The 72,089-nt window shown below is 36.4% G+C and overlaps 1 protein-coding gene across 2 annotated transcripts; it reads right to left on the bottom strand.

The window, feature by feature from the left end:
* Positions 1–29,477: 29,477 nt before the first annotated feature.
* EMB1135 (RING/FYVE/PHD zinc finger superfamily protein) lies at positions 29,478–49,852 on the bottom strand. 2 transcript variants are annotated; one of them, XM_079012215.1, is made up of 32 exons: positions 49,220–49,852; positions 48,603–48,668; positions 48,350–48,523; positions 48,144–48,274; positions 47,983–48,059; positions 47,005–47,186; positions 45,690–45,767; positions 37,542–37,674; positions 36,207–36,267; positions 36,049–36,130; positions 35,844–35,972; positions 35,561–35,704; positions 35,346–35,445; positions 35,128–35,262; positions 34,960–35,030; positions 34,696–34,874; positions 34,461–34,554; positions 34,276–34,373; positions 34,041–34,176; positions 33,847–33,953; positions 33,630–33,725; positions 33,462–33,549; positions 33,180–33,300; positions 32,951–33,065; positions 32,453–32,576; positions 32,305–32,382; positions 32,108–32,226; positions 31,957–32,007; positions 31,782–31,884; positions 31,500–31,628; positions 31,235–31,346; positions 29,478–29,878 (listed from the first exon to the last, which is right to left on the bottom strand). In XM_079012215.1, exons 1-32 carry the CDS (start codon positions 49,619–49,621, stop codon positions 29,847–29,849), a joined length of 3,747 nt encoding a protein of 1,248 aa, XP_078868341.1. In that variant the 5' UTR covers positions 49,622–49,852; the 3' UTR covers positions 29,478–29,846. The 2 variants fall into 2 exon arrangements, with proteins under 2 accessions (XP_078868341.1, XP_078868342.1); XM_079012216.1 differs by lacking the exon at positions 31,957–32,007.
* Between the last annotated feature and the right edge of the window lie 22,237 nt (positions 49,853–72,089).

The following is a 72,089-nucleotide window of genomic DNA, read 5'->3' as shown; positions in this document are numbered from 1 at the left end:
GTCGAAAAGTAAAGAGTAATCTTAAAGATTGGAGACACGTCCTTGTAACACTTCCATGGCACGAGATAATGGAGGACTAACCCTGTAACCAGAATCTCCGTTCATAGGAGAGCGTGGCTTGAGTGTATAGATCTATACGGGACTGACAATCCCACACCTGGTTGCTAGCTACAGCCGAACCGAAAGGTTCAAGGGTGACGAAAGTCATAGAAAGGATATTGGCCATGGTCCGAGTCATATCCAGTCTAAGTATGGTTAAGGACTTGCAATCAGGATTATTAACACTTCATGAGTTTTTATTAGTTTTATGTACATAATAAAACTAATGTACGATCAAGGATGTCAGGCACACATACACAGTCAGGAAAATATGGGGTTTTCCTGGGGAGAACACTGAACATAACCAGAACCAGTAAAGATCCACACACACACAGTCAGGAAAACATGGGGTTTTCCTGGGGAGAACACTGAACATAACCATAACCAGTAAAGATACATACACACACAGTCAGGGAAACATGGGGTTTTCCTGGGAAGGACACCGAACATAATCAGAATTGATAATAGTTCACACACACACAGTTAGGAGAACATCGGGTTCTTCCTGAGTCACAGTAGTACGTAACTAGAAAAGTGTAACAAGTTAAACAACTGAACTACAATTCACAAGAACAATCATATTTTCATTGTACGTCGTTTACTTTACTTTCGGATTTGGAAACTAACTTTACATAAGAAAATATGGGATTTTCTTGGATAACCACTTTTTCAGGAAACCAAAGGAACTCGTACATTTTCAGAAAAACTAATCGCTTATGAACTCACCAGCTTTATGCTGATTTTCAAACCGCTTGTATTCTCAGTTTCACATTAGACAGGTACCCGACGATCTCTTTTGGTGAAGACGGAGTTCTCAGAAGACTCGTTTCGTGTTGTTTATATATACTATGTATCACATGTATAACTTTTGCTTTTGAAACAAATGTAAAACTTTCATATATTTAATGTAATGGTTGATTTACTTTACTTACTATGTACAATGGATTTGATACTCAACGTGGAGTCAACCCCGGAAATGTTTCCGCCTTCGGTTTTCGGGGTGTGACAAAAGAAAGAGGAGAACAAGAACAAAGTGAAAGATGAAGCTTACTATTCGGAAAAGATTGAAGAGTTGCGTGCAAAGAAAAAAGGAATGTCACTAGTTGCGAAGGGTGAGTCTGATGAGGAAGAGAGTGGAACATATCAGATCTGGTCTTCAGGATCTGATGACGAAGAAATGACGCATCCAACTCATGGAGCTATGTTCGCAAGCTTTGAAGACAATTGCGAAGAGGATGTTTCAGGTCGGTGCTTCGTATCCAAATCCACAGACAAATCTCCAATGACCACCAAGGTACGTGCTATTCTTGAATCTTTTAATATTCCTTTATCTGCTTATGATGTTGAAATTACTTCATTTGATGATACTATGGCTTATTTTGATTCTGTTATTCTGTCTGCTAGTACTGAAGCTCAAATTTTAAATATGCAACTAGGTGAGACACGAAGAGAATTAGAAATAAAAAGAAGCAGAGTAGACAAACTTGAACTACAAATCAAAAATGTAAATTGTGATAGGGACAATCTTGCAAATGAAGTTAGGTTGTTATTGGCACAAAGAAACATATATTGTAATTCTGCTAAGCGTTTGTATGCAAAATTAACAGTTTTACATCATTCATCTGACATTAGCAAAGAATAACATAGGAAACTTTTACCTTTTCTTGAATATGATCGTGAAAAAGTTGATGTTGTGTCTTATGATTGCGAAAACACAATTGCTCAATTTGACAAAATACCTGATGATAGATTCGCATATGGTATTGTCAAAATTGATGACTTTTTGAATGATGATGAATTGGTTAGTATTGTCAATGAAAGTTTGACAAAGAATGAACAAGTGAAAATTTTAAAGAAAAATGAAACTTCAACTCTTGATTCTCAACATAATTATGCTGATGTCATTGACAATTCAGATAATTTGAGTGAAATCAGTGAGATTGAAGAGAAAGAAAAGGTTGATTGTTCTCAATTGTCTATCATTAATATCACATCTAAGATCAAAGGTAAAGAAATTATAGTTGATTCGATAGTCAAAGATGAAATTGAAAAACCCTCTACTTCGCAACATTGTAATTTTGATAATGTGGAAGTTGAAAGTTGGAAGTCTGATGACACTGGTGAAAACAAAGAAGATGTGAAGGATTCACATGAAATACCTCCACGGGTTGTGGTTGATCAAGTGTTTGGAGATACAAAAGAATTCGACAAAATTCTAAGTGACAAAGGTGCACATTATTTGGAAACTAACACTGTGGTTTATCCAAATTTTATATGCACTGATAACACCATTTTTCCAAATCAAGTTTTTGTCACTACTGGGAATGCTGAGAAAATTAACCTTGAATTCAACAAAATGGTTGAAAAAGATAATCAAAGGTCAACTACTGAAGGTTTCTTCGCAAATCAAAACACAGTAGAAAACAATTTAACTCAAAATTCTTATGTTTTTCAAAGACAAAAATCATCACAAAAATGGGTGGTTAAAGGTGAAAAACCAAACAAAGTTTTTGAAACAGTTGAAAAACCAAAGGTTGAAGTGAAATTAAATTCTCATGAATTCAAATTGATGGTTGGAAATTATTCAACAGAAAATAATGTCTCAAAAAGAAAAGCAAGAAAAGCAATCTTTTGGCAAGTTGTGTCCAATGATAAATCAAAAGTTGAAAAAGAACAAATTTCAAAGTCAAAGTCATCAAAATTTCAAAGCATAAATAAACAAAAGGATACAAGTTTTCATAAACCAATAAATTCTGTTGACAAAATTCCAATAAAAAATAATTATAAATTTGTTTGCAAATATGACAACAATCGAAAATTTGAGACTTTGCAAAAATTTGTGAAAAATCAAAAGTTTCATAATGTTGGCAAATTCACGAATAATTCATCAACTTTGAATGTCACAACTCAAACAAAAATGAAGTTTTCACCTAAACAACCAAATTTTCCAAATCCTTCAGTCTCAAAACCGACCAAAGTTTCGTATACAAAAGGAAAATTTGATGTATGTATGATCAATCGTTGGCTTGGAGGGAAAGGAAAACAATATCAAAATGGGAAGTTTTCAGAGCAACAAATAAAGAATGCATATGACAAGTTCGCAAATAACTCTTCCACTGGTAGTTCATCATCTTATGATTCGCAAGTTCCGGTACAAAAATGGAAACCAGTTATCAAAGTTGCGAATGTCGTGAAAGATGAGATGAAACTCAATGAAAATCCAAAACTGTTGAACAACTATATTTCAATATCTCGATCTGATGATGTTGATATAATTGATAGTGTCACAGACAAAGTGAAAACATGGTTTTTAAAATCAACGAATTTGTTCAAAAATACTAATGGTGGACCCAATAAGTCTTGGGTTCATAAATTTTTTCAATAAATGTAGGTGATGTGTGACGAGCAATATGATGCGAAATGGTATATTGATAGTGGTTGCTCTCGTCACATGACTGGAAGAAAGGAAAACTTGCGAGATTATCGAAGTTTGGAAAATGCAGGAGTAGTCAAATTCGGAAATAATCACAAGTGTCAAGTGAAAGGCTATGGGAAAGTCACAAATGGACAATTCACTGTTAACAAGGTTGCTTATGTTGAAGGTCTTCAACATAACTTGATTAGTGTTTCACAACTTGTTGTGGGTACTGGAAATCAAGTTATGCTTAATGAAGAAGGAAGTATCATTTCAAATGCGAAGACAAATGAAGTACTTCTCAAATCCAAAAGATATTGTGACATGTTTACACTAGACATCAAACCAATCGTGGGCAAACCTACAGTGTGTTTACTATCAAAAGCTTCTAATGATGTTAGCTGGCTTTGGCATCGAAGACTTTCGCATTTGAACTTTCACAACATTAACAAACTTGTCACTGAAGATTTAGTTCGAGGTTTACCTATACTAAAATTTGACAATGATACGTTGTGTGCAGCTTGCGAACAAGGAAAACAACATAGAAAAGGTCATCCAATTGTGATACATTCAAAAATCGTAGAACCATTGGAACTTCTTCACACTGACTTATGTGGACCGTCGACTATTACTACAATCAATAAAAAGCGGTACATTTTAGTTATTGTTAATGATTTTTCTCAATTCCCATGGGTATTTTTTCTCAGGTTAAAATCTGAAGTTGCTCAGACGATGATTGATTTTATCAAAAAGATTGAGATTAGTCTTAAAAAGAGTGTTCGCAAAATTAAAAGTGATAATGGTTCTGAGTTTAAAAATCAAACAATTGATTCATTTCTCACAGGCAAAGGAATTTCGCATAATTTCTCATCACCATATACTCCACAACAAAATGGTGTTGTTGAAAGAAGAAATCGATCTCTATGCGAAGCAGCCAGAACCATGTTAACATATGCGAATCTACCTCAATATCTTTGGGCTGAAGCAGTTTCTACTGCATGCTTTACTCAGAATCGATCATTCATTCATCGAAAATTCAATGTTACCCCATATGAAATAATAAAAAATAGAAAACCTAATGTCAAATTCTTTCATGTTTTTGGTTGCAGGTGCTTTATAATGAATCTCAAAGATACTTTGTCCAAGTTCCAAGCTAAAGCTGATGAAGGCATATTCTTAGGATATTCGCACAATTCAGTTGCAAACAGAGTGCTCAACAAACGAACTAGAAAAGTTGAAGAAACTTTCAATTTAACATTCGATGATTACTATCTTAAACAAACAGATAGTAAATTTGAAAATAAATCAATTCTTGTTGATTCAAATACTCAAATTGATAATTCTGAAATAAATGATTTTGATTATGACTTAATTTTCGGAATACCTGACAGGGAAATTGATGCGGAAACTAATGCTCCTGATAATCAAACATCATAATCCTCAAAACATACTGATAATTCAACAATCACTACAAGGTCAATATCTTGCGAAAGTGTGCCTGAAGTTCGTATGGAGAGGGAGCATACGATTGACAATAAACACAGACAGCAAACTTTCGAGGGGGAGAATGAGAATATGAATCATCAAGTTGAGGGGGAGCATTTGCAAATTCAACAGGATCATCATTTTGAGGGGGAGCATCAAGATGAAAATCCTGATGAGGAGCAGCATGATGCAACAGAACAAATTAATCTTGATGAAAATGATGAATTTCATGAATTAAATGATAATTTTTCTGTTGCAGGATCTGAAAATGAAGATATGTATGAAGATGCACCATTGGAATTTGATCCTAATTTTCCACCACTTGAGAAATGGACAAGGAATCATCCAAAAGAACAGTTAATTGGGAATCCACAAGATGGTGTGTTGACAAGAGCTCAAATTCGTGCGAAAAAATGAGGTACTGAATGCGAACCAAGAACTGTGTATGCTTAATGTCTTTATTTCGAAAATAGAGCCAAAGACAGTAAAGGATGCTATGGAACACTCAGATTGGGTTGTTGCTAAGCAATCTGAACTGGCTGAATTTGAACGAAACAAGGTTTGGAGATTAATTCCTAAACCTTCTGATGTTTCAATTGTCGGATTAAAATGGATTTTTAAATATAAAACCGACAAAGATGGCAATATTATTCGCAATAAAGCTAGACTAGTTGTTAAAGGCTATTCGCAACAAGAAGGAATAGACTATGAAGAAACATTTGCTCCTGTTGCAAGACTCGAAGCAGTTCGCATATTTTTAGCTTATGCAGCTCACAAAGACTTTGATGTTTTTCAAATGGATGTTAAGTGTGCATTCTTAAATGGAGAACTTGAAGAAACAGTTTATGTTGAACAACCACCAGGATTTATAAATGAGGAACATCCAGATCATGTCTACATTCTAGACAAAGCAATGTATGGGTTAAAACAAGCACCAAGAGCCTGGTACGCAACACTTACAAATTTCTTGAAACAATCTAAATTTAAACAAGGATCAGTTGACCCCACTTTGTTTCGCAAGAAAGTTGGGAATCATCTTATGCTTGTTCAAATTTATGTTGATGATATTATTTTTGGCTCAACTGACCCAGCATTGTCAATTAAATTTGAAAATCTAATGAAGAGTCAATTTGAAATGAGTATGATGGGAAAAATTAATAATTTTCTTGGATTGAATATAAGACAGAACAGGGATGGAATTTTAATCAATCAAGAAAAATACACGAAGAACTTGCTTGAAAAGTTTGGAATGACCAACAGCACGAAACTGAGAGTACCAATGGCAGTGGGAACAAGACTAACTCCTTCGTTAGATGCTCCTGCTGTTGATTTAACATTTTATCGAAGCATGATAGGGTCTTTATTGTACTTAACTGCAAGTAGACCTGATATTATGTTTTCGGTATGTAATTGTGCTAGATATCAAGCTAATCCCAAAGAACCTCATTTGACTGCAGTGAAAAATATTTTTCGCTATCTTAAGGGGACAATTTCGTTAGGACTTTGGTATCCTTCGAAATCGGGATTTTTCATTCAAGCTTTTTCAGATTCTGATATACGAGGATGTACATTGGATAGGAAAAGTACAAGTGGTGGATTTCAACTTTTGGATGGAAAGTTGGTAAGTTGGCAATCGAAGAAGCAAACTTATGTTGCTATATCAACTGCTGAGGCTGAATACATTTCAGTTGCTGCTTGCACTTCGCAAATCATTTGGATTCAGAGTCAACTTCGTGATTATGCTATCAATATGAAAAAGATTCCTTTGTATTGTGATTCTCAAAGTGCGATTCGCATTTGTCATAATCCAGTACAACACTCAAAGACAAAACACATTGCTCTTCGATATCATTTTATCAAAGATCATGTGGAAGATGGGAATATTGAAATTCATTTTGTTAAAACCACTGAACAACTTGTTGATATTTTTACTAAACCTCTTGATGAAAAATCATTTGTAAGAATTTTAGCAGGTTTGGGAATGATTGATGCGAATTCAGTTCCAAAATCAATAATTCAAGAATGAAAGGTCCATTCATGTCACACCCCAAAACCACGAACGGCTGAAACGTTCAGGGGTGGAGGACGTCATGTACAGTATCACAACAGTGTAATATAATAAACAAGCAACAACATCATCCATTGCATTATAAATAAAGTTTTATACATGTCTGTTCTTTCATTGTAATAAGACACCAAAAATATACAATCAAAATAAAAGACGAGACTTGACTGCTCCGTCTTCTCAAAACCTGTCCTCCGTACCTGTCTACTGGCGACCTGAGAACACAAGTTATTTTGAAAGAGAGTATCAGCTTTAAAGCTGGTGAGTTCATAAGTATATAAGTGTCATTGCTTTGTTTGTGAAAATCTGCTATGAATGCCATGTAAACCTTTAAGTGAAAATGTTGAGGTAAGTATGAAATCCCTAGAAAAACCCTTATTTTCTATAAGTATGAAATGTAGTCTTCTACCAAGACTCGAATGTTTTGTATGTATGAAGTGTAGTCTTCTACCAAGACACGAATGTTTTGTATGAATGAAGGGTAGTCTTCTACCAAGACTCGAATGTTTTGTATGAATGAAGTGTAGTCTTCTACCAAGACTCGAATGTTTTGTATGAATGAAGTGTAGTCTTCTACCAAGACTCGAATGTTTTGTATGAATGAAGTGTAGTCTTCTACCAAGACTCGAATGTTTTGTATGAATGAAGTGTAGTCTTCTACCAAGACTCGAATGTTTTGTATGAATGAAGTATAGTTTTTCCTTTCTATTGACTAGTACTAAAGCACTTAGTCTAACTCCTCGTTTATGTGAAAGTAATCACAAAATAAAGTAAACAGGGAAAATATAATCATGTAAGTGTTATTGTCTTGGATTACCAGGACAAACACGACATCGCTGAAGCGAAAGATAGACCCTAAGGAACATCCGAAGAGTGTCCCCTCATCCTCTGTAGCAGCAGCAGGATGGAAGGAGGGTTAGTCCCTGTATCGATCTCTTGATGCAGATCGTCAACCTAATGATCCTCCGAAGATTCACATCTCATCCACTGTTGCAACAGTGGACAGAGGGATAGTTAGTCCCGTCACTGACTACAAATCAAGTGACTACCTTAGACATCCGTAGACGTCATCGACCACTGGTGCTAATCAGTGAGGTTCGGAATGGTAAGTCCCGCCGAAACATCCCATTGAACGGGGATAGGAAAGACAATTTACACAGTAAATACTAATAAATCATCCTCTTAGATCTAAGTTCAAGTATCCAAGGTAAGTAAATACAGGATAATGCACCTATGAAGAAGTGTCCCTGTATGGTATTCATGTAAGTATGTTCATGTAACAGGTAAGTATATGTAAACATATTCATGTATCATATAATCCTAAGTACGTGTACTCATGGATCATGTAAGGCATTAGTATAGACTCATGAATGAACTGACTCTTGTTTGATATCTTCTGACTATCCCTATGATAGCTAACTGGAAAGTATGTGGTTGTTCAAGTAGGTTTATGCACCCTCGCAACGCCAGGGTGCGGGAAACTGAATGAAGGATGAAAACTATAATCTCTAACATATAAATGAACATATACGTATAAGTATAGTTTGATTCAAAAAGGTAAAATATACTGGTTTTGCAAGATATCTAGGAGTTTTGAACAATAATTTAAAGTGACTTGAAGTCATTATACATTTCAAAACTAATACTTCTGTTATCCAAGTATTTTAAGATAGAAAACCATTTCATGTGACTCCCTTTGAAATATGTGAAATCTACTGAGTGAAAACACAGTTATAAAATACATAAAATTGATTTAATAACTTATTGTTTTCTACTTGTATTCCCCCCCCCCCCATTAAAGCATTTAAAATCCTTTAAAACATTGATTAAGGGGTATGAACTCACCTGTAGTTGGTGATTGGAATGAACTGAACGGTATCGGATGGCTAGGTGTCAAGCGAGGACTTGTGCACACACTACGATCCTAATGAACATATAATCACACATATATGCACTCAATTAGACTCAAAAGACTAATTGATAATGTTTAAGACATCCTAGACATAGATAACACTTTATATAAGTGTTTTAAGCCGTAAGGACTTCATCTAAGCTATTGTGGGACAGGGTATTTGAGTTTAGGGTTTCCAAAGGACCCTACAAGAGAGTTTACTCTCCTTAAACCATCACACATGGAGTTTACGGCTGTAAACTCTTGAGTTTACGGCCGTAAACTCCCAACCATGTGTGTTTGGTGTGTTTTGAAGTCCCATATGCTTTCTAGAATTATTCTAACCTAGTGGCTATGTTCTTGGAAGGGTTTAAGGTCTAGAATGTCACACCCCCAAACCTGAACGGCGGAAACGTTCGGGGGCGGATGACTTCATGTGGTAACGTAACAAATGAATACATAGTAAAGAAAGCAATACAACCATCATATATATAATTGAAAGTTTACATTTGTCAAAAGTTACATGTTCAAAACCAATTACAATATGATGTCAAAATATGAGATTAAACTGGCGCCGCAACATCTCTTCTTCAAAAGCATATTAGTACCTGAAATTATTGAATCCTTGGGACATACAAGTAATTTTGAAAGAGTAGATCAGCATTTAAGCTGGTGAATTTCATAAGTATTTAAGTGACAATGTTTGAATGAAATGAAATGTTTTATCTTTATTTGTTTGTGTTTAGAAAATCCTATATTTTCTACTAGTATAAAAGTAGCCTTCACTCAAGACCAATGTTTGTTTCCAAAATGTATGTAAATGTAAAATAACCAATGAGTTTGAAAACCTTGTAAATCAATGCATTTTTAATACCCCTTGTGAGTTTTATAACCATACTATTGACTCTGAATGCCTATACACAACGTTCTTCAGGCGTTGGAATGTTATGACGTTTGTCACCCCAAACGGTGGACTGTAGCTACAGTCAGGGCGCGGGTTGTCAAGCCCGTATAGATCTATACACAAACACCACGCTCCCCCTCTAAGGGATTCTGGTATATAATACAGGACTTGAAATGTGTACTCGAACGTACATGAAGTTAGTGTCTCACAAAACTGTGGTATAAAAACAGATCTACTTGTTAAAATGTTACGTTTGTTCTTGTATACGAAAGTAAACTTCTTGAAATATGTGTTTCTAGTACATAAGAGTTAGAAATATGTTCGTAAAACTATACCTATTATAGTTTCCTAAAAGTGTGTCTTGTTTGTTTAGAAATATTGAGAAAAGAAATCACTTGTTTATGAAAGTATAGATTTTTGGTGTAGAGTCTAGGATAGACAAGAAAAATCTAAGAACAGTTTAGTTTATACATGCATTACAACAACATTATATTTTAAAAAGGTAAAATTCTATTGTGACATATGTTATATATATATATATATATATATATATATATATATATATAAGTTCCTTTAAATGTTTATAAATCGTATGTGATTTGAATATATAACAGTATATAAAAGAGTTTCTTTATGTAACACACGATAATACTCGTGTGTTTTACTTGTAATCCCCCCCTTGTAAATCAATGCATTTTTAATACCCCTTGTGAGTTTCATACCCCTTAATCAACCTTTTTAATTATTCTAAATACTTTTATATGCTTTCAAGTCACACCCCCAAACCGGAACGGCGGAAACGTTCGGGGGCGGATGACTTCATGTGGTAACGTAACAAATGAATACATAGTAAAGAAAGCAATACAACCATCATATATATAATTGAAAGTTTACATTTGTCAAAAGTTACATGTTCAAAACCAATTACAATATGATGTCAAAATATGAGATTAAACTGGCGCCGCAGCATCTCTTCTTCAAAAGCATATTAGTACCTGAAATTACTGAATCCCTGGGACATACAAGTAATTTTGAAAGAGTAGATCAGCATTTAAGCTGGTGAGATTCATAAGTATTAAATGAAAATGTTTGTATGAAATGAAATGTTTTGTCCTTGTTTGTTTGTTTCTAGAAAATCCTATATTTTCTACTAGTATAAAAGTAGCCTCCACTCAAGACCAATGTTTGTTTCTAAAAATGTATGTAAGTGTAAAATAACCAATATGTTTGAAAACCTCGTAAATCAATGTGTTTTTAATACCCCTTGTGAGTTTTATAACCATACTATTGACTCGGAATGCCTATACACAACGTTCTTCAGGCGTTGGAATGTTATGACGTTTGTCACCCCAAACGGTGGACTGTAGGTAACAGTCAGGGCGCGGGTTGTCAAGCCCGTATAGATCTATACACAAACACCATGCTCCCCCTCCAAGGGATTCTGGTATATAATACAGGACTTGAAATGTGTACTCGAACGTACATGAAGTTAGTGTCTCACAAAACCGTGGTATAAAAACAGATCTACTTGTTAAAATGTTACGTTTGTTCTTGTATACGAAAGTAAACTTCTTGAAATTCATGTTTCTAGTATATAAGAGTTAGAAATTTGTTCGTAAAACTATACCTATTATAGTTTTCTAAAAGTGTGTCTTGTTTGTTTAGAATTACCTAGAAAAGGAATCACTTGTTATGAAAAGTGTAATTTTTGATGTAGAAGACAAGTTTGTAAACAAAACATATATATGTATATTTTCGATGTAGAAGACAAGTTTGTAAACAAAACATATATATGTATATTTTTGATGTAGAAGACAAGTTTGTAAACAAAACATATATATGTATATTTAGTATATATATGTATAAATTTTATAAGATGATTTGGTATGTTTCGTAATTGTTGTTCATATTCTTACGTTTTTATTTAAAACTTTGCATGAAATAATCCTTAAGTTTGATACTAAAGACCTTTTTGTACTTATCGCTTTTGTAAAAATGGTAATTAAACATATTTAAATGATTGTGTTTTAACTTCCTTAATGTATAAACATTGCTCAAAAATGTTAGAAGGTGTTAATAAATGTATAAACCACTTTTGACAGTTTTACCCTTTACTGTCCCTGTTTTTAGAAAACTCATAGAAAAATCCTCGTAAGTCAAAAACTGAATCCGTCACCTCTGAGAGTTTATAAAATGAGTCTACTTTGTTCCTAATTTTTATTATGATTTTTAGTGGTCTCAAACTAGTGTGAAAATGAACATCTTCACAGACTGGTCCGAAATCACTTCTGAAATGACAGGCAGTTTTATAAAAATCGCCATAAATTGTAGAAAAATCGTATGAACGCGTGCGAGTAGTCATTAGAAAGGTATAAACTTGAACTATTTTTATATTGTACAGTTTTGAAAGATATTAAGTTTAAGATGGTCAAAACAGTCCGTGAACAGGACTCAACTTTTCTGTAGAAAGCTGTCATTTAAATTTAAGTTATGTTTAGTGTTCTAACTTGTATTCCCCCCCCCCCCCCCCCCCCTTAAAACTTGAATAAAACATGAAAATGTAGGGGTATGAACTCACCTTATGTGAATACTTGAAGAATGGAAGGTTGAAGATGAACTTTTGGTTGTTGGTTTGATGCTCCAAAACAGCCACTCTTTTGGCTATGTTGTTGTCACGAAATTTCACAGCAAAAGAGCAAGAAAATGGGTAGTTTACTCACTGTTTTGAATCAATAATTTTGAGTATCATAACAAGTAACTTCCAGGGGTATTTGGTGGTAAAAATATCAAGCAAAAGGAAGGTGTAGATGGGTGAAATGGTGGCTGAAACACAAAAGGGATAGCAGCCCTTTAGTTCATGGTTTTGATGGCTTTGGAAGGAAGTTCTTGTGCTTGAAAATGAGATGAAGGTTGAGAGTAATTCCCTGGAGTATTTGCTGGTTAAATGAGGGTAAAATGAAGATGAAATTTCGTGATTATGAAGGAGAAAAGAGTGGAAGAGGATAAGGGGACAAAACCTAGACTAGCTTGTGATGGGATGTGATTTTAAGTGATGTGATCTTGTCTAGCCACTTGCTTGGGTGGTTGTTTAGAGATAGAGTTAGTTAACTAACTAACTACTAGTTATTTAGTTAGTTAGGAGTTCTAGTTAAGGAGAGGGAAGGTCTTAATCTCGAAAATTAGAAGATGGATTAATAAGCATTCTTAGTAAAATGTCTTAAGTGATTAAGCACTTATTAGTTAAGTTGGCACTTATCTTCACCAATTCTCTTATCTTAATTGATTTAGACATCATAAAACTTACATGAAATCACTTTAATTCATGACCCATAACTAGTCATTCACTAGATAATAATACATATATACAAATACATACATGTATACTTAGTATAAAATAACAATGTAGTTTTTGTGTATTTGAACTTTAATGTTTATGTTTTATTCTTTTTATTCAAAAACACTTAAATACATTTTAATTATACCTTATAATAATTCATTTTATATTTTAATTTATTTAAATATAAAATTTATTGAGCAATGTATAATTTCGTGACATTTAACCGGTTAACCATATCGTTAAACACGTTTTGTCACTTTGGTTCGTATATTTGTCAAATTTAGATCCTTCACATCTATTAAGCAAACGTTTTACATAGAATCTAACTTACTTATCAACTAGAGACATGTTGATACAAAAATTAAGTTTGTTGCGTTTAAATGATGTTATATGCTAATTTCACAAACCGGTGATGGTTCGTAGTCATACATCATAACGAAATTTATCAATAGTTACTTGTTTTATGTTTCACAATAACTTATTTGAATAAAAGAGGTTAAATTCCTTCAACCATTCTTGATAAAATACTCATATTGCTTAATAATCAAAACATAGCATCGCACGATCGTTCCTATTTTTACCAATTGTTACATTCTCCCCCCCGTTAAAAGAATTTCGCCCCGAAATTCAACTTGTAAACGGGATATCACTAAACAATTGGGGGTGTTTCTTTTTTTATTTTTTTATTTATTTATTTTTTTCATTTGATTATCGCGTTCCCTAGTGAATTCAGGTCCTCGCTTGGCGTTCCAACGGGCCTTCACTATGGGTATGCGGCTTTGTTTCGTCCTTTTGACCTCCTGATCCATGATTTCCACCGGTTCTTCGATGAAGTTTAGACTCCCGTTGATTTCAATTTCATCCAGTGGAATAACAAGAGTCTCATTAGACAAGCTCTTCTTCCGATCCTGGGATGCCTTCAATCATTCACAAGTTTGAACAATCTTCTCTGTAGTTTCTCGTATGATCTGGGGGCTGGTGAGAGTGTTGTTAGGAACTTGCCTGTTAGCTATTTGTGTGTCACCTACCTCATCCCATCAAAGAGGTGATCTACACTTGCTTTTGTAGAGAGCTTCGAATGATGCGACTTTGATGTTAATGTAATGGTTGTTGTTGTATAAGGATTCGATGAATGGTTCTTCCGCTTTGTCTGTCAGTTTGAGGGTGATATTAAGGACTTCTTTAACGAATACCGAAAACACGAGGCGAATCGCCTGTCCCTTATCCAAAATGATAGATAGTGGTATACAATGCAGTATCGCAATTTTCTTGTGATATGCTCCTGTCAGCTTTTCTATTTTTCTTTGTATCCTTGGTCGGTAGAAAGTGTGTGGGTTTGGTTGATTTGTCTACGATCGCTCAAGTCGTAGCATGTCCATCCACTGTCCTGGGTAACTTGTCATGGAGTTCATGGTATGACTCATAACTGATTCATCTATCATCTCTTTGTGTTTATAAGTCGTATATAATTAAGATTGAAAAGACAGTCGAATCGGTGATTTTATTCTAAGCCCACATCCAAACAAGGAAAAGGATTTAAAGCGGAATTACCAACCCTAAGTCCGTAGAATCTTAATTATATAGGGCTCCAAGTTATGAATTTTCTAAGAAATTCCTTAAACACGATGGATTTTTAATAAATAATAAAAAAATAATTTCGGAATTTGCCGACGGAGTCTAAACGAAAGTTGTAGAGCGTAGTCTCACCTAAGCGAGGATATAAAGACCATCGAAAACGGAGTTCGTATGAAGAAGATATGAATTTTTGAAGTTTATTAAATAAATTAATTATTTATTTTATTCAAAATTCGGATATTATCCGAAGGGGAGTCAGCGTCCTCATCCGAGGTACGCGCTGCGTACCCCTGTACGCCCCGCGTAACCGAGAGGATTGGCCTCTGATCGTCCACGTCGCGCTATCCGAAGAAACTGACCCATCCGACCCGTCCGAAGCCCCGACCCGTCCGACCCGACGTCCCATCCGACCCGCGTACCCAGCAACCCGTCCCATCCGAACCGAGGCAGTCGAGGCTTCGGTCATGCATGACGTACGCGTACGCGCTGCGTACGAGCGTACGCCCCGCGTACCGAGGCAGACCAGCCTTACTATAAATAGGATGCGAGGGTTTCCAAAGAAAGGGTTCATTTCTCTTCTCTCTCTCTCAACTTTGCCTCGTTTTCCGTGTCCGTTCAAACCCGAAGCTCTGGTCTTTTTGGCTCAAGTCCCGAAGGTCGATTTTACTCCCGAGATTCCCGAGAATCCCGAGGAAAATCCGTTTCCCGAGACGAAACTCTGCCCGGTTTTCCATCTCGCTATCTCCAAAACTTTCAAGTGAGTTTCATACCCCTTAATCAACCTTTTTAATTATTCTAAATACTTTTATATGCTTTCAAGGGGGGGATTACAAGTAAAACACACGAGTATTATCGTGTGTTACATAAAGAAACTCTTTTATATACTGTTATATATTCAAATCACATACGATTTATAAACATTTAAAGGAACTTTTATATATATATAACATATGTCAAAATAGCATTTTACCTTTTTAAAATATAATGTTGTTGTAATGCATGTATAAACTAAACTGTTCTTAGATTTTTCTTGTCTATCCTAGACTCTACACCAAAAATCTATACTTTCATAAACAAGTGATTCCTTTTCTCAATATTTCTAAACAAACAAGACACACTTTTAGGAAACTATAATAGTTATAGTTTTACGAACAGATTTCTAACTCTTATGTACTAGAAACACATATTTCAAGAAGTTTACTTTCGTATACAAGAACAAACGTAACATTTTAACAAGTAGATCTGTTTTTATACCACGGTTTTGTGAGACACTAACTTCATGTACGTTCGAGTACACATTTCAAGTCCTGTATTATATACCAGAATCCCTTGGAGGGGGAGCGTGGTGTTTGTGTATAGATCTATACGGGCTTGACAACCCGCGCCCTGACTGTTAGCTACAGTCCACCGTTTGGGGTGACAAACGTCATAACATTCCAACGCCTGAAGAACGTTGTGTATAGGCATTCAGAGTCAATAGTATGGTTATAAAACTCACAAAGGGTATTAAAAACACATTGATTTACGAGGTTTTCAAACATATTGGTTATTTTACACTTACATACATTTTTAGAAACAAACATTGGTCTTGAGAGAAGGCTACTTTTATACTAGTAGAAAATATAGGATTTTCTAGAAACAAACAAACAAGGACAAAACATTTCATTTCATACAAAAATTTTCATTTAATACTTATGAATCTCACCAGCTTAAATGCTGATCTACTCTTTCAAAATTACTTGTATGTCCCAGGGATTCAGTAATTTCAGGTACTAATATGCTTTTGAACAAGAGATGCTGCGGCGCCAGTTTAATCTCATATTTTGACATCATATTGTAATTGGTTTTGAACATGTAACTTTTGACAAATGTAAACTTTCAATTATATATATGATGGTTGTATTGCTTTCTTTACTATGTATTCATTTGTTACGTTACCACATGAAGTCATCCGCCCCCGAACGTTTCCGCCGTTCAGGTTTGGGGGTGTGACATAGAAGTACTCCAAATAGGAGTTTACGGCCTCAAGGACATTTCCCCTTGGAGTTTACGGCCGTAAACTCCCTTGGGGTGTTTCCTTTGTTGCTTTCAAGCCTCTTGTACTAGTGGGATGTGTTCTAGACTTTTAATCCTAGCATGTGAAGGCCTTAGGCACACCTTAGTGCCCTTTTTAGGAGTTTACGGCCCAAGAACCATGTCTTGGCCGTAAACTCACTTGTTTAGGTGATTTTGGTGTGGTTTGGTCCTTCCATTTAGTGGGTACATTTTCTTGTAAAGGTCTAGGCCCTTAGGTGTCATGAAAACACCCTTTGTGACCATTTACATGGAGTTTACGGCCTAGGAGAGTTCTGGGCCGTAAACTCACTTTCATTTGTGTCATTTGATGTGTTTAAGACCTTAAGCTATTTGGGGAAATAACCTAGATGCAAGTCTTAAAGTCCTTAAGTCCTCGAATCACCATTTAAGGCTAGGAAATGGAGTTTACGGCCTAAGAGAGTTCTGGGCCGTAAAATCCCAATCTTGGGTGGTTTTGTGTGTGTTTTCATGTCCCTAACATGTATACCTAATGTTCTAAGGCCTTATCCTAGCACCAATGTCAGTTTTGGCTTTGTTTCGAGAGTTTACCGCCCAAGAACACCTTGGGGAGTAAACTCCTAGATCTCATGATTTAGCCATCTAAATCATGTTTTAAGCATCTAATATGTATTCTAACACTACTAGAAAGAGTTACTCACAATCTGGGATAAAAACCCGAAGATCTGTCAGAGAGAAAATGGACTGTAATATTTTGACAGAAAATATTTTTATTCTCGAACTTGGACTGTAACATTATGAAACTTGAAATGTCCAAATTTCACAAACTCAGGAGCATCCACTCTCCTGATATCTCCTAAAGTGTAAGCCCTAATGTACACAAACTTGTTCAGAAAAGTCCGAAAATTACTGAAATTGGTTTGGCTTCTATTGAATAGATATTGTTCGTACAAATGGAAATTTCGGGTTGTCACAATTCAGTAGCTCTGAGTCGGAATCGTTCAGAAGTTACTGTTCATTCATAGGCTTCGCATCCACATTTCTTCGCATTCACACACATGATAACTAAGGTTGAGTTTAACGTTCCTTTTTGTGTTTTAACATTTTTTTATTTTGATTCTTTTCATTTTCGAAAAATCAAAAATCCAAAAAGATTTTATTTTGTTATGTTTTTATTTTTGAAAAATTCAAAACTCACAAAAATATTTTTTTTTTGTTTGTTCTTTAAGCATTGTGTGTTTTGAGTTTAGTCCAGGGCTTAATGTGAAGAGGTCATGCTTATATGTTTCTATGGGAAGGTATCATTTCTTTCAACTTTGTACTAGTTAGGATGTCCCTAGAAGCATGTTGCAGCATGTTGACTCAAGCCTCATATGACTCTATGTGAGAGAAAAGAAAGCCTTAATGAAATTATCACATGAAAATTTCTTCCCAATAAGGCTTGTATTCGCATTAGTCAAGAGAGCTACCTTACTCTTCTCATATGAGTTAAGAGTTTTCTGTTTGGTCCACAAATAACAGAGGTACACTCGATCTTATAACCAATCTTTTTCATCACAAAATTCTTCACACAAATCACACACAAAGATGTATGTCCGAGAGGTCTCTAATCAAACCCATCGAGACTTAGATATACAAAAATTTTGTGTTTATGATCTGACATCATGAATCCGTGATGAAAGTGAAACCCAAACATCCTACACTTTAAGGAATTGACGGGGAACATTGTTCCATAAATTGACGAAACTTTTGTTTCTGTACCACAATTCGAAACTCAAAATCATATTCACTTCGCATGTGTGGTCTTGATCAAACATTCGCAACCCAAGATGTTTGTTACCCAACAAGATCCAGTACAACAATTTTTTTGAATATGATTTCAGTGTGAGTTTCATTCGCATATCTTAGTCATGATAAATATTTTCAAAAGCAGACTTGTCACTGACTACACTAGTCATACAAGTAATTTCAGTTACAATTTCTCACCTTATGTTAAGGTTGATATGTAATGAAGTTTTAAACCAACCTAACACTCACTTTTTAAAAGAAGCCCTTTGATACTTATCAAAAAGTATTTGATTGTAATTCACGGGAACATACACAAGTTGTTGATCATCTCTCATGATGATTAATGAAGCAACCTTTGTCTGGGGTTTTACTGCCTTTGTGTCAAATTGTATTTTTGACATCACAAAATTCCAAAAAAAAATTTAACTTGTTTCTCATCTTATTTCTTTGACTCACATGCACTCACGAAATCCTTGAGGTTCTAAGTAATACCAACTTAGGTTGAAGATTTCGCAAGTCTGGCATATGACTTCGCTTCTCATCCCAAAAGCGAAAGAGCCTAGCCTCCATACGAAGGGTCATAACGGTTACAATTCCATAAAGCAGATATGACAGGCTATGTATACGTAACGTATGGTATTCTGCCCCATTTTCTAGGAGAAGTGACTATTGCTTTTTGATGCATGGTTACCTTTTGCAGTAATGGTCCGATTTTCAAGGTGCCACATCGGATATCATTAAATGCATCCCGCTTTAATTTCAAATTGAACCGGGTTACCTATAAAAGGGGGTTCAAGATCATTGTATACGGTTACGCGAACAAACAAACACACTCCTAAATTTCTTCATCTTCTTCATCTTCATCTTTTTCAAACCCTAAAAATGGCTGGTACTCAATCCAACACTGATGAAGTTCTCTCACAATCTCTCATGAAGATCCAAAGCACCAACTATCAAGTCGATCCTAATGTCTCATCCTACCCATAAGGATTGAAGATGTTGATAGTTGCACTAAAAAGATCTCCACTGTCCACCGCCATGTTTAGTTCTTTCTCAGTTCCGATGACATGGTTGTCCATGGCAGCATTAACGGCATCCTACAACTATGCCACTGACGTGATTACATTCAACCTGATGAACAACAAAAGGGTTCGACTTACGAAGAAAATGTTCATTGAGTTCTTGAACATTCCCAATAAACCTCCATTTTTCAAACCCATCAATTCCCAAATCATTTTCATGTTTAATGAAATGGGACATCAACCATCTCTTGAGAAGATCAGTGATTTCAGGAAGTCTGGTTTGCCCTGCATATGGAACTTTCTCTTTGGTATTTTTCTAAGATGCTTAACAGGGAGGAATGTTGGTCTTGACAGGGGTCGTATGGAAGTTTATGTGATGGTAATGAGTCTCTACTATGATATCAATGTTGACTATGGCACTCAATTGTGGAAGGAGTTTGTCAAAAGTCTGGAAAACATCAATGTTGAGAAGGGATCGTGTGCTCGTTACTGGAGTTTAATTCTTCAAAAGGTGTATGAAAAAGAAGGAATCCAGGTTCCTGATGATGGAGAGGTTGCAGAATTTTCATTATACCAATTTCCAAAAGTGGTTGAAGATGATGAAAATATCTTCCCAAACATAGCACGCATTCCGGATGTGATGCTTCGCAAAGTGCCCTCCACACACAAAGTCTTGGTGCGCTACATGCAAACATTTGATCTAGCTGTGCAGACTGGAATCTTGTTGGAAGTCACTGCCGAAACCTCCAAGAAGAAGAAGAATACTAAGAAGGAAGAGAAAGTTCAATCTTCAAAACAAAATCAAGTCGAAGAGGTTGAGAAAGAAGAAACTTCGACAAAATCGAAGAAGGAGATTATACCCTCCAAATCTGGGGTACTGAAGAAGATTCGCAAATCTTCTCCCATTCACAAAACCGAAGTAAGCAGTAAGGGGTGACATTTCGCAGTGTTCCATCTCTTGTTTCTCCAGGATCAAAGAGGAAAAGAGCTCAGGATGTTGCGAAACATATGCAACAAACACTTTTAAAGAAATGAAAGGTTATCATTCGCAATGAGTCTTCTGATGAAGAAATTGTTCCAGAGACTCCACCTGTTTCTACACCGGTAACCGATTCTCTTCCACTCGTTTCAATTACACCTACTTCGCAAATTTCTACCACACAATCCATTCCACTTGAAATAGTCACTACCAAATCAGGTTCTGAGGAGGTACCTATTTCTGATAAGGTTGTCAACGTATCTGATATTGGGGCACCTATCACAAGTGTTGAAACCAACCTGCCCATTAGCCTATCTGCTACATATCCTATTTCATCTGTGATAGTCTCTACTTCCTCACCACCGTTTTCACTTCCAACTCCTACACTTTCTACCTCATCCATTTTTGACCATCCTCTACAACATCCATTCACAACCTTATTTCCATCACAATCACCCGAAACTCCTCAACCTTCGCAACCCATGTCCGATGATGAAATCGAAGGAGGAGGTTTTGGAGGAATGTTTGAGGCTTTACACTTCGATTCAGAGGAGGAGGAGATACCTGATCATAAGCTTATGTCAGGAAAGCAATTCAAAATCCTGAATCGAAAGTTGAATGCCATTATTCAGTCACAAGCTGATTCTGGTACAAAGTCTTCTATATCAGGATTGGAGGTTGAAGCTATGATCAAAGCTGCTAAAAAGAAAATACTTGAAAAAGTTGATCACTCAGACAAGAACAATGAGCTTCGCATTAAAGCTCAAGGGAGTTCGTTCAATGAAGTTGTCAATGAGTTGAAAACTGTTACAAAAGAACGTCATGTTCTTTTTGTGCAGGATGTCAAGAAGGTCAGGGAGGATGTGAATCTTAAAGTTGAAGAATTGAAGAATGAAATTGCAAAAGAACTTCAAGCAATTAATTCTCAACATTTGGAGGTCCAACAGAAGGTTGATGTAGTTGTTACCGATCTTCACAAACTACTTGCTGATTCTCAATCTCCTGCTCCGATTCTCGAAGCCAACCAAAAAGAAAACAAGGAGAAATTTGATCAGTTGATTCAGTTGGTGACTGAGTTGAAAACTTTGGTTTCGCAACCTACATCTCAGACCATTCTCACTCCTGAATTCTTGTCTCTCAAATTCAATACTTTGGAACAAGCAATTCAGAAGGCACTTGCTCCTATTATGAACTTTACCTCTTTACTACCGAAGAATGCCCCACCTGCTTTCACAGGGGTTCAAGGGGGAGAGAAGAATACAAGTAAAGAGGATGATGCGAAGACTATGGGGAAGGTGATATCCACTCAACTCAAAACTACTTTGCCAGTATTCACGAAGCCAATTTCTTCAACTATAACAACAACAAGACCAGTTACCAAAGGTATTACAATTGGGTCAAAAGAAGGAGGAAGCTCAAGTGCGAAACCTTCAACAGATGATGTGGGCAAAGGCAAAGGGATAGCGTATGAAAAATCAAAAGAGGAAAAGAAAGCAGAAGCAGAGGCTGAGATGGAAAAGTTGAGACAGGTTCAGAGCATCATGAGGCAGAGGGCAAGTGATCCATCAACGATGAATAAGGGAGATCCTGCGAAGTTATATTCGTATGAAACAATTGAATCCAAAGTGATGGGAAATCACTTGTATGAGTTCGAGAAAAAGCCAAGGAAGAGTTATGATGTTGCGAACTCAGATAGAAGCCAACTTGATTTTCCAATAAACGAAATGATGTTTATTACGGCGCGGTACAAAATAAGTGAAAAGTTTGATAATGCTGATGAATACACTTATTTGAAGATAAGATTTCATGTTGTACTAGCGAAGGATCAAGAGGAGGTGTGGTCATTAATGAAGATCAAGAAAGTTTTAACAATTAAGAAGGATGTGATGTTCGAAGACATGCTTCAGAACTTTCGATATTTTGTGGTTCGATCAGACAACAAGGCATTCGACTTCACTATTGCTGATTTTCCCTTAATGAATCTTAATGATCTCATTCAAGTGGCATCCATTCTCAAAGACATGCAAGAAAACAAGCTGAAAGGACATGATACTGATGTGTTTAGATTTGGTTTTGCACATATCAAAATTTTCATAGATAACTATTATGATTGTTTGGCATTGACTGATGAAGAACTTGCAGCGGGTCTTGGAAGAAAAGTTACTGTTGCTTGGGAATCAACCTTACCTCAAACAGAGTTAAGGAAGTATGCTGATGGAGAAATCTTCCTGAAACCTTTTGGAATGGTTTTCGCAGGAAAGGATACGAAAGGGAAGCCCAATAAATTTTTGTTCAAGGTCTCGGAAATTGAAAGATATACTTCTTCGCAATATACGAATTTTATTGTTCGTATGAATAACTGCAAGAAGAACAATGAAGGAGACAAGAAGGAGCTTAAGAAGATAATTACTTGGTATTCTGAAATTCAAAGAACAATGCACTCAGCTATTCAACATCTTACGAACTGAATAGTTTCGACTGTTTACAAAGGGGGAGAATGTAGAGTCTAAGTGTTGTAAAAGTCGAAATGTTTTGTTTCTTTGTTTTCGCATGTTAGTTATTTTACTAAGTCATATTTTGTGCGAAGCGTATTGGTCTAGACTTAGTATATTTTTTGTACACTCAGGTTTCCTATAAATAGGGACTAAGGTTAGAAGTAGAAAGAATTTTTTTTAAGAGCTTTTAAACTCGAGTATTCTTTCTGTTTAAAGCATTGTAATCAGTCTTCATCAATATAAGATCTGATTAATATTTACTCGTTGTGTTCTTACTTTTCAATCATTTCAATCATAATTGCTATCATAATCTCGATAACAATTCTCTTCAATGTTGTTGTTCTCATTCGTGCAGCCTTCTTTTCTCCGATTCGTTGTCTGTCACTCCACCGGTATCGCCAATTGGTAGCATCGTCGCCGCTAGCGTCGAATGTTAGCCCCGCCACTGCCTCTGCTTCATGTCACTGCCCTTTCATCGTCCATCCGATCGTCGTCCTCCACCAAGGGTGAGGTTGCAGCTGCATTGTAGGTGTTTCCGCATGTGTGTGTGCGTGTTTCAATATATGCCGGTGTGTGTATGTGTGTTTGTTTGCCGGAAATCAAATAGGAACCCACGATGGTTGCCGACCATGGTGGTTGTCGCCGTCCTACTGCCACCAGCCACCACCTCGGGTGGTTGTATGCGTGAGTGTGTGTGTGTGTGTTGGATTAACGTTTCATGTGAATCGGAATGCTTTAGATATTATATTGGCTTAACAATTTATAACTCTTGCCATTAAAAGTGGTGGTTGTCGCCTCCCATCGCCAACCACCACTCCCCGAGGTGGCAGTGGGTCGTGCCTGACTTGCTAAACATTAAAATTCCTAAGCATCTAACTTTAGTCCGAGTGGTATGTTTTGGGGTTGGAAACCCTAATTAGAGTTTAGAAAACCCTAATGTCAAGAAAACCCTAGTTTTGGAATTTTGTCGGGACCTGTGTTGAACTGTTAATTGAACTTTCATTATACAAGTAATGCCCTACGATTAACTTAATGCATTATTGGACTTAATGAATTAAGTCCTTAAGGGGTTAAGTTTGGAACACTAACCCTAGTTATGATTTTATGTGGAAAACCCTAGAATCGGGAGCTCTATTTTGGACAATGATCGGGCGCGTATTTAGGCTATTGTTTGGATTATTATTATACCCGAGAGTGACTAAGTCAGACCTTAATCAGTCCTACCCTTAGGTGATTAAGTTCTTAATGGGTTAAATGTCCTTACTTAACCCTAATCGTCATTTTATGTGGAACCCTAATTGTCATTTCATGTGAGGTAGTCACTATTGCAGGTGACTATGACCTGTGATCGGGTCTAGACTCAAGTATATTCCTATAGTTGATTGGAAGTAAGTTGAAGATGGTAGAGTTCTTTGTTGCTACAGTGGTTACCTACACGCATATCGAGGTGAGTTTCGCCTCATTGTAACCGTAGGTCGAAGGCACCAATGTTGTCCCACTAGTCTTGGTTATCTGTTAGTAAAGGGATGCCTTAGGGACTGTATATAGTCATGTAGGGTGGACTGAGGACTCTTGATCTAAGATCTCTTACATGTTCCTTGTTTGGTTGTGGTTCTAGAGAATGATCACATGTCCGAGTGACTATCTCACCTCTGAGTATATACGGCGATGCATTCCTTGGATTGTTGATATTTAGTATGTTGCTATGTTGTAGTGACCTATTAGATCTGTGTTCTAGTATCGAGTATGATACTATGTTGTAGTGATATGTTAGATCTGTCTCCTAGTATTAAGTATGTTGCTTTGTTATAATAATCTGTAGAATTGTATGTTATATGTGCTTGTTGATTATCATCTATGGAGTGCCCTTAAGGACTATCTGTGGTCATGTAGGATAGTCTGAGAACTCTTGGTCTAGTCTCTCTTGCATGTTTCTTGTTTGGTTGTGGCTTTAGAGTAGGATCATCTGTTCGAGTGGCTATCTCACCCATGGTTACTTATGGTTACGCATTCTATAGAGGTTAGCTGGTAGCATGATTGTATGTTGTGAGAGTATTAGTAGGAGGTAGTAAGTTGTATGATTGTTGTTTTCATGTATTATGTGCCTACTTAATCCTGATTGTTTATATGTCGACATTTCGTCTTTGGTTTGGGTTGAGGCGGTCCTTTTTTGTGTCATTCGAGTGGCTATCTCACCCCTGGTTACTTATGGTTACGCATTCTATAGAGGTTAGCTGGTAGCATGATTGTATATTGTGAGAGGACTAGTAGGCGGTAGTAAGTTGTATGATTGTTGTTTTCATGTATTATGTGCCTACTTAATCCTGATTGTTTATATGTCGACATGTCGTGTTTGGTTTGGGTTGAGGCAGTCCTTCTTTGTGTCGTAGCTCAAGATACCAGGTGTGGTTCGGCTATAAGCTGAAGGCACGGAGGCTTGGGAAGAGCGATTGGGGTTAGGCGATAGGCCAACAAACCCTGGGTATTCCAACCCGATGGTTGATTGGACCTACTATATATTGGCATTCCAACCTGGTGTATTCCATCCCGATGATGACTGGACCCAGAGGTTGACTGGGCCCGAGGTATTCCAACCCGATGGTTGACTGGACTTGACATGTTTGATTATATATGTTATTCATTTGTCTATTGTTTCAGGTATCATCGGTGGCTATGGGAAGGTGAAGGCGGGATTATACACACTCATCAACAGCATTGAGGATTTCGCATTTTCTATGATACTCTGACTTTTAACAAATGTAATTTGGAATAAACGGTTTTCTTAATAATGGATTTATAAATTGGAAAGTTTTACCTTAATAAAAATGAAAAATTTTGGTTGTGAAAATGGGACGTTACACGGACCCTCAATCTACGACAACCATCAATCCACCCTTTTTAAGCTTTGCCAAACATTCGTTGTCCACGCGTACAGAGTTTGAACGACTTAGTAATTGTGTAATCAAACTACCTCCTGATGCATTACTAAATTGTTTCCACTCCATATTACGGTCTAATATATAACATGAACTAGCCATCCTTCAACCCACTAATATTAACCAAGCCACCGCCCTCGCGAAGCTAATCAAGTACAAAAGCAACAACATCTGTTTTAGTCCATGATACACTAGTAGTCCCCGACCCTTCAACTTTTCTATTTTCATCCCTATAACCACCACTCCAACTCCATCACCATCAACCGAACTATTATCGACATCAACCAAAACACCAACAACCTTACCATTCACAAAACTCTCCCAGAAGCATTGCAAAAAAGTTGTGTCATCGGCTTATGCTTTCGATGCCCGGAGAAATTTCACCGGGGAACAAATGTAACCCTCCATAGTTCCTTTTAATTGTAGATAATGAAGGCAACAACTATACATCAGATGAGACACTTCTAAGCACCACAAATCTACCTTTGAACTCCACCTTCACGATTGGAAAAAAAAAATACTAGTTATCACCAAACTACCAACCCACCGTAATTCTTATCCATATCGTCGACGGCTCTATTAGGGCTAGAATCTCCCAAATCCCTCCTAGTAACAAAGATTATACAAGATGTAGAACCCATTTGACGATTGGTTAGTGAGGAATGTGAATAATCAAGAAGTTTTTTATGTACAAATGATTAAGAAGTGAGTCTAACTAATGTCTACGTACAAAACAAATTACCACATCTCCACTTTATATACTAGGGGATATATTTTTCATACAGTAAACTATTCCTTTCTAACTATCACTCAACATTATAGAGCATTCCTACTCCAACAATCTCCCTGAATGCTAGGAAATGATAAGGGTAATAAGCAATGATAAAATGTGGAACATCCGATAGGCAGGCTCGCTGAGATATCTCGGAAAAACTAAAGTTGTTGTGGTCTAGGGATCTGGGCAATAGAATCTCGGAAATCGTAAGTCTATTAAGCATTATTGCTTATGCTTCTCTGATGTTGAAGAATAAATCCTAATATTTTTACCGATCAATAATCCAAGTTGATCAAGTTTCAAGATCCCATAATTAAATCACACAAAGGCTTCAACATTCTAATCTCAAATCATAATGCACCAAAATCTTCAAAAGAATTACATGTTGAAAGTGTGAAGAATCCTAAAGTAAAGCTCGAATAATGAATAATATGGATCTTGAAGAGAGGTCAATGCCAAAAATCAGTGTAATGTCGCATCACCAAAAAAATCTGTCTTTTAAATATCAAAAATCCAAACTAGAACAATCATAAAATCTTATATGGATGCTAACACAAATGAGACATCCAAAGATTTCTTGTAACAAATCAGAGTAGAAAATACCTAAAAAAATTGAATCCAGAACTGGAGTCTTTTCCAATATTTCCCCTGAGTATTTATCAACTCATAAGGTGTAAAATCATACTTCAATTAGCACGAATATTACCATATATATAGATAATAGACCAAGACTGGTTAGACTAATCTGAATACTAATTGATCTCCTTTCCTAAATTTCTTCAAAAATCTAAACTCTAAAAGTCACAGTTGATGGCAAATGATTCTCACCATATTTTTTTTTTTATCAAAATGCAATAAAGATAGAAAAAAAAGTCATGAAATCGGGCATGAGAATCTCTCGGATCTGATGGGTCATCGCACGCTCCCCTTTGATGTGAGCTTGTATCCATAAAAACAATGATATTATTTTCAGGTCATAGGTAGATTGGTGATGTTTTTGTTGAACTGAACAAACACCGAAAAATAAATCTGATAAACCGTTGCTGAAAATTCATAATGTTAAACTGAAGAGTTGTTGATAAACCAAAATGCAGACCCTGTCTTCTGAAGCACGGGCATTGATTCGTCAATCAGAGTCGGAATAAACAGGTCTAGACCTCTAATCCGAAGATCTTTGGTCTGGAAGTGGTCATGAGGCCTTATTTAACCAGACATAAGGTAAAAAATGCAAACCTTAGAAAGATCAAACATCGTAAGCATGCTGTTGATCAAACAAGTTCCAAACAAACCAAAGGATATGAAGGTTCTGAGGAACATAAGTATGAGGTTGCAAATACGGATTGCCCGGTAGAAAAAATAACACAAAATAATTTCTATAACATTTATGACTTCACTTCAAATCAACAAGAAGATAGAAGTCTTGAATCATAATTTGTAGCTTGAATAAATCTCTAAATAACTCTTGATTAGAGAAATAATTTTGAAGTCTTGATGTGTTCTTCAATAAGATGCTGATTAGTAGATGTTGTGGGTGAAATTGGTGTTAAAAAAACAAATGGTTTTAAATAAAAGGGTTAAATGGTTGAAAAAAAATCGGTTGGGCCTGTTATAACGACTTCTCGATACTGCAAATCCCAGTCCAACATCAAGGTCAAACTATCACCTTGTCCGGAGAACCATTGGCTTCACAAGCAATATCCAGCACCGTTCATCTACTCATACAAAAACAAGTGATTGCATCCATGCACACTTTACTATTCGAACCTCAACCACGACCCTCCAACCCAAACACGACACGATTTTCACTCCTAGTATTTATTGATATAGGCATCCCTATACCCACCAACCCGAACACAATATGATTGTCACCCCTAGTATTGATAGCTACAAAGACCAAGTCCAAGATACAAGACCTCTTCTCCGAGTGATACTCTTTCCAGGCACAATAATAGGGCCACTAGCCTTAGTTTCCTTTCAGTTAAGCTATTTCTTGTTGCTTAATTCTAGGATATCCAGTTATTTTCCTTAAGTATTTAACAATGTAATTGTTTTGAAGAAAGTATGCAGAAAATTGCTCCACTCAAAGACCCAGTCAATATGAAGATTAACGGCTACAAAGACCAAGTCCAAGATAGAGGACCTCTCCTCCACGAGTACTCTTTCCAGGCACAATAATAGGGCCAGTAGCCTTGGTTTCTTTTGTTTAATTCCAGTTTAGCTGTTTTTTGTTCCTTAATTCTAAGATATTCATTTATTTTTCTTTAGATAATAATGTAATTGTTTTAAAGAAAGTACACGGAAAAATTGCCTCACATCTATTTCCTTCATGTTTAACTTTTGCTTGGAGATTGACCATCTCAAATAGGTCGTATCACATGCTATGCTAGTGGTACTATCCTCAAGTTTGGATCGTATTGGATATTCTATAATGTTTGGATTTTTATCCAAAACAAAGAATCTATGGGAAGAAAGCAGACACTTGGGAGTTGAGACAACATAGAGAAGGATGGGAAATGTAGCGTTTGTTGTGTAGCTTAGACATAACACGTGTTACAAAGTTAAACATGATACTCCATAATCTTTTATCCAACTTAATATAGAGGGAAATGGTCCATGTCTGAAGCCTTGAGCCTTTAGATTGAAAGAAAGAGCCCAAGGTTGCATGAAGTTGGAAGTATGAACGGCTAATTGGCTATCATCATCATTCATCAATACTCAACAAAAGACAAATCAACGGTTTGTTTATCCGTAGATACATTCACGCCTATAAACCGTAATGCTTTCCTCGGTAGATAGGTAGGAAGGTATTAATTACCACTTAAATAATTACACAAAAAAAAACCCCGAGTGAAAGGAATGAAGCACAAAATATAAAACATATATATAGATCTATATTATATTTATCAGCTGCAGCAAGTTTCGGTTGGTGCTGTAATCATCATCATGTACTTCAGTTCCAAAGGCAGATATCTTTATAGAAAGATGAACAAAAATAAAATAAGTTTATCTTTATCCACCACCAAAAAACCCTCTATGACTGACTATCTTAGTCCTCGATTTCTTGAACCCACGCTAGATCTGTCATCATTCATCATTCATCAATCATCAATCAAATCAAGGTCAGGAGTCAGGACATATAACTGCCATCAACCAACCAACACTACAAATTCAACACTCTTTTCTAAATTATCTATACTACATTATAAAGTAAATCTTACTATTTCTAAAAATAGATTCAATATAATAATAATATTTTTTTAAGACATTCAAGTCATTAAGCTAATAATACAAGTAACCATTAATAAAATAATAATATTTTTAAGTTGTACAAATATATAAGCTTAAAGTATAATTATCTCTTATTAAAATAATAATTAAAAGTTAAACTAACTATATTTTGAAATCTTATCCAGGGAGATTTTAAAGGCACCAATAAAAAGTCAAAATCACCCATTCAAATACAATTTTCAAAACTATTTTCCCGTTTATTTTAGAGTAAATTATAGAAATAACCCTTAAGCTTTGGTCTGATTAAAGTTTTGGTCCCAAAGTTAAAAAGTTAATAAGTTTTGGTCCCTAAGTTAAAAAATTAATAGGTTGTATCCTTGTGGTTTATATATATAGCAGTTTTGGTCCTTTAGGATAAAAAGACTAACTTAATCTTTCTTTTTTTTTCATTTTCTTTTAACAATTTATTATTATTATTATTATTATTATTATTATTTTTTAAGATTAAAAGCAAGAATATATTGGTTGTTTTATACTTTATTTTTATTTAGTTTCTTATTTAAAAGCGTCTTGTATAAAAATTATATTAACCAAAAAATAATATAAGTGATAATAACAATTATTTTTATTATTAACTATTTGGTACACTGATCGACTTGTATAAAAATTATTTTTATTTAGTTTCTTATTTGGTACAGTGATCGATTGACCAATGTGGTAACTGTTTTTTGGAATATGTTCTCTAATAACAAACTAATCTTTTGCCACCGCTTTGCGCGGGCCAATTGCTAGTGTGTGTATATATATATATATATATATATATATATATATATATATATATATATATATATATATATAATCAATTTTATCCTATTTAAAATTATAAGAGAATTTATTTGATTTATAAAAAACCACCATCTCAACCATTGATTTTTAATATAAAAAACATTGAAAATTAGATTACGATATTACGAAATTTCGGATTGTATTTGAAGACATGCCAATGATAGTCTGTATATCTTCTAATAAAAAATAAAGCTTAATTTGAAACGAGAAAAATATATACAACCAAAGATTAAATGAGGAGCCGCATGTAAAATAAATAAATAATGGCCAGCCATGGTTTGGCCATCTGTCCTTGCATATTATTATTATCATTTTCTTATTTGTGAAAACCTTGGTTGAGAGAGAGAGAGAGAGAGAGACCTTGAAGCACAGAAGGTACTACTGCATTTGGAACAAGAAGTCCAACAATTCGTTGAGCATCTTTCGTTGTCTCAATGCGCACAACACGTATCCGTCTATGACTTTGACGGGCCTGCATTGCATTCAATACAAATTAAACAATCATTATATATATATATATATATATATATATATACACACACACACACACATACACACCGAAGCAAAAAAAAGCTTAATAAAAATTCATCATGCATGATTATATCATAATAGTATAACTGGAAACCTGTTTGGATAGGGCCTTCTCAATTGTTCCCCAAATTGGTAGAATAAGACCACCAAGTACATTCACTTCCTGTATTCTTTTCCCCACAGTGCAAAAGCTTCCAAGCTTACAATTTGGACCATGCATGCACTGTGCCAAACAAACAAACAAACTCTCTTCACTCCCTCCCTCCCAATCAAATATACGAATGATTTTAGAATTTAGATTGGGTTTTATGTGATGAAAACTGTAATAAAATCTGCTACAGCATTTTTCATAAATGAAGATGTACATGTATGATACCTGCTTGGATGAAACTTCATACTCGTCCTTCCATCCAATATGTGCCTTTTCTAATGATAATGTTTTTCTGTATTTGTCTTTCAGCTCAGCTATATGCATTTCCCTGAAAAAGTAAGTAAATATTAATAACAAGTGTCAAATGTCAGAGGGATGTTTTTTTTAATTTATTTATTACCTAATGGCCTCCCCAACAGCAGGGCGGAAAATCTTATACATTCCAGAAGAACTGGAAGAAATACATACGAGTTCCTCTTATTAGCTTGTGCTTTGTGCGTGTGAGTAGAAACTAAACCGGATTAAACAAACAAACTATATTAATTAATAACCTTTCGATTGCCAAAAGGTAGTGCCTTCTTCCAAGCCACTCTCTTTTTGATTCATAAAATCCAATAGCAGAAGAACCAGACACATCTTTTTGCTTCTCACTAAGCAAGGCACATGCCGCCTGTGAAAATTAAAAATAATGTAATTAAACAACACTGCTTGCTTGTAGTAGTGTAGAGTAAAGAAAATGTGTGCATACCTCCCAAGTAATGCCACGATCCATAACAAATGTAAATAGTACAGTGGATGCTCCAGACATATGATCTGTATGAACAGTCTGCCAAAAGATAAGATGTTAATAACAAGAATAGAATACACAAAGTTTAGTAGTGTAAGTGTAACCTTACCTTTGGAGATCCTTGTAACTCAATTGTGTTGGCTTTCATATCAACAATCCCAGTATCTAAATGGCCTTCAAGGCGTGCATTTTGAAGAAGATGATCAAGAATGCGAACAAACAATTCAAACAGCCTGCTAGTAAGTAATTACTAACAAGTTCAATTAAACTACAATATATATATATATATATATATATATATATATATATATTATATACTCCCTCCGTCCCAAAATTATTGTCCACGTTTGACTTTTGAAGTCTTTCCATGTCAACTTTGACCATAAATAACTTTATTTGTGTTATATAATTTTTGATGAAACGTATAACAAAGAAAATACATTTAAAAAACAATTTATTCATATATCTTGCATAAAAAATTATATAACAAAAAGTAAATTATTTAAGGTCAAAGTTGAACAAAAGAGACTTAAAAAGTCAAACGTGGACAATAATTTTGGGAAGGAGGGAGTATATATTAAATTAAAAAGCATAAGCTAAGCGTAACCTGTTTTGGATCTCTGGTGGCAGTCCTAAAAGCCGATTGAGAAAACGTCCAACATCATGCATGTCTGAATCAACTATGCGGCCGGTAGAGAACTTTCCAGCATCCTTGCCATTTCCTGCAGCATGAAACCGACCACTCTGAATCTGATCCACTACCACTATAAGCTTATTCTTGGTAGTATAGGTGCACTCAAACGAAATACAATAACAGGCAAAAGATAGTATAGTACCAACAACTGTGTCCCTAACTATGCCAACAGAAACAAGAGCAGCTTTTCCCTTTTCAATAAACTCCCGGATTGTAGCAGGATTTTCAGACAAACAGTTTGGAGGTAAAACCGGAAGAGAATCCTGAGAAACAAACCTCTATAGTGTAGTTTGGTTGCTTTAAACACGTGTGTATATATATATACCTCTATAGTGTAGTTTGGTTGCTTTAAACACGTGTGTATATATATATATATATATATATATATATATAGAGAGAGAGAGAGAGAGAGAGAAAGAGAAACCTGGTCCATGATTCCCCTGTACATCAGGAGCAAGGCCTTTTTCCCATAAGAACTATCATAATTGTAGGCGCTAAGAGATGGTCCAGCCCTGAAATGAAAGGATATGTTTAATTTTACCATTTGCTTTTTTTGCTTTTCTGATCAAGGAAAGTGTATCCCCAAACTTACCGGCGATCACCCTGTGTTAAGGCTCCCAGCGACTCCAGTCTCTTTGCAACAATGGAAGCAAACCGCCGCTCCCCTCCAAGATTTGTGAACAGTATCCTATACAGACACAGCTTTCTCTCAGTGTTTTTTGGAAATCAATATACCATACCCATATAATACAACACAAAGCCTAGCCTACTACTTGGTTATGCTGGATTGGATTCATACTTATATCTACCTGTACTCGGGTGCAGAAGCTTGATTTGAACGGTGAGTCCTCCCAAATTGCTGGATTGCACGATCAGCACTCCAAGGCAGTTCTAAAGTTACATGGACCCTTCTTCTCTGATCCCAAAAAAAAAATCACATTAAGGATGATGGCTGCAAGATAGATAAATCATGCAGGCATTTCATTTAGTATTTAGCATTTACCTGGTTCAAGGCTCTCCTATCAGCCTGCAACGAGACGCCTGCAGATCCAGCTTCAGAAATGATTGCAACCAGTTTCTTACCATCCATGAACAGTTGTTTCTCATGCATGTTCACCATTTCCATACTCACATCCTTCCTGTATCACAGACGATACATTGTTAATAATATAACATCCTAGACCAACTAAACCAAATCAGATCTTAACTTAAAGTCCCAACAATAATAATAAACTCACGTGTTTCGTGCCTGATAAGTCACTCCCTTTCCACTCGAGGCCCTTACAAGCATACCTCGTCTCCCTGTTATTTCCGCAACATTATCAGGGCCTCCAAGCTGCAATTAGTGCAAAACATTAAACATAGATGATTACATTACATATATCATATAAATATATATACAGCACAGAAAAACCTTATTTACCAGATCAATAATGTCATCCAATGGATTGTTTGGAAGCTCAAAAGTACGGATTATGTCCAAAATCTTTGACTTGCGCTCTATGGCTCCTTCATATCTAACACATTCCACATACCAAAGGTTAAGCAGTAATCACATTCAAACTATCATATCAGGTCAATTCAGCTTTGTAATGTATTTTCTTCTGGCAAAAACAATGTTACTACAAAAAAAAAAAAAAAAAAAAAAAAAAAGCAACCTCCGTAGTAGTTCAGCTACATATAGATGTCTTGCTTGGAGATACTCCTCTGTTTTTTCCTTGCATGAATGACAAGACCAAGTGGCAGATATTGCATCCGTCTCTGGTTCGGGTGGGACAACACATGCTGGATGTACAAGTTGACCACAACATGAGCACTGGAGCAATTTCTTTCTTTCCTACATACATACATGAAAAGATAGATTAGATTGTATAATCAAGAGCATGTTAACATATCAACAACAAAGAGAGGCAGGCACATACCGCTTCTGAATTGCATATGTTACATATCTGAAACTCATCATCTGATTCCATAGATTCCCGCCCAGAATCAGCTGTTTGGTTTAACAGCAAATTAGAAATACCATTAGTTACAACCCAACTTGAGCACACAAAGAAAGTAGATTGCTGGCTGCATTCTGCATAACTTACATTCGGAATCTTCATCAGTCTCATCATCACTTGAGGGTTTCCATTTTGCAGCTTTCCTGACCCTCCCTTTAAATGAAACATCAGGTGTTGCTGAGTGCCTCTTGCGCTGAAGTTCCTTCACACTATCCTCTCCTCCTACCAGGGATAAAACAAAAATCCTAATATTAATTAGAAAAGTTAAAAACTGAGGCATGCATAAATCATAATCGAATGAACACCTGGGAGAGATTCAGGCTCTTCAGGCAGAGGATAGTTTTCTTCAACAAACTTAAGCAACAGCTCACGAGGTCCAGAAATAAAATCATCAAGTTCATTGCCCTATTAATTATAAGTGTGCACATACATACATACATCAGAAATCAGAATACAATACATGCGAATGCTATTTTTGGTTTTTTAACATGACATGCAAAGAAAAAACACATGCACTAACATATCTTGTGACTGCGTCTTCTGTTCTTGCCTCCCCGGTACTTTGAAGACCAATCACTACACACTTATTGTCCATCAGTGCCTGCTTCGCAAGCTTTACAACAGCAGGTACCTTGGCTGACATGCAGACATACCTAAAGAAACGCTAGAATATAACAGAAGCAACAAAAATTAAAGCAACCACGGAGGAAACATAACATTCGGGCACGCACACACATATAACATATATATATATATATATATATATATATATATATATATGATGTTAATGTTAATCGGAAAACCTGATGGTTGGCCCAATATAATCTCCACAACTGACTGGAACTAGGCTTCTCATCTCCAAGGAATGCACTTGCAGATAGCAATTCCACCCTCAATTCGGCCCAAAATTCAGCTGCTTTTTTGTATACCTCCTGGCATGAAATAAAATATTAAGAAACCTTGTAGCTGCATTTTTTTTACTTGCAAAGACAGAAAACTACTTGGTACCGTCATTTTGGCCTCCAGCGGAACCTCAACAACTTCAAACTCTGCGCCTTTATAACTCAGTGTCCGACATACATACATCCCTCTGAAACGAAAAATAACCCTCATTTTGGTACCACAGTAATCAGCTAAGCTATACATGATGAATGATAAATGCCAACCGCGCTTTCATGTCCATGGCAACAAGCTCCAGTGCTCCTACTCCTCCTGAATCCAGAGCAACTGCATGGTAGGAGTGTTGATGATGACTTATTAAAGTGGGTGCACACTAAAATATTGGTTTATATGCAGAGAGAATTACAAATGTATAAGTATTATTACAAGTGGCTGAGCAATGTAATCTATAATTTATTTAACCTTCTGAAAGTTTCGTAAAGCATGCATTCTATGTGAATTTGCAACTGAAATACAGATGAGATGACCTAGGAATTAAGTCATTTCAGTAACTTACTTTACCCTCACCTTCACTGACGCCTACAATGATTTAAGATGCATTATTGGTCAACATTACGTCTTGTGTGGTAAATTTTATATCAAAACTTCACATTGCCATATTGGTGGGGTGTAACACCATTATTATTATTATTATGGGATCCTACTGTAACATTGTAAACTTATGGGAAAAACCCACCCAATGCTCAGAAAAGTCATTATGTTGCTCATACTTTTGTCCATTACAACCATTTTATGTTAAGGTCTTTGCCTAAATTAACACTTTGTGACCATTTATGTTCTGATCTTTTAAAGAAAGTTTAAGATCAGCCTCAATGAGGTCATGGTACAGGTTTTAATGCACATTTGAATGAAAGCACATTGCTATATTCTGGTTTTAATGAAAGTGCATTGCTCTAAAATGGCCATGAATGTTTTTAGAGCAATGGTTTTTGAGCATTCGTAGATAATACATTTGGTTTTCCCTAAATTTTTTGTACAATATGTGTTGAAATTTTGATTACAATCCAGTAAGATAGGAGCCTAGGAGTAGGTTGTCTTTAGAGGTAAACATAGCATTGGGATAAGTCCTTAGGAGTCTAGTAGTTATAAATAGGTGACCAGCTGATGCATCTTATTAAATAATTTCATATTTAGAAAATACAAAACCCTTTTTATTTTGGGATCCTATACTCTAACTGACAATGTTTAATTTTCCTGAACTAATGCTACAAAAGCCTAAGTATATGTGATTGGTACTGTATGAAACATTCCTTCTCCAATGAACCTGAAGATGGAATTAAAATGAGTCAACTTTTTAAAAAACATCCCACAAGGTTTCATGCATGAGGATCGTACAACTAAGCTGTATCTCAATATATAATTTCATTTAGCTATCCTGCCACAGCCACACCCGCTATGCTACAGGTACAGAATACAGTCTACCTCTAGCATTTCTGCTTCATAGCATATCCCTGTCATCTAAGTTAACTAACTACACAGGAGGCATGACATAACAGCTTTTTATAGTATGACAAAGAAAAGAAAAATATATGAAATAATACCTAAAAAATCACGGAAATCCTCGAAGGAAGTTCCAGCTCCCCAAAGACCAAGGCGTACCATATAACCCAGATTTCGAGGTTCTGATGCACCAGTGGCTGAACAATAAACAACGCGCGCTTCAGGAAGTCGTGCCTGTTGTACACATACATTCAAACCAGGCCTCTTAGCCTTCTCAAGAGAACAAACAATATCTCACTAAATATATATATATATATATATATATATATATATATATATATATAACTGCAAGAGGCAATGTATACAATACAAACCAAAATAAAAGAAAACTCAGAATCAGCAGAAAACAAGACCTCGAAAAAATCAACTATCATACCTATTAAACATTTAAACTTGATATGTTAGCAACAGCAATTAAGCCCCTTAAACTGTTACACTTTTTTATGTTCTTACTTTTGTTGCTTTTCTGCCACTTCTTTAATGTGTGCCATAAAAGATAAGAAATTGTACTCCAATAAAATTAAAATCTCTTTTTTAACAGTCCCACTACAAAGATCTGATTTGCACCGCATATATATATATATATATATATATATATATATATATATATATATATATATATATATATATATATATACACACACACTAGTTGTGAGACCCATGTATTACATGAGTTAATTTAAGAAAAATAAAAATAAATATAAAGGTCAAAATATTTGAGAGCTTTTGATAGGCCCAAGGACGTCCATGTCTACAAAAGGGGAAGGAACAAACCACATCAGCCCACTCCATCTTAGTCCTTTTCTGCAGCCCAGGCTTGTTATTATTTCATCTTGTTTTTTGTCTTATAGTTTGTGGTCCCCTTCGTTGTTATGCTCCTCCCACCACGTTCTGGTCCGTGGGGATCCTTCTAGTGGGGAGCAGGGTCTGGTTTATTCTGTTTTGTCTCCAGCTGTCTTATATATAGTCCTGGAGGATCTTTTGTTATTTTTTCCTTATGAAAAAATCAATGAAACAGTTCTTATGAACTTGGGAGAGCACCCACCTCTAGAATTGTGGGAACCTATCATTTAGGTTTGATTTATTCTGTTGTGAATTGCAAGTCTAAGCTATCAACTGGTATCAGAGCGATAAGATTCCATGGGGGGAGCTTCCAAAGAAGCAGCGGCGGTGAAGAAGGTTGAAGAGCAAGTGGGGTTAATGCAAGTCCATCTTCAATCTCATGGGACGGATATCCAGGAGATGAAGCTAACGATGGATAGCCTTCTTCAAGGCCAAGACCGAACAAATCAACGACAGGATGAACTGCAGTCGACCTTAGACAAGGTTTTGGAGAAACTCGAGACTGTAACAGGGACGCCAGGGGGGAGAACCCAAACACCGGTGGTTCTCTCAGGCAACAATACTCCTTCTGGACCTACAACAAACAAGAACAAGGGAGTCGCGAGTTCTGTGATTAGCGGTACGTTACCAGGCGGGTGAGGTTCTGGCGGACTTGGAGGAAACGGCGGTCCTGGTGGAAACGGCCTTGTGTTTGGGACTCTTTACCAAACTAACAACAACACCGGCGGTGGGAGGTACGAATTCCGGCATAGAAAAATTGACATGCCAACCTTTGATGGGACGGATCCAGACGGATGGATTCTTCAGGCGGAGCGCTATTTCGCAATATATCAACTCTTAGATGAAGAGAAGATTACGGCGGCTGTCCTCGCACTTAGTGGGGATGCTTTGTCTTGGTATCATTGGTCCAACCAACGAGCTGAGATACAAACATGGGAAGTAATGAAGGAGGTGTTCCTGAACAGATTTCGCCCAATACACGGTGGCGATTTGTACGAGCAGTGGGCTGCCCTAACGCAGACCGGGACGGCGGAGGAATACGTCCGGCGATTCATCGAATTGTCGGCTCCGCTGGAAGGGTTAACAGAAAGGGTGGCGTTGGGAAATTTCATAGATGGACTATCGGATCAGATCAAGACAGAGCTACGACTTTGGACCCCAGAGATCTGGGCCGTGCCATTGACTTAGCCCAACAAATTGAAGAAAGGAACAGGGCCTTATTCGCTAGCGGGTTCGGATCCCTGGGAATTCGGGGCAATCAAACCGGAGGGCGTAGTATTGGGGGAAATCCGACCCATTCTACCACTTTCTCTCAACCAGGAAGATCGGGAAGTAATGCTCGACCTCACCGAACACTGACTGAGGCTCAAATCCAAGATAAGAGGAGCCGTGGCGTATGTTATCGTTGTGATGACAGGTGGTTCAAGGGACACGTCTGCAAATCACAGGTTAACTTGATTCTTGTAGATGAGGAAGAACAGACACCTGAAGTTCCCCCTGACGAGGTCGACCCCGCTACTCTTGTTTCCACGGAGGTCAGCCCTGAAGTGGAAGTATCCCTCAACTCAGTAGCAGGCTTATCCTCCCCAAAGACGATGAAGGTTAGAGGGGCTATCGGGAATCAACCGGTGGTAACCCTAATTGACCTAGGGGCCACGCACAACTTCATCTCTTCACATCTGATCGCCGCCTTGGGACTTCCAGTCGACGAGACAGAGCCTTACGGGGTGAGGATGGGAACCGGTGATAGCGAGAGGGGAACTGGGATTTGCAGAGGGATCTTACTTCACCTTAAGGAGCTCGACATCACTGAGGATTTCCTTCCCCTGCGGTTAGGAAGTTCTGATGTCATACTGGGAATGCAATGGTTAGAGACCCTTGGGGTGACAAAAACAAATTGGAAAGAGCAGACAATGGAATTTGATGTAGGAGGAAGAAAGGCTAAAATCGAGGGGGACAAATCTTTGGGAAAATCCCTAATCTCTCTCAAGGCTATGACAAGGACGATTGGGAAGGAGGGCAACGGCGTATTTCTCGAGCTCTGTAACACGGAGGCTAATGTGATTCAACCCAGCAATAGTCCCTATTCCAGCCCGGTCATCCTAGTGAAGAAAAAAGACGGGTCCTGGAGATTCTGTGTAGACTACAGGGCCTTAAATCGAGCTACTGTCCCCGATAAATTCCTTATCCCTGTTATAGACGAGTTGTTGGATGAACTTCATGGATCGGTCATTTTCAGCAAACTCGACTTGAAGTCGGGGTATCACCAAATCCGGGTTCGAAAGGAAGACGTTCCCAAGACCGCGTTCCGAACACACGACGGGCATTATGAGTTCAAAGTAATGCCTTTTGGTCTTACTAATGCCCCGGCCACTTTTCAAGCACTTATGAATGATGTATTCCGTCCCTACCTAAGGAAGTTCATTTTGGTTTTCTTTGACGCATCTTAATTTACAGCCCAAGTGAGGAACTACATCGAGAGCATGTGCTCACAGCTTTCCGAAAGTTAAAGGAGCACCAACTCTTTGTGAATTTCAAGAAATGTGAGTTCGGAAAGAGGAGACTAACATATTTGGGGCACGTGGTATCAGCTGAAGGGGTGTCTGCTGAAGACAACAAAATCCAAGCAATGCAGGATTGGCCTACCCCGAGCAATCTCAAAGGGCTTAGGGGATTCCTCGGACTCACCGGGTATTACCGGAAATTCGTACAAGGGTATGCTAACATAGCCAAACCCCTTACTGAACAGTTAAAAAAGGATAAGTTTGGCTGGAATGAGGAAGCCAACGGGGCATTCTTACAACTGAAAAAAGCCATGACCACAGTCCCGGTGTTGGCTATGCCCGACTTCAACAAACTCTTCGTTGTGGAGACGGATGCATCCGGTCATGGACTGGGGGCCGTGTTGATGCAGGAAAACAGGCCGATAGCCTACTACAGTTCCACCTTGGGTGTTCAAGCTCGCCTTAAATCTATTTATGAGAAAGAACTCATGGCAATTGTCATGGCAGTCCTCAAATGGAGACCCTATCTGCTGGGAAGAAAGTTCGTGGTGCGCACCGATCAGCTGAGTCTCAAATACATTCTGGAACAACGGATGGTGGGAAGTGATTATCAAAAATGGATTTCGAAACTCATGGGTTTCAATTTCGATATCCAGTACCGGCCGGGAGCAAGCAACCGTGTGGCGGATGCCCTTTCGCGAAAGGAGAACCAGCTAGATTGTAACTCCATTTCCGTGGGGGTCTGGAAGTTTTGGGATCAACTGAAAGAAGAAATGGCCCGGGATGAATTCATACAAAAAGTTAAGGTTGACTTGGAGCGTGATGTGGAATCACACAAAGGGTATTCCACGTACCAAGGTAACCTTCTGTTCAAGGGAAGGCTAGTGGTTCCCTCCTCGACAGCCCTCTTACCCGAGATTCTAGCCATGTATCACGATTCTCCAATCGGGGGGCATGCAGGGGAGAAGAAAACTTACATGCAAGCAGCAGCGGAACTGTTTTGGCCTGGAATGCGCACCACCATCATGGAATACGTGAGGAACTGCAAGATTTGTCAAACCCACAAAACTCTCACTATGTCCCCGGCGGGGCTGCTTCAACCCATCCCTCTTCCGACGCAAACATGGGACGAAGTGACTATGGATTTTATTGAAGGCCTTCCGAAATCGAGTGGCTGGGACACTATATGGGTGGTGGTTGACAGGCTGACAAAATATGCCCACTTTATCCCTCTCAAACATCCCTTCACAGCAACTGCGGTTGCCAGTGAATTCATCAAAGAAATTGTAAGGTTGCACGGTTTTCCCTCTTCTATTATCAGCGATAGAGACCGAATCTTTATGAGCCAACTCTGGAGCGAGATGTTCCGTTTACATGGGGTACAACTGAAGAAAAGCACGGCCTACCACCCTCAAGCAGACGGGCAGTCTGAGGTGGTGAATCGTTGTCTGGAAACTTACTTGCAATGTTTTTGTTCAGAAAAACCCAAGAGCTGGGCACATTGGCTTTCATGGGCGGAGTTATGGTATAATACTTCTTACCACGCCTCCATCAATTGCACCCCGTTCAAGGCCCTGTATGGTCGTGACCCACCTCCCATCCTCCGTTATGAGGGACAACACACTACTATGGATGCAATCGACCAACTTCTAGAAGATCGGGATGCCATCCTGGATGACCTTCGAGTGCATTTGATCAGGGCTCAACAGAAAATGGTTATGCAGGCCAACAAGCATCGTCGAGAAGTGGAGTTCAACGAAGGAGACAAGGTCTACGTGAAACTTCGCCCATACCGACAACAAAGTCTTGCCAAGAGGAAGTATGAAAAATTGGCTCCTAAATACTATGGACCCTATCGCATTAGCCAACGGATTGGCAAAGTAGCCTACAAGTTGGACCTACCTCCAACAGCTACCATCCATCCCGTATTTCATGTGTCTCAATTGAGGGCAGCCCATGGCGAGCCTACTGTTAGCAATGATCTGCCTCCACAACTCAATACAGAGATGGAACTAATCCTCCAACCGTTGTTGCTTCGAGGGGTACGGATTGGAAAGGGCAAGGATCAAGGAAGAGAAGTTTTGATTCAATGGAAGGGGCTGTCAGAAGCGGAAGCCACTTGGGAAGATTTTAACAGGTTCCACCTCCAGTTTCCAGAATTTAACCTTGAGGGCAAGGTTCGAGTTTGGGAGGCGGGTATTGATAGGCCCAAGGACGTCCATGTCTACAAAAGGGGAAGGAACAAACCACATCAGCCGACTCCATCTTAGTCCTTTTCTGCAGCCCAGGCTTGTTATTATTTCATCTTGTTTTTTGTCTTATAGTTTGTGGTCCCCTTCGTTGTTATGCTCCTCCCACCACGTTCTGGTCCGTGGGGATCCTTCTAGTGGGGAGCAGGGTCTGTGGTTTATTCTGTTTTGTCTCCAGCTGTCTTATATATAGTCCTGGAGGATCTTTTGTTATTTTTTCCTTATGAAAAAATCAATGAAACAGTTCTTATGAACTTGGGAGAGCACCCACCTCTAGAATTGTGGGAACCTATCATTTACGTTTGATTTATTCTGTTGTGAATTGCAAGTCTAAGCTATAAGCTTTGAATTTGTAAGAAAATAAGAAAAAATAATGAATTATTATAATGGAAATGTTTTTTATCTTTTAAATTTAAACAAATAATTTAAATAAAAAAAACTAATGAGCTTTAATTTTGAGAATTTTGAAATTAAAAGGTAAGTTCATTAATGAAATTCATATCAATTTATTACTACATTTATTACAATTATTACATTAAAATATTATGTGGAATTAAATAAAATAGAAAATTCATAAAATGACATGTGGAAAAAAAAAGTTAATTCAAAATAACCACAAAATGACATTTGGCAAATTGAATGAGAGTGTGACAAGTGGCAAAAAAACCTTCATTTATTAGAGAGGATATATATATATACTAGGTGTGAGACCCATGTATTACATGGGTTTATTTAAAAAAATATATATAAAACATTTTAACAATTTAAAAAATTTGAATTTATAAGAAAAATGAGAAAATTTTGAATTATGAAAATTAATGAGACTTTAATGTATTGAATACATTGCATATATAAACTCTTTCTAATAAATACCTTACATATATATTACCATACATATTAAATGTGGAATTTTAATTTAATAAAATGAAAAATACAATAAAATGACAAGTGGAAAATAGAAAAATTAAAAATTCTAGAAAATGACATGTGTCTAAATGAAGGAGAAGATGACATGTGGCAAAAAAACTTTCATTTATTATATATATATATATATATATATATATATATATATATATATACTAGTTGTGAGACCCGTATGTTATACGGGTTGGATAAAACAAAAAATTAAATATAAATGTTTAAACAAAAATTTATTTAAATTTGAAATTTAAAATTTAAATTTAAAAGGAAACATATTAAATACTATATGAGTAGTAATATTGTAATTTATTAGTTATTTTCAATTAAGGCAATTATTAATTGAGGTGTAAATATGATGGGTTAATTAAAAAAAGATAAAAAAAAATGAGAAAATGACAAATGGAAAAACATTTATTCAAAAATACCAAAAAATAACATGTGTCCAAGTTAATGAGAGTGTGACATGTGGCAAAAAAAACCTTCATTTATTAGGGAGGATATATATATATATATATATATATATATATATATATATATATATATATATATATATCCTCTTGTAAGCATCTATTATTCATAAAAACACAGTTATCATTCTACTGCGTGTGTCTTTCTGTTTCTTGGATACAACACATCTAAGGTATAATACAGATAGCTTTCAACTACAAGTGCCATGTATTTAGATTATTAGCTACGTATCTGCAAACATAGACAGTTGCTGTTTCACGTTTATTAAACTTTCTACGATTAAAAAGTGTTTTCTGTTTGAAATAATTTCCAACATCACTAAAAACCAAGTTGCATTTTCAGTCTCTAAACTTCATCTGTAGTAAGCTAGCCCCCTAGATGCTCTTGAAGAACAAATTTGAGCCAGACAGAAACCCAGCTTCTCCTTTAGGTTCAATCTCTTGTGCCATCTTTATCATCACTCAGCCCAATACGACACTAATCTCCCTCTAGCCTTGTTTCCTATTCCTATCTCTCTGACCACACATGCTAATTAAAGAGAAGAATGTTTTAGGAACTAAAACCACCTGCTAAACCTATTTAGACCCACTGACTGACCTAATGGAAAATGAGGCAGCACTAGCAGTGTACCAAACACGACCACGAGGATTACTAATAATAATGATGATGAATATACCTACTACCAATTAAAATTTAAAACAGCATTTTAGCCTTATCTACTTATGCAAATGGGTGTTCCACTTCCACATACAATATAAAACTGAAAGCTCTACCAAACAAAGGCTTTGGGTTTGACCACCAGGAGCAAATCAACATTAACCATTCAAGTCATTTGGGCAAGCTCTCCCTGGTGGTGCCTTTGGGTTATGCACCTTATGATTTCAGCAAATACATAATAGGCCCTGACTTACGTTAATGACATTTTGGGAGAGATATGGATAGCTTGCTTTTTCACTCTAGTTACTATAGTACTATATATATTAAATTAATTGTAAATAACAACCTTGAAATTCTATCTTTTATTTACTCTGATCTACTTGAGATATCTGGTTACTTCAGCAGAACTATGTTGTTTTAATCCTCTCCATCAGAAAGACAAAGGGTGCTGCTTGCAATAACAGCCCTCTTGACAACACACAAAGCTAATTAACAATAATAATAAACAACAGTTTCATGAATAGATTAACAGGTGAAGAGAATAAACCTGAATTTCAAGAACTGCTTCACCCGTTCGTGTTGGTTGTCCTCCGGCTTCGGGTACCAAATTTTTGGCCTTGTGGCACTGCAATCAAGCAAACACCACTCAAGCACGATAGATTTTTTATTTATTTTTCTCTTTTTTACCCTTCTAGATACCAATCAAACACATTTTTATCATGTAACAAAAAACCTTGTCTGACCACGTTTTCATCCTGAAAATGTTACATAAATGTGCACACATCATAATACTTGGATTTTTTTTTCTCTTTGATTGAGTCTTAAACGGAAGACCAGATGATTACAACTAAAACGCATGCCCACAAGGAAACTGGTGGTGCCATACATAGAAAGTAAAGCCATAGTAAGGGGGGGTGAGGTGATGACAACATGGGTTTTAGAGGCAGAAATCCATAGTAAGGTTGGTGTTATATTTTTATTTTTATTTTTATTTTTGAACGGCAAATATAGTCTGCTCCTTAATCCACTTATGTCCCAGACAGGACTTGAACCCTCAACCTCAAGAAGCAAGGGCAACACCTAATACCGCTAGGCTAGAAGCCCTTTGGTGTTTGTTATATGAGGGAGGAAGGGTTTGTGACTAGGTGGTCTGAGACCAGAGTCGAAGAACGCGGTTGGTTTTTAACTTCTAATGAGAAACTAAACACAGATCCAAAAAGCAGCAAATGAAGTGTTCAGAGAAAATAGAGAAAGCATATATCAAAATGAAGACATGTGGGGTGTGTAACACAAGGTAAAAAGGCTACTAATGAGATGTAGAGATGTTGTAATTAAATTCTTAGGAATGTTAACATCAAAGTAAATTTATGTTTGTGATCTTATACATAATTCCTTATTATATTTACAGTTACACCTCCAATTGGCTATTACTATGCAGTGGCCAGTGAGGATGCCATTATCATCTGGCACTATTACCATTTTTATTCAACAACAAAAATGACGGGAGTTTTTCAAAGTGACAGCTTCTAAGTTCTAGCTAACTCACAGAACTCGTTGCATGCTAGCTATGGTCCTGCTCCTGCCAACCTTAAAATTCAATTAAAAAATGAACAAACATCCAATTTAAAACATATATTTTTTATCTAGAAAAAAATCCAAAAGACCATTCTAGCTAGCAAGTTAACTTACGGTCAGATTAAATCAGCCAAAATAGACTTAAAAATTGCAAAAGGAGTCTCTAACTTCAGTGAGCAATGAGTAATAAGCATATTGAATTGGTTAGCTGCTACTTGAACAGATAGGATTATAACTCAATCATACAAGTGGTAGGCTGTATTTAAAAAAAAAAAAAAGGTTGGTACCTCATCAAACACGATAAGCCCATCATATTCTGATCCATACCACTGCACAAGCTGTTGCAATCGAGAGCGTCCCCTCTCAGAAGAAGCTATAAGGCTGCTATATGTCAAGAAAACAACACCCTCTTTAATTCCAACAGTCTTGGAATCAAGCTTGGAATAAGGGAGTTTGTTCAGCGCATGCACTGCAAGCAAAACATAATTAGTGTAACCATGAGCAATACCTTTCAATTCTAACCATTAAGGTTAGGAAAATAGAAAAAAAAATCAATAGATCCTTATTACAATCAATTTTTAGTAGCTGTCTCATCGTCCTAATGAGAACTTCACAAGCAGCCAACAATGTCACACGTGAAAGGCAACCAAAGGCGCACTTAAAGGTCTCATAGTAAAATGGTTGGCTAGAAAAGAGAAAATAATATTTGCCCCCACTTTATTTTAGATTTTTGGAGATTGAAACTGGCCTACAAGCATCCATCTAGTTCTATTGTGCAAGTCGACATATAAACCGAAACAGTGAAAAGATCATGCAGGAGAAAGAAAAGGAAAATCGAAGTCCAGGTCAGTTTGCGTAGGCATACACACACATGTTGGTGATTTTAGTAGTGTCACCAAGACATTTTAGTGTAATAATGGAATTTACAAGATTACCAATGAATGGAGTTAGAAACTTGATAACCAACAAGATTTGGAGATTTAGAAAAATTCAAACTCTCTATGCGTATATGCCTAGACTGAAATTGTTCTTGATAGGACTATTCTGTAATTTGAATTTCGGGCATAGGGGAGAAGAACTATGAAATTCGGAAAAGTGTTTAAACGATCCCATCAAAAATCTAAACCAATTTGTGATTCCAGTAACCACCCCACCCCGTCTTTCATTCATATACTCTAACAACACATATATCACAGATGCTAAAAAACTATTCAGCTAATAGATGGATATGGTGCTCGTCCAAACAAACGTAAATACATCAATACCTTCAACACACGTTGCTCCCACATCATCCAAATCTCTTCTTGCATCAAACTTCAAGTCTGAACCAACAGAAATCCACCTAAAACCATATCATGATTAGCACAACTGCATTGCTTAATGATCAAAGATCACTCATATGCAAAACCATCAATCAAGTGCTTACAATGCTTTTCTCCTCCCAAGGTGCCAATTTTCCCAAATTAGTCCTGCAATTGTGCGTCCTTTGCCAACACCAGCTCCGTCTCCAAGGAAAAACCCTGCCCTGGAGCCGTTTTCAAGATGTTGCAGGTGTCTCTGTCAAGAAAACAAACAATGATGCACATCAAGCATAATGAGGTTAGAAGCTCATACTTAAGTCAAGAAAGCAACCTGACAAGCATAAACTAGTGTTTCAATCTGCAAGCATGATAATGCTTTTGAAGTTTCCAAGTGACCCTTCGTTTGAAGATCATATGTGGGTTCAGGTGGCTGCACTGCAGATAAGGAAGAGGTTTCCACAATGGGATCTGGATGTGGAGGACCAATAGACAGCTTTGGTGGGCGCTGCATTTCAACAAAGTATATATATATTATAACCCAAACAAGTCTATTACAGCACCTCAATAGAACGATAAAGACTCACATAGTCTGTAAATGTTTCTCCCACAATGCCTCCACCATCTTCCTCTCGTTCCACTTCAATTGCTACCTGAATAGGTTTAACTCATCATGTGAGATATAGTGAGAGGTGTAACAACAAATCCCAAATTAAAGAAACCAAATTGCGATTCTAAGGGGATTAATTCCCATCTTTGAGAAGACAATTAAATGGCAATAGAAATGAGTCAACTTGCTTCAGCAAAATCTCTGCAATTTGCTACCAGTGGACAGGTCAAGGGCCAAACAAAAAAGTAAAGCACATTTAATTTTCTACTATTTGTTCCCTTTCTATGTTCTCAAGAAGCAGTTGACTGAAAATATATATACCAAGTCATGAGCCATTCATAACGATATAATGATAGACTACACTCCTATGACTAGAAGACTTGAAGAAACTAGTGGCGTAAGGCATGGTAGGAGATTTCACTTTGCAAATTACTAAAATAAAATGAATTTGTCTCTGAATGACTGAGACAAGCAAATTAGGTCAAAATTAAAGACAAAAGTATGCATACATCGTAGACAACAAAACTTGGCTGATAGAGATTAAGAGTGACACAATGGAAAAGATGGGTGCATCTTAAGAATGGAAGAGCAAACCTCGTTGACTTCCTCAGGAGGTGGGGGATAGAACTGCTTAATCCGAGAGAGATCAACGGCAAGTTCCATTTTGCACTGGGGGCAGGAGAATCGGGATAGACCATGAGGGACGTTAAGGATGGCCTTGCAGTTAGCGCATGGAAGCTGGATCTTACTCGGATCGATGCCATGGGCCGGCACCTGAGAGGGAGGCCGCATCAGCTCCGGCGGCAACATCTGGGGCAACTGGCATGTAGGACATACAAACTCGGTCAGCCCCGGGCCAACCGTCAATATCATTCGGCAACCGGCGCACCGAACTTGGCAACCGCCAGTAACAGCGGAACTAAGAAAGGCCGGTGGTCCTGGTCGTGGTGGTGGTGGGACGAGCGGGAGAGAAGGTGAAACTGGTGGCTGCCCCATTTCACTCGGCCACTCTACCTTGATTGGCTATTGCTGCTGTCTGTTTCCAATATACATATGCCGGTTAGCGCCGTTGAGCGGCGGAGGAATCGTTACAAGGGAAACGGGTGGGGGAATTGAGGAGGGGGGAAGGGAATGGGAAGGTGTTCGCTGGAAGCGGCAAAAAGGTTTTGTCTGTGATCTAATTGGCGCCTCTCTCTCGCTCGCGTTAATGCGCCCAAAGTTACATTACAATAGAGCATCCTTATATCTTGGCTTCGCAAATTTCCCTTCCTTCATTTGAGACCATATGTATCAAATACGATTCTGTTCCATTATTTGTGAATTTTGTAACCAAAATAAAGAAAAAATATTACTAAATGGTAACCAAGTTTATTTTATGTATCCCTATACCTATTCCCTCGAAAAAAATTGGAGTCTTAACTTCTACTTTCTTCCTTTTCCTATTTTTATGAAATGGCCATTTTTCTACTTATATATTTTGGTGCGACTAACATGGAAGTGATATAGCAAATGCTGGTGTTTGACATGTAATGACGTATCAACACATTTGAGATGATTTTATTAAATGACCAAGTGTTGCTCGTTGAAAGGCGAAATCACCATATGATAAAATAAATCCTAGTATAATTTGAAAATGGAAAACATAGTCAGTCACTTTGTATTATTTAAAACCAAGGTGTCTGTTCGTACGTTTCACATAATTAAAATTAGTTGTGAGAATCATGTACTACATGAATTTGTTCAAAAAAAATAAAAATAAATATGAAGATCTAAAAAATTAAAAAGTTTGAATTGATAAGAAAAAAAAATTAACTATTAAAATTGAAGTGTGTATTTCTCTTTTATATTTAAACAAATAATTTAAATAAATAAACAATTAAAATAACTAGATTCAATTTAGAAATTCATAAATTATAAATAAAGTTGCATTAATCATCTCTTCTTAATAAAAGAGTCTTTAAGAGGACATGTATCCTTTTTTGTATCCTATTGCTTGTCACGTGTCAATACAATAAACATTTACACAATATTTTTCCCGCCTAGGGAAAATACTGCATCATTTGACCATTTGACCATCGTTTCATAAAGGGCACCATTTTAGTTTTGATTAGTTAGATGATTTATCTCATTGCCGAAATTACCTGCATCAAAACCATAAAATCAACAGTTATTTTAAAATTAATCTTTTACCTAATATATACATCCATCATAAAAGGAATTCGACAGTGTTAAAATATCAATTCTTATCTCATATCCGAAAATGCAATCAAATTAATTTTAGAACTTATCTCTTCGAATACAAAAATTCAAAAATATATAGACTTCGTTTGACTAAATCATTTCAAATAAACTTTCGGTATTTTGAATTTTGATTTATTATATCCCTTAAAAATCTGCATTTATTTTTAAATATATTAATCTTATACCAAATATACATCATTTCCGTTTATTTGACCGTGTTATAAAACCGAACCCCAAAACCAAATTATTTTCTCCTTTAAATTTTTTCTTCTTCTAGCCTTTTTCTATTTTCAGTCTTCACATGTTCTGTGTTCAATCCATCAAATATGTTGCTTTTTATTTTATTAAAATGCAATCAGAAGTCTATTTTATATCATTTTATATTTGTGTATAATACAAACACTAACTATGTTTGAGTGTTTCTGTGATTTGAATGCTTTATGTTATTTTCTTTTTGTTATTGGTATTGCATGTCTTTGTGTGAAATTCATAAATTCTTTTATTTTTTCATATTTTACCTTTTTCTAATCAAAGGCCAATAAGGGCACGGCAGACAGCAACTATGTTTTGGTTTTTCTGAGATTTGAATGCTTTATGTGATTTATTTTTACATTTATAGCATCATACTTTCTGTATGAACAATTATATAACATAAATTTGTATTATTTCAATTTTCCACTCAAAGGTAAAAAAAGATTTATTTTATGTTGTCTTATTAATTGATAATTCTTTATGTTGTCTTATTAATTATGATTTGGATTCTTTCTTCATTTATTTTTTTCGTATTTTACATTTTTCTAATCAAATACCGAAAAGGGCTGTTTACTTTTATTCTGAAATTCTTCCTTTATTTTTTCATATTGTACATTTTTCTAATCGAAGGCCAAAAAGGGCACGGCAGACAGCAACTATGTTTTAGTTTTTTATGAGATTTGAATGTTTTATGTGATTTATTTTTACATTTATGGCATCATACTTTTTGTATGGACAATTATATGACATAAATTTGTATTATTTCAATTTTATGCTCAAAGGTAAAAAAAGATTTATTTTCTGTTGTTTTATTAATTGATAATTTGGAATCTTTCTGATGTCTTATTTATTATGATTTGGATTCTTTCTTCATTTATTTTTTTCGAATTTTAAATTTTTCTTATCAAATGCCAAAAATGGTTGTTTGCTTTTATTTTATAACATATATTTATTTATACATTTGTTTTATGTTGTCGTATTAATTAATGATTTTATAAGATAATTTTTTTTCATTTATAGCATCTTACTTTCTGTTGCAACAGTTGTATAACACAAAAAGGCCATTAACTTTTATTGTAAATATTTTATTGATTTTGATTTTTCTTTGCAGACCGGTGGTAGAGCCAAATGTTATTTTGATTGTAGATTTGGATGTACTTAAAAGATGATTCGACTATCAAAGTCAAAATGATAAACCTATGGAACCTTTTTTCATTCTATAACAAGGACGAACTTTTCTCCATTGAATTAATCTTACTAGATGAGTAGGTATCTTACAATTTAACAGTATATATTCATTCCACATGCAAAATGTAATATGATTAAATTATAATTTTATATTTTCTACTTCTTTTAGGGTATCAAGATCAAAGCAAATGTATTAAGAAAAAGCATCTATTGATTCAAAAACATTCTAAAAGATAGCTTAACATTTTACATAAAATGTCCAAGCTTTGCATCTCAAAGGATGGGTGGTTTTATTTTAACTCGGCAAGATCATAAACTTAGTTTTGTCCATGAAACTGTTGTTACAGAGTGTCATGACTTTTCTGGACCTACATTTGGTTTTGAGTTTGTTGATTATCAGTCTCTTATCTCATTGGTCCATCCTGAAAACATCGCTATCGGTTAGTTGCATTTTATTATTTATTAATTATGGTCAATTTTATTGTTTGAATAGAAATAGAATATCATATTTTATGTTTCATAATAATATTTAATTTGTAAAATCCCATTTAAAATGTAATAATTAAATAATAAACCTGGAACCCCGATAAGCAATTATTATTATTATATGTTGTTATAATTCAAAATTAGATAATAATTAATAAAGTGTTGGTTTCGGGGTGCCAAATTTTTTGATTTTTGAGGGTTAAAAGTGCGAGTTTCGGATTGGTTTCGTAATAATTATGAAGGCAGGGACTATTGGGTAATTGTTAGGACTTAATATGAAGAGATGTTGGAAGCTAATGGCTAAATGGTAAATTTCGGACTCAAATTGTAAAGAGTTTTGAAGGCAGGGGTTAAAAAGGGAAATTAAGGATTTGCTTTGAAAGGAAAAGGAGAAGGAGGGGTGAGTTGTGTCAATATATAAAGAAGTTTTATGTGTATCGGGTATTTAACGTAACTTCTAACCTTAACCCTTAAGGATGAAACAGCCGACACCCTCACTCCCTCTTCATCCTACCAGCCGCCACCCTCTCCCTCCTCCATCGTCTGACTGCCACCATCCATCCTACCGGACTTGCTTGCTATTCCGACCAACCAGGACCGCCATTGACGTTTGCCATGGCCAGAGATAACGAAGATCGACGGGTGAACCGGGAAGATAGCCGATGTGGTCGTTTCTGGTGGAGGTGCGACCACCACAGTTGAAGACCAAGACCGCCGAACGCGCTATTGCTTCGCCATCATGACATACGCTCCCCTTGACGCCACTAATCTCTTCATCGCCTCTCTTTGCAGACATCGTTCTTCTCCCTTCGTTTTCGCTCGAGACCGCTGCTAGCCGCCGTTAACCTCCTTCAAGATCGATAAAGAGTTGCGACAGGTGTTTTTGCATGTGTGTGTGTCGTGGTTCTATGCATGTCGACGTGTGTATGCTTTTTTAGGTTGGCCGGAAAACGATTGGAACCACCATGGCAGCTAACCATGGTGGTTGTAGGCCAGATGTTACTCTTCTGCCACCATATACCACCACCGGCCACCACAAGTGTGGTTGTCTGTGTGTAATATTATTGTTGTGTGTGTAGCTTTGTGTGTGTGTTTTTGAGATTTGCATTGTAAAACTGTAATAGAGTAGGTATAATGAAAAGAAAAGCTCAAACCACCACCGTAGGGTTGTGGTTGCCGCCTCATCCCGCCACCGGCCATCATGTCAGGTGGTGGTTGCCGCCTCATGCCACCACCGGTCGCCGTGTCGGGTGGCGGTGTGCTTTGATTGCGTTTGGACCTCGTTTGGGGGATGTTTGGACAATGTGGGCCCAAAGAAACCCTAGTGGGCACAATGGAACCCTAATGGGCCAATAAGGCCCAATGTAACCTGAAAGCCCAACCAATGGACTAATGAACTAGTATTGGGTTGGAAAACCCTAATTAGGGTTTGGAAAACCCTAAGGGCATGAAATCCTAACTTGTGGAAATTGATCGGGACACACACATGGAAATTATTTAATAAACTTGAAATATTAAATAACAATCATTGGCAAACTAACTTAAGGCAATAATGAACTTAATGGATTAAGTCCTTAATGGGTTAAGTAAGAAACATTTAACCCTAATCATCATTTCATGTGAAAACCCTAATTTTGGGAGGGCTTGGAATTATCGAGACCTACATTTGGGTCATTGGAATGGAATTGTGTATTAAGCCCAATCGCACCATATGACTTATTTAGTAAAGTAAGGGACTTAATGGATTAAGTCCTTAATGGGTTAAGTGAGAAACACTTAACCCTAATTGTCATTTTATGTGAAACCCTAATTTCACTTGGGCTTGTATTGGGCCTTCCTATTGGGCTTTGGCAATTGGACTATTGATGGGATTTAGGATAAGGCCCATGTGAGGACTTGGGCCCAATTTGGAAAATTGGGCCATAAATGGTGTAACAACTCGAAATTCCGTATCATTGTTTGTAACTCTTTTTGTAATCCAATTCGATCAACCAAATCGTCATTTCCAAATTCGTTTCCGATTTAATCATTTAATTAAGTCATTAATTTGTATTCATCTAAAATGACTTAATGGGTGCCATAATGCATTTAGAAATCATTCTAACACCCCATTTTAGTGATCGGATCATTTCTAGAATCGACCATATCGGGTTACGGCAACTTGGCCGGGTGCGACCAAAAGCCCCGTCTAAGGCCGGTATCGGGTAGAATTTCACCGTTTCCAAATCCCGAACACTATTTAAAGTGTTCTAAGCCTTCATTTGAAGCTTTTGCTTCATCTCACTACTCTCTCTCTCTCTCTAACCTCTCTCCTCATCCTAGATCAAGGTCCAAAATCAAAGATTTAAGGCTCCAAATCATAGAGGTAACCTCCCTAGCTTGTTATTCAACCTCTTAGGCCTTCAAATCCGTGTTTAAATTATGATTTAGGACCTGGAACATGTGTTTACGGCCAAGGAGCATGCTTGGGCCGTAAACACATAAAAATGGGGTTTTTGAGCAATTTAACCCTTCCAAATCATTGTTGGGACTTAGATACGACTTTATGGCTTACAAACCTGGACTTGGAACACCTTAAACTTGCATTTTGAGGGATTAACATGAGTTTACGGCCAAGGCATGTGCTTGGGCCGTAAACCCCTCAAACATGGGGAGTAAACTCACTTTTACATGTTAGAATGCCTTGTAACTTAACCAATAGCCTTGTGGTAAATCCTAGAACCATCTAAAAATAGTTTGGAGACCTTAAACATAACAAAACCTTACATATGAGAGTTTACGGCCATAGAACATGCTCCAGGGCCGTAAACTCCTAATTATATGTCATTTGATGCCCTAATTTCATACCAAGGCTTGGAAAATTAACTAGAATCACATGTGATTGTCCTAAGTATCACAAAATAAGTATGGATTGTGCTTGGAGGAGTCTACGGCCGTAAACTCCATGTTTACAGCCATGAACTCCCATAATTAGTGTATATTTTCATACAATTCATTCCAAGGCATTTGAATAATCCATTTTAGCAATCCCCATGTCCATTCAAGCCATTTAGCACTCAAAACCACCCAAACATGAGTTCACGGCCGTGAACTCATGTATATAGGGGTATATGGCCGCAAACTCCATTAGGGAGTTTACTCTTGAGGAGTAAACTCAAATCCCAAGTCCCTCGCTTCATTTCAAGTCCGTAGATGTCACCCGGGTCACTCCAAACACTCGTTTTGAGGTGTTTTACCTCATTGGAGTGTAATGTTCCATCTAATTAGTAATTGTAAATCTGGTTAGATATATATCGACGTTATTTCATTTTACATAGGAACATCGCGAGTAATCAAGCCCCGAACCAACGTTTAGTGTCCGAAACCGTCGCATTTCCTCGCCTGGTGAGTTCATACCCCTACCCTTTTTCACTGTTTTTCACTGTTTTCAGGGGGGAACACAAGCAAAGTACAAGGGATTACTTGTAATCAAAACTTGTTTTCATGTGTGTGTTTCACATTTTATATGCTTTTAACACTGATTGATACAACTGATAACCGTTTGAACATGCAGATCACGTAAACATATTATTTGTGAAATGGGCTTATAAATTGTTATGTTTTATATATTTCACAAATGGTTTCCACATTTTATCAGTTAAAAGCATGACATTAGAACTTTTGAAACATAAAACTTGTACACTGTATATCCTCGGTAACACTCCACAGAGATACGCGAGTGGAGGATTATCATATTATTACTAGTAAATTTGTTAGTCCTGTATGATTGGAGACACGTCCTCGGTGAACACTCCACAGAGATACGCGAGTGGAGGACTGCACCCGTAACCAAAATCTCTCGGATTAGAGAGCGTGACTTGAGTGTATAGATTTATACGGGGCTGACTACCCCACACCTGGCTGCTAGCTACAGCCGAACCGAAATGGTTCAAGGGTGACGAAAGTCATAAGGTGATGTGGACTACTTATTGCCACATTTAGTCTATCGTATGGTTATGGAACTCGCAATTAGGATAACAGAGATTTACTTAATAGTAATAATGAATAACATAATACATTTCACAAGATAACCAGGTTTCAGTATACATCTTTCACATTGGTAACCAACATTCAGGAAAGTATGGGACTTTCCTGGGGAAACATTGAACATAACCATGTTTTACAGAATACATCTTTTACATTGATAACCAACATTCAGGAAAGTATGGGGCTTTCCTGGGGAACGTTTACATAACTAGAAAACTGTAATAAACCGGATAACTTTACATCTTTCACAATTGGTAACACACAATCAGGAAAGTAAGGGACTTTCCTGGGGATACATTGGTACGTAACCAGAACAGTATAACAAACCAGATAACATAACTATACATTTTCACAAGAGTAAACGTGTTTTTAGTGTACAACTTTACTTTACATGTTGAGAACAAAAACCAACCTTTTTAAGAAAATATGGGATTTTCTTGGTGTGTGTATCATTTTCAAAAACAGAAAGGAAACTCGAACATTTTCACAAAACAAAAACCGCTTATGAACTCACCAGCGTTATGCTGATTTTCAAACCGCTTGTGTTCTCAGGTCAGCGTTAGAACAGGTACCCGAAGATCATTTTGTTCCAGGTTGGAGTGCGCAGAAGACCAGTTCGTTTTGTTATTATATACTATGTATCACAACTGTATAACTTTACTTTTGAAACAAATGTAAAACTTTTCTATATGTAATGTAATGGTTGTTCTACTTTACTTACTATGTGCATTGGATTTGATACTCAACGTGGAGTCAACCCCGAAAATGTTTCCGCCTTCGGTTTTCAGGGTATGACTGGTTGGTATCAGAGCCTTTGTTTATAGTGAATAAAGTATACCAAACCTTACATGATATAAAACTATAAACACTAAACGGGCCTAAGTGCTCTGAAATAAAAGTATCTTCAAACTATAAGTATTTTCAAAAGTATATAAGTATACCGAACCGTCGAGATCCGTAAATACAAGTAGAACAAAACATAAGTAAATGGGTGTTGTGTACTGTGGTTAAACCTGGGCAGTTATGTAGTCGTGTCTAGGATCAATATAGCCTGGCCAACTATATTCATTCGAGACACGACCAACATGTGCTTGGGAGTGACTGTAGTATGCGGCATGCCTAAAACTTACCCTAATACCACAAACATCGAGCCAGTGTCGTAGCGAATCATGAAATACTATGTGAGTATTTCTCGAGCCAATTCTTTGTAGAAATCCTCGTTCACATATAGATCCTTGATCATTCCATTAGCGATAGTTTACCTGCTTTGATAACTCTTTCCTGCTTTATCGCTTATTCGGAATATATCTATCATATCTCTCGATTTAGTTCAGAGGACTTATCATCCTCTCTTTCTTGATCTTATTAGATCAAGATGCCTCCCAGAAAGAGACCCAGCTCAAAGACCAACAACCCTCTTCCACCACCTCATCCTGAATTTGACCCCGTGGTATTTCAGGCAGCTGTTACCGCCGCGGTGGCAGCTGCTATTGTTAGGGTGCAAAGTCATGCTTGGATGTAATGTTTTAGGCTTTCCTCTTTGTATGTGTAAATGGGTTGAGTCTTTTCCTATAAATAGGATGTGAGTGACTCCCATTATGTAAGAGTCCATTTTGGAGTGTTAGACTAGAGAGAGAAATTGTATACAAACCCATTTGTATAATCTTTCTAGATCTAATAAGAGCTTACAAAGATTTATTTACTCCTTGTGTTCTTGAATTTGTATGATGAATCACTAGATCTTTCTAATTCCGCACATGCCATCAGATTCAACACCACTACAATTGGTATCAGAGCGGGTGTTCTTGATTTTCATCAAGAATTGATCCTTGATGACTATTTTGATTTGGTGATTCTTATTGTTCATTGATCTTCGTGTTTTAGAGAGTTTTTGGATTCTAGAAATCGAATTCATCTTTGATTCTATTCATAATTCGATTTTCTTCACTATAATTCAAGTGATTTTTATTTTCTCTCTCTAGAAAACCCATTCAAAATCACTTTCTCTCTCTAGAATTCTTCAAGTTCTTGTGATCATGGTGGATTTGCCATATGATTATTGGATTGTGATCGTTAAAGATGTGAAATACAAAGTCAATGAAGATCAATTTTATGGGTTGTTGTTAAGCAAATTGATTTCATGGGGTAATTTGGTTTCTTATGGAGGTTTGAAGGATGATCATGGAAGCTTGGTATCTCAACCACTTTGTAAGATTGTATGGTTGAATAAAATTGCATTGTCCATATTAGTTCGTAGTAGAAATCAAAATGAAGGAGAAGAAAGAGATTTGTTCAATAAGAAATATGTTTCTCTTATTGAAGACCCAAATGATCTTCATGCTCTTAAGTTTGTTGAAGTTCTTGACAATGGAGTTCAATGTGATGTTCTTGATGTTCAAGAAAAAGGAGTTCAAGTTGATTCTCATGATGAAAAAGTTTGTTGCTCGATTGGAGTTCAAACCGATGATATTTTGTGTTCTTGTGATTCGTTTGAAGGAATGATTCCTTATCGGAAGCCGGTGATTCAAGAAATTCACAAATATCAAACTCCAAAAGATTTGATTCAAACTCAAAATGTTCATGTTGTTGAAAGTGGATTTGTTCATGAAGTCAAGTCTTCAAGATACAAAAAGATGAGAAAGAAAAAGAAGAAGAAGATGAATCGAAAGAACAAGCGGGTTTACTCACAAAAATCGTCATATGTTGTGAAGCCAAAATCCGTGAAGCAAATTTGGGTTCCAAAGCAACAATCTCCAAGTGTTGAATTGAATTTGAAGTCAAAACCCAAATGTGTTGGTGGTTCTTTTGAAGATGTTCTTGGCTTGATGAAGAACACGAAGAACACGAAGAACGAGTTGTACATCTCGCATGGTGGGTGGTACAATGTTCGATTTGAAGATGGATCTCGATTCGTCAAAAAGGTATCACAAATTCTCAAATGGATTCCAAAACGTCCATGATTTCGATTCGTGCTTTGCGTTTTTCAATTTTTGATCGATTTGCCTCATTGGATCTAATTCATTTCAACCCCATAGTTGATCCAATTATTTTTCTTAGATCAAAAGTTCAAAAATAAAAATCAAATTCAATTTTTTTAGTACTGTTCATCAATTAATTTTTAGCCCATTATATCGAAAATCTAATGTTTGTTGAGTCCAACTTATTCGATCACTATTCATTTCTTGAGTCCTATAACTGATCAATATTGAGTCTATAAACCTTTTGACTTACTTACAGTTGTTAGTTCAACATCATACGCATAAAGGTGTTGTACATTCATGGACTTCTTTGAAATCGGAGTTCTTGTGTCTCGTATTTCAGTTCTCACTGTGAATTGAACCTATGATCTTGTTCAATAGGTCGATTATTGAATAATGTTTGAAGTCGATTGATGATTTCACTTTTCGATTTCACTCTTTGACAGATTTTGATTAGGTTACAAGTTCTTGAAAATCGTTTTTTTTCGATTTAATTTGATCAATAACAGATCGGTATTGATTCTACTTGCTTCTTGTTCTCGATTTATACTTAAGACGAATTGATCGATATCATTTAACACTTGATTCAATTTTATCTTCTGTTTGATCGTTTTTCCTGAAAAATGTTTAATCTGTTCTTGAAGTTGAATATAAGGTAAAATTAAGAAAGTCAAAATTGAGTGTTTGGCCGATTATTTTGAAATCGAGAGTGCTGAAGTAGTATTTTGATTCAAGAGGGTTAGAGTTAAAATCGACGGTCGTTTGTGAATCTGTGATTACCAAGAGTTAATTTCGAATGGTATTCTTTGATTTTAATTGTTGATGATTTGAAATTGAAACATTTGGAATCGATGGAACCTTGGGGTTGATTTTCTTGAAAACGAATATGTACTGAAACTGAAGGTCGATGATTCACAATTTTTAGGTTTGAATTTGATTAATGAAGAACAGTTGAAGAATCGATTGCGAAATCGATGTTTGGAGTTTTGATTTTGGTTGTCAAATAGCCAAGTGGTCGAACTCGGTTTACTGATGGTCACAGTTTGATAGTTGATTGAATATTGATTTTGTGATTTTGGGTTTACTGGGAGTCGATCTTGCGAAGATGATTTGGGAATCGAGTTGCTGTAATGAAAAAAAAAAATTCAGTTCGCATATGAAATAACCTGAATTCGCATATGGGTTTGCATTTCAGTCACATCTGCAATGTTTGTTCACTTCGCATTTGGTTAATCAATTTAGAGATCAAAATCGGGTTCGCATCTATTGAGTTCGCATATAAGGAAAACAAGGTTCGCATTTGGTTAATTGGGATAAAGAAGCGAAGCATTTGTAAGGAATATGCGAATCTGGAACATGCGAAGAAGTCTTTTACAGTTTAATGAGTGGGGAAGAAAGCAAAAAGTTTCATATTTGACCCCTGATTTTTCCACGAAATGACAAAATTGACCCAACTTCGCAAGTTTGAAGGACATGCAGAAATTTTCAAAAAGAGTACCTACAGTTTCGCATTTTTGGCAACAAATACCCAACTTCGCATATGGGTAATAAAAGCTGAAAAAATGCAGAATTTTCAGTTTTGGTCCTTGCAGTTTGTGCGAATTTACGCTTTATGCCCGGTTTCGCAAATGGGCTACAGTTTCGCATATTTGGTTGTTTTTGGCGCAACAGGTCTCTGCAAGTTTCAGAAAGTGATAATTTCTACCCGGATTTTGAAAAATCTTGCAACTTTCACCCAAAAAGTCAAAATTTTTCATAAATTGGAAATTTTTTGTTGCTTTTTCGTGATTGTTTTTCCGTGTAAGATTTTTGGTGATTCATTTTTGGTACACATCAAGGGGGAGTATCGTGAAGTTTATTCCTCGGGCGCTTCTCATCCTTAGTGGGTTTTATAATCAATTTTTGATTATAAAAAGGGGAGAATGATGGGTATTCGAAGCTTCTCGGGTTTGTCGAATATTCATTTGCGGATTTGAAGACCGGTGTTACTTCGAGGGGGAGTTTGGTCTTAATCACGCTAGCTCGTTGGAGATTAAAGCCGGACATCCAATCCTAACTTTGAGGGGGAGAATGTTAGGGTGGAAAGTCATGCTTGGATGTAATGTTTTAGGCTTTCCTCTTTGTATGTGTAAATGGGTTAAGTCTTTTCCTATAAATAGGAAGTGAGTGACTCCCATTATGTAAGAGTCCATTTTGGAGTGTTAGACTAGAGAGAGAAATTGTATACAAACCCATTTGTATAATCTTTCTAGATCTAATAAGAGCTTACAAAGATTTATTTACTCCTTGTGTTCTTGAATTTGTATGATGAATCACTAGATCTTTCTAATTCCGCACATGCCATCAGATTCAACACCACTACAACTATGTCTCAATTGAACACCGGTGGTTCCGGTGGTTCGGGAGGTGGTACTCAAACTCAAGATCAAGAAAGCAATCCGGAACACCGAAAAGAGGGTTCCTATAAGGACTTCATGAATGCAAAACCAACATCCTTCAATGGCACTGGAGGTGTCATTTCCTTATCCCGATGGTTCGAAAAAATCGAATCCATCTTTGAAATCTGTGCCTGTGCGGAGTCCGATAAGGTCAAGTTCGCAGCTTGTACCTTTATTGATAAAGCTTTGAATTGGTGGAATGGCCGAGTCAAATATCTAACCCTACCTGTAGCCAACACCATGGGCTGGGAAGCCATGAAAGAACTCCTGATAGCTGAATACTGTCCCCGTGGTTAAATGCAGAAACTAGAGCACGAGCTCTGGAACCTGAAAATGAAGGGTTCCGATATTGCAGCATACACCTCTCGATTCGATGACCTCGCACTTTTCTGCCCGGGATTGGTCACTCCTGAAAGTAAAAAGATAGAAAAGTTCATCTGGGGGCTGACCCAGCCAACAAAGGGAAATGTTTTAGTTGCACGTCCGGATACCTATGATAGTGCCAAGTTTTTAGCCCAAACCCTAATTGATCACAGTGATGACATCGAGGAAACCACCACCGCTTCTGAGTCGACTAAAAGGAGTGGTGAGAAGAGAAAGTTTTGGAAGAAGAAGAAGGGTCAATCTTCCCAAGGATCCTCCAAGAGACAACAAACTGTAGCAGTCCATGCTGCTACTACCTCCGTTGTTGCTGTTTCTGTTGTGGGATCCACAGCTCCAACTCCTACCAACAAGTATGCTGGTAATCTTCCTCTATGCGACAAGTGCAAGTACCACCACAACCCCGGCCCCTGTCGAGAACTATCCTGCACCAATTGTGGTAAGAAGGGGCACACAGTCCGATTATGTAAAGCTCCGGCCCAATCGACTAATCAATCATCTGGAGCAGGCGTTGGTCAAGCCTGCTATAACTGTGGAGAGGTTGGGCACTTTAAAAGGAACTGCCCCAAGAATTCAACAACCGATAACACCGGAAGAGTCCTAGCCATAGGACGGGAGGAAGCGGTCGCCGATCCCACTGTTGTCTCGGGTACGTTCCTTCTCGACGACTCATATGCTAGTATTCTTTTCGATTCGGGTGCTGAAAGAAGCTTTGTTAGTCATTCGTTCAAACATAACCTAAAACATAATCCTCAACCTTTAACTGAAATGTTTACCATCGAGATGGCTAACGGTGAGAAAGAAAGCGCTAACGAGATATTCGTAGGTTGTATCCTTACCCTGAATGACCATTCATTTCCTATCGATCTCATGCCGGTTTCCATAAAGAGCTTTGATGTCATCATTGGCATGGATTGGTTGAGTCCCAATCATGCTGATATTCTTTGTTTCGAAAAAGCCATCCGTCTCAACCTTCCTTCGGGTTAGACTCTCGTAATCTATGGCGATAAACTCAGTTCCAATCTTCGTATCATTTCCTGCATCAAAGCTCAAAAGCTCCTGCGAAAGGAGTGCATTGCATTCTTAGCCCATGTAATCAACGAGAAACAGGAAGCTAAAGACCTCGCGAGCATCCCCGAAGTCTGTAACTTTCCTGATGTGTTTCCCGAAGAGCTTCCAGGAATTCCTCCCGAGCGTCAGGTCGAGTTCTATATTGACCTAATTCCTGGAGCTACCCCCGTAGCGAAATCTCCGTATCGTTTAGCTCCAGCAGAAATACAGGAGTTATCCAGCCAACTCAATGAGTTGCTCAGTAAAGGATTCATTAGACCGAGTTCCTCACCCTGGGGAGCTCTGGTTTTGTTTGTCAAGAAGAAAGATGGATCCTTCCGGATGTGTATCGACTATCGCGAGCTGAACAAGTTGACCGTCAAAAACCGATATCCTCTTCCGCGAATAGATGACCTCTTCGATCAACTCCAAGGAGCCAGTTACTTCTCCAAGATAGGCCTTCGGTCAGGGTACCATCAGCTACGAGTTCATGAGAGTGATGTGTCCAAAACAACTTTCAGAACTCGGTATGGACACTACGAATTCGTAGTGATGCCCTTCGGTCTAACCAACGCACCGACAGTGTTCATGGACCTGATGAACCGGGTGTGTCGTCCTTATCTGGATAATTTTGTCATTGTATTCATTGATGACATACTTGTCTACTCCAAAAGTGAAAAAGACCACAAACAGCACTTGAGGTTAGTGTTGGAAACCCTTAGATCCGAGAAGTTGTACGCGAAATTTTCCAAGTGTGAGTTTTGGATTCGGAAAGTAACTTTCCTCGGTCACGTGGTAAGCGAGGAGGGTATTCATGTAGATCCTTCCAAGATTAAAGCGATACAGAATTGGTCGGCACCGAAGACACCCACAGAAATCCGGCAGTTCTTGGGCCTCGCCGGTTATTATCGGAGATTTATCCAGAACTTTTCTAGAATCGCCAAACCCTTAACCACTCTAACACAGAAAGGTGAGTTCATAAGGATTTAGTGTCAATTTATTCAAATAACTTTATAAGTAATAGTAGTTTTAGAGTCTACAGTGTATTAGAGTTCTTTCCAGAAAATCCTATATTTTCTAATTAAAAGCAGTCTTCTACCAAGACTGGTCAGAGTTGTGTTGTAAAAAGTAGTTTTCCCTTAAACACTATCATTATCAAAATACAGGATTTGATTTTAAAGAAAGTAGGAGAATATCAGGGAAAATAACATATGCCTCAACAGTGAAGACTGCTGACTAAGGCAAAAGGAATCATAGACTCCAGAAGTGTATCGAATGAACGACACGCCTGACTCAGTCTAACAAAAGGAGACACAGACCCCAGACGGTATCAAATGAAAGATACAGCTAGAAAGGTCTAAAACAGTGAATACCGACCCTAGACAATATCAAATGAAAGATACAGCTAGTAAGGTCTAAAACAGTGAATACAGACCCTAGACAGTATCAAATGAAAGATACAGCTAGTAAGGTCTAAAACAGTGAATACCGACCCTAGTCAGTATCAAATGAAAGATACAACTAGTAAGGTCTAAAACAGTGAATACAGACCCTAGACAGTATCAAATGAAAGATACAACTAGTAAGGTCTAAAACAGTGAATACAGACCCTAGACAATATCAAATGAAAGATACAGCTAGTACGGTCTAAAACAGTGTAATTCTAAGAGTGTGTTTCCAGCATACAGTGTTAAATACCGTTACCTTAAGACCATGAATTATAAGGTAACATGGAGATACTCGTAACCATACTAATCGACACTAGAGTACTTGACACCCTACAAGCGTCGGTGTAAGTATGACATTTGTCACCCCTTGGCTTGGTAGGCCATGGACTGTAGCTAGCAGTCAGGGTGCGGGAGTGTCAATCCCGTATAGATCTATACACACAATGTCCGCTCTCCTTACAAGAGACTCTGGTTACCAACTAGACAACGGAGAAGGCCGCGTCCTGAAGATGTATCCCAAACAGTGAATTCTGATGAAAGTGCTGGACTAGTAGTAGAGACTCATAACTGAACCGATCGATGTAAACCCATATGTCTATACATATATACATGATATATAATTAATGATCAAACGACCTTCGGATGGATATCCGATCCCACCAGACCACATCTCAACGAAGAAAAGGAAATAGGGCGAACTAGCCTTCCTAAGTCCTTTAATCATTATTTATATAACTATACATGCACATGCATACATTTAACTAAGTGGAAACGTATCGTGAATTAAAAGCGTATCATGAAGTAGAAACGTATCGTGAAGTAAAAGCGTATCGTGAAGTAAAAACGTATCGTGAAGTAGAAGCGTATCGTGAAGTAAAAGCGTATCGTGAAGTAGAAGCGTTAATAAGTATAAGTAAAGTAGAAGCGTATCACTAAGTATAAGCGTTAATAAGTATAAGTGAAGTAGAAGCGTATCACTAAGTAGAAGCGTTAATAAGTATAAGTGAAGTAGAAGCGTATCACTAAGTAGAAGCGTTAATAAGTATAAGTGAAGTAGAAGCGTATCACTAAGTAGAAGTGTTTCACGAAGTAAAAGCGTTATCAAGTAGGATCATTAACTAAGTAGAAGTGAAGCAGGAGTATCTTAACCAAGTAGGAGTATAAAAACATGGAAGAAAACTTTGATGAAAACTTTGGAAAAACCTTTATACTTAAGAAAATCACGACATTGTATTCTTTTGTAAAATAAGTTTGAAAACCTTTAGAAATCCTTTGGAAACCTTTCATAAACAAGTTTTAAACGAAACTTTGATAAAACCAATATAAGCAAGAGTTGAACAAGTAACGACGTTTTAGAAAACCATTTACGGTATCATTCTTGGTAAAGCAGTTAACAGTGTAGTAAATCATTGTGCATGTGGGTTATCAATCACATGTGATTGATATGATAACTGGCATGTTTAACTTGTATTCCCCCCATAAAACATGTAAAAACATTTAAAAAGGTTAATTCAGGGGTATGAACTCACCTGATGTAAGTGGATACGACGAAGGTGCCGGTTGGGTGCTCGGTGTCAAGTAAAGACTTGAACACACTTAGTGACCTATTAACATATGATAACATATGTTTACATACAATTAGTACATATAATACTAATTAAACAAGTATACGAATCCTAAAGTGCGAAAAACACTTTGATTAAGTGCTAGGGGTGTCCCGTGTAACTTTTAAGGGTGTGTATGGCTTAAATAGGGAGTTTACTCTCCAAGAGTAAACTCTTTATAGAGTTCACGGCCCTAAGACCATACCCCCATGAGTTTACGGCCGTAAAATCATGGTGAGGGTGTTCTAGGATGCTAAAAGGTCTCATATCACTTGTATATTTATGCTAGGTCCAAATATAATGCATATGAAGGGGTTTATAGCTTTAAATGGACCATTTGAGGAGTTTACGGCCCTAAACAAGGAGTTTACGGCCGTAAGCTCCTATATACTCATTCCTTTGGTGTATTAGGGTCTTAAATGGTAGGAAATAAAGTTCTATGCATTTTCCAAGTCAAATGAAGGAGTTAGGCCATCATTTGGACACTTAATGGGAGTTTACGGCCCATGGACCAATTCTATGGGGGTTCACGACCATAAACTCCTATTCCCTTGGTTTCTTTAATGTTTAAAGCATTTACTTCAAAGGGGTTTGCTTCTAGACATTTTTCCAAGGCCATAGGAGATGTTTGAGGGCATTTCTAACACTTGAAATTGAGTTTACTCCCCATGAAGAGGAGTTTACGGCCCAAGCATGTTCTTGGGCAGTAAACTCAAGTTTACTCCCCAAAAGTTAAGTTAAATGTGTTCTAAGTCCGTTTCTATAAGTCATTTAGCCATATCTAAGCCTTAGGGGTAATTTAGAGGGGTTTTGGGGCTTAAAAACCCCATTTAATGGTGTTCATGGTCCAAGAGTGTTCTTGGGCCGTAAACACATTAATGTACCCCTATTTGATGTTTTAAACACGAATTTGCATGTTAGTTAAGCTATACAACAAGTTAAGGTAGATGGCTTACTCGTTTGGGGCTCGAAACAGACGTTTTTGGCTCGAAAAATAAGTTGTAGAGAGAGGGTGTAGTGAGAGTGTGAAAAGGTGGAAATGAAGTCCACTCCCCCTTATATAGGGGTTTGAGTTGGGGCTCAGTGGAAATCTACCCGATACTGCCGTTAAACAGGGCTTTTGGTCGCACCCGATTTAATGGTCGTATTTTGATTTGGTCGAAACTAAAATTTTCCAAGGGATTAATGAGGGTGTTTCTAATTTGTTTAAACCCTCATAATGTCATTTAAAAAGTCCCAAATTATTTAACCAGTCCAAAAGTTAACGGACAGTTAAATAAAACGAGACTTATTAACGGAAAAGGGGTTAAAAACGACGGAATAAATTTCGGGTTGTCACACAATTTGTGGGGTGATTTTGCTTACAAAATGCAAGGCTTTCTTGATAACAATCCACACAATGTCCGTATCATTATTATCCTTCAATTTGCAAAACTTAGTATTTGGAGAGGTATATTGTATTATTTTGTTATTAAATATTATTTTTTAATCATTATAATAACATTTAAATATTTAATAAAAACTTTTTTATAGATTGTCCCACAATGAACACCTACTTTTCCGTGTCAAAGCTGTTCATTAACAATGACATTGATGAAATCAATGTTTTTAAGAAAAGGTAATTGATGTTATATCATTCTAATTTTTACAATTAACTTTTATGTGACTAATATTAGTTTTTTTTTTAAACAATATGGATGGAGATAATCGCCCTGATTCATCCACAAATTCATTGACACGTATGAAGTCTAATAAAGTTTCTGAACATGATGATTTCATGGTTAAGTTTCAGTTGAAGACAACTATTGAGGTTTATGAACCCGTGGAGGTGTGGTTTTTATATATTTTATAGTAAATATAAACCTACTTTTTTTTGTTATGTATATTGAATTATCAAAATAAAATTAATGTGCAGAAAAATACATTCATTATCGTGGGCACTATAAAGGGAATTTTACAAAAGGAACCATGACATTATTTGGCATGTACAAATTGCAACTACAAAGCAGATCGTCCTCCTAGTGCAGACGATCAACCTAATGCTGATGGATTAACTAATGGTATTGTTACCTTAATCATGTTTGAAAGGGATGAAAATTATCTTTTGAAAAAATCAGCCAATGATCTGTTTAATAAAACATTACAGGTGGTGCACCTTAATTAAAATTAATTAATACATTCACTTAATGTAATTACTTTAACCTAACTTTTTTTTTAATCTTTTTTTATTCTAGCTTGGTTTTAGTATTGCTTTCTATCCCAGAGAGATAAATGCACTTAAAGGTTTGAAATTGGCCTTTAAAATATCAATCAAACTCTTCAACGTCTCAAAAAGGAACAACCAACATAGTATATGTAGAGTCGGCGATGATGAAAAGTTGATTGAATTATTATTATTATTATTATTATTATTATTATTGTTATTATTATTATTATTATATATACATAAACTCTCCTGTTTACTAAATCATAGGGTTTATGATATTAACGTTTACAAGTTTATATAAGATGTTGATATATGTTCATATAATATATATTTATTATGTAGGTTGGTACTTCACAGTCATTTGATATTGGTGAAGCCGATTTTGAATCACAAGATAATCAGATTTTGAAGGTTATATAGACATTATATTTGCATCGAATTATGTTATAAATATCACTTCACTTTATAAATAAATTAAGTACATTTGTTTTCTTAGGATGCAATTTCTGGGACAACGACAACATAACACATGAAACTATTGATAAAAACTCAACAACAAGTCCCATGAAGAGTTTGAATACACCAACAGTTTTGAAGAGAAATTTGGAAGAAGTATTTGATTTGGAGTTGAATGAAAAGTTATCATCATCAAAAACTCCAAAAATTTCACTAGAAGGACGCATTAACCAGATTGTGAAGGTAAAGTTGGAAAAAAGTGGCTGAGTTTTATTTTAAGGAGAAGTTTCATAAGGTTGTGGATTATGATTTTTAAACAGTGATTATGCATTTTATTTTTCATTCGGTACTTTGACATTGTGGTTTTGAAGTTTTAATTTTTTGTTGGGGATGATTGTTTTTTTAATGGTATGTTTATCCTACATTCATAATATATTATGACTATGAATTTATGATTTATAAATTTTTGCTCTTTTAATTTATATTATTAAGTCTATTTTTCATGTTATCAATATTTTAAGCTAATGGCTATACATTAAAATCATAAGGACTCAAGTTAGCACATAAAGAGATTGTAATCATGCATATAAACCCATACGACATTATTAAGATTTAAAGAAACTTACCATGTCTCTCAATAAATCTTAGACCTTTTTCATGAAAATATGGGCCTCTATCTATGTCTTCAATAGCTAACAATATTGGACTCTCAACAACCAAATATTTGGTTGGTGTTTTATACCTCCCTACAAATAATATTCAAAATGAAGTGAATAACTTTTGAATTTAAAAAGAAATAAGTTTAAGTAGTGCTTTGTAAAGCCAACAAAGATAACAAAAAACGGTCCTTATAGCACAATTTCATACATATATGTTACAGCAGAAACTTGTACATATATGTTAAAATAATAGCACCATTGATTCTTTTTTAACTCTAATGCATATATATATATATATATATATATATATATATATATATATATATATATATATATTCTTTTTGTCTTTTAAGAATAATTAATAGAATAACATTTTCTATGCAAATATATTCTGATGCTCGAAGCCTTGGGGCTTTTGTGGTGATTGTTTCCCATTTCCCAGGCAATTTCAATGTTTTTCGTTGTTGCTATGTATTCAAGAGTGGTTGTTGTAAATTTTTTGTTTTTCCATAGTTGTTTTTTAGGTTCTAAAGTTAGTCATGGCTTCCTTAAAACTTTTATTTGATCTTAATTTTTCTTGTCATTACTTTCCTCATCAAGACATTTTAACCGTTGCTATCTTCATCGATTAACTCCAATTCCAGTTTCATGGTGCTTCACATTTTCATTTATTTGTGTTTTTGTGTGTTTTATTTTTTGTGTTTATATGTTGTTTTTGTGTCAATGGTAGAAGCTATAAGTTTTTCCAATCTAAATTTATGCTTGGGTTTTATTCTTTTTTAGAACTTGAATGTATGCCTTCTATGTGTTTGTTAAAATGTCTCAAAAAATGTTTGGATACAAATTATTCTTTACAAGCTTTAAGATGTTACCTTGGACAAAAATGAAACTCATGAGTTTTGAAAAATCTCTTTTTTTTTTTTTCTTATTAATCCACTAAACTATTATCTAAATTAATTACTTATTTGTATGAGAAATTGCTTCCGATCTCTTTTGGGTTCATAAGTGAAATTTATACTTTGTAGAGTTTTTTTAACGTTTTTTTATAAGATGAAGCATCATTAGTTTTTTTTTATATAATGTTTGAAGTTTTATTTGTATATTTATCTTATATAATGTTTCAAGTTATTTGTTTCTCGGTAACTGTCATTTTCTCTCTACCCTCTCCCTAGTCTTAAGGTAATATTCAGAGTTTTAGATGTTAGGGAGTTTTATGATTTAGTATTGTTTGATTTATGTTAAGTGGTATTAAGGGTTCAAATTTCCATCCCTAAATGTATGTTAACATGATTCCTGTTAAGTTGGATTATAGGTTCAAATCTTATGGGCCAAAATTTGTTGATATCGAATCAGGTATGTCCCAATTTCATCATTTAGGTCTTTGTTAATGTGTTTTAAAGAGTACTAATATGATCCCGTGATTAATTTTGCACTAAATTAGGTATAAATTTTAGCAAATTTAAAATTCAAAATTTTAAACAAATACTCAAATTTCAAAATTCGAACCAAAAGCATAGCTACCTGATTGTGTTTTCGTTCTTAAAGATTTTCAGGGTTTTCCTTTGAATAACTTCACTTTTCGCTAATATCTTCAGATACAACATTTATGAAGACATAAAATCAGGTAAGAATTCTTCGACATAATGTATATTCTGTTACAAAGCCTATGATTAACAATCGATTGATCAATTATTACCTTCAATCTTGCTTTCTTTAACCGCCAAAGTTGCGTTTATTCGGTCTTTGACTACAACATCGGCTATTACTATATGTAAGCTTCTCTTCACTTCACTTTTCTAATCGATTGTGGATTAGTATCTTGCTTCATCGATTTAGATTTAGAAACTTTGACACCGTTTCAGAACTCGATCGGTGGTTATGGAAATATGTATTTAATCGGAATTCTAGGTCTGGGTTTCTTGTACATCGTTTGTGTTACTGACAAATGGGAAAGGGGGAAATATTGGGATACCAATAAATGTTAGGTGACGAGGGTATTTTTTATATTTTTTTTTAAATATGCTATAAAATGATTAAAATGATGTTTTTTT

The sequence above is a fragment of the Lactuca serriola genome, chromosome 7, assembly GCF_051521515.1.
Source record: "Lactuca serriola cultivar US96UC23 chromosome 7, Lser_US96UC23_V15, whole genome shotgun sequence".
Taxonomy (NCBI): Eukaryota; Viridiplantae; Streptophyta; class Magnoliopsida; order Asterales; family Asteraceae; genus Lactuca; species Lactuca serriola.
Note: the sequence above shows the minus strand (reverse complement) of the source record. Positions and strands in the feature narration are given on the sequence as shown.

What these genes read in the sequence shown, in the direction of transcription:
- EMB1135 (XM_079012215.1), bottom strand. Translation starts at nt 49,621, where the DNA reads ATGGGGCAGCCACCAGTTTCACCTTCTCTCCCGCTCGTCCCACCACCA. An exon ending in AGAGCCTGAATCTCTCCCAG is followed by an intron (nt 35,263 to 35,345) that starts GTGTTCATTCGA and finishes TATCCCTGGTAG; the next exon opens with GAGGAGAGGATAGTGTGAAG. An exon ending in TACCTTTTGGCAATCGAAAG is followed by an intron (nt 32,008 to 32,107) that starts GTTATTAATTAA and finishes TATTTCTTCCAG; the next exon opens with TTCTTCTGGAATGTATAAGA.